General features: G+C 32.2%; 4 protein-coding genes across 4 annotated transcripts in view; 2 read left to right on the top strand and 2 right to left on the bottom strand.

Moving 5' to 3' along the window:
- LOC134726622 (heterogeneous nuclear ribonucleoprotein D-like) overlaps nucleotides 1–3263 on the bottom strand; it is a 39262-nt gene extending 35999 nt beyond the window's left edge. The window contains exons 1-4 of the mRNA XM_063591034.1: nucleotides 3003–3263; nucleotides 1962–2002; nucleotides 848–975; nucleotides 300–455 (exon numbers count right to left, since the gene is read on the bottom strand). Of these exons, the coding sequence (XP_063447104.1) occupies nucleotides 300–455; nucleotides 848–975; nucleotides 1962–2002; nucleotides 3003–3151 (474 nt within the window). The 5' untranslated portion in view covers nucleotides 3152–3263. The remainder of the gene's footprint in view (nucleotides 1–299; nucleotides 456–847; nucleotides 976–1961; nucleotides 2003–3002) is intronic.
- Nucleotides 3264–7487: 4224 nt separating this feature from the next.
- Nucleotides 7488–19919, top strand: LOC134725669 (uncharacterized). Its single transcript, XM_063589683.1, has 16 exons — nucleotides 7488–7610; nucleotides 8485–8615; nucleotides 8954–9155; nucleotides 9682–9847; nucleotides 10266–10469; nucleotides 11123–11390; nucleotides 12148–12221; nucleotides 12641–12760; nucleotides 13422–13587; nucleotides 14773–14927; nucleotides 15657–15867; nucleotides 16814–17018; nucleotides 17438–17720; nucleotides 17950–18098; nucleotides 18426–18630; nucleotides 19142–19919. Exons 2-16 carry the CDS (start codon nucleotides 8492–8494, stop codon nucleotides 19391–19393), a joined length of 2784 nt encoding a protein of 927 aa, XP_063445753.1. The 5' UTR covers nucleotides 7488–7610; nucleotides 8485–8491; the 3' UTR covers nucleotides 19394–19919.
- A 16842-nt stretch (nucleotides 19920–36761) lies between these two features.
- On the bottom strand, nucleotides 36762–47874 carry LOC134726621 (putative uncharacterized protein DDB_G0282133). The gene is made up of 5 exons (XM_063591033.1): nucleotides 47730–47874; nucleotides 44648–44826; nucleotides 43718–43939; nucleotides 43015–43158; nucleotides 36762–42528 (listed from the first exon to the last, which is right to left on the bottom strand). Exons 1-5 carry the CDS (start codon nucleotides 47872–47874, stop codon nucleotides 36763–36765), a joined length of 6456 nt encoding a protein of 2151 aa, XP_063447103.1. The 3' UTR covers nucleotide 36762.
- A 10295-nt stretch (nucleotides 47875–58169) lies between these two features.
- Nucleotides 58170–71032, top strand: LOC134725668 (uncharacterized). The gene is made up of 2 exons (XM_063589682.1): nucleotides 58170–58305; nucleotides 68004–71032. Exon 2 carries the CDS (start codon nucleotides 68018–68020, stop codon nucleotides 71012–71014), a length of 2997 nt encoding a protein of 998 aa, XP_063445752.1. The 5' UTR covers nucleotides 58170–58305; nucleotides 68004–68017; the 3' UTR covers nucleotides 71015–71032.
- The last annotated feature ends 1057 nt before the right edge of the window (nucleotides 71033–72089 follow it).

The following is a 72089-nucleotide window of genomic DNA, read 5'->3' as shown; positions in this document are numbered from 1 at the left end:
CAAGCTTAAACTGCTACTGCTTTGGGTCTATTTTTCAGACATGAGCACACCACTAGTATTTATTGTGAGAACATCTGGTCTTTTAACAAGAATGACAAGTTGAACATTCGATCAATGTGCTTTTTATTTCTAGAATATAAATTAACACTTTTTTCTTAAAAACCAACTTCTTGTGCACTTCCAAATGTTAAGAGCATGGACAGTTGTTTTTATACTTCACTACAATAGAATTTATTTTCTGCATGTAAATGAAAATCTTTTGAAAAGATCAATATATTTCACCTAGTCTAAAAGCTTACCTTTCCAAATTTGGAGAAATATTCTTTAATTTCACTTTCTTCTGTGCTTGGATCACATTTTCCAACAAATATTTTCTTTACCACTTCTCTTCTTGGATTTGCTTTTTTGGGGTCTATTGTTCTTCCATTTAATTTGTGTTCTTTCTCTTCTAAAACCTGAACAAATAAATGCAATTATATAGCTAAGCAAGTACAATTCTTTCATTTTAAATACACAGTATGTTATAACCATATAATAATAATCTCAAGATGAACAAGGAACAGCAAGCAACAGCACTTATTAATTTTGGTTAATTCAAGTAAAAAAAAATTCTTCAGCATACACTTACAAATATATAATAAAGCTTCATATTTCTTTTTAGAAAAATGGTATTCACTTATTTTTTTCTGGTTTAAATACAGATCAAATACTCTTTGGAAATATTCTTATTTTAAACAAGTTTTTTACATTAATTTGCTTCATAATGGAATTATACCATTTGTTACAGAATGTTCAAATAAATCACTTTCAAATATTCATGTTCAAAAATACTATTATACACACTTACCTTGTCCACTACAGATGCTAATTTAAATACAACAAAACCAAATCCTCTTGATCTTTTTGTTTCAATTTCGGTCTTTAATGTGCAGTTTTCTACTTCTCCATATTTACAAAAATAGTCTTTCAGATCCTCTGAAAAAAAAGAAAGAACAATGACATTATGACGAGAAACATTGGTGAAAACTGCACGATAGTTGTGCAGAAAATAATATTCAAAATAGTGAAGACTACAAGTTTAGCTATTTTATGCAAGATTAATCAGTCAATTATTTTTTATTTTTTTCTCGCTACCAAAAAACATGCAAGACTACAGGCAATATAATTGCCACTCTTTTCTTCACATCAATATTAACAAGATAGACAACAATTATAAAATAACTATTAGACCAATAAAGGGCAATACACTTGCATGCCATTACAAGTACAACAGTACAAGTCTAAAAGATGATTTTTTTTTAAAAATAAGTTATAAAACAATTAGAGGCGGCCTTAAGGTTCATGTAGACCCTATGGCTAAAATAGCCGTATTTTAACCTCAAAATTTACTCTGAATACAGACGAAGTTGCGCATTTGTAAAAAAAATCAGGCATAGCATGCAATAAATGAATTTTAAGTATGTTTTATAAAAATAAAAACTTACCAGGATTTTGCAGTGCACTTTTTTTTCATTCCTCCAGAAGGTGCAAAAATAAACCAAGTTGGGAAACAGGTTTGAGAACTTCCCCACAGGTAAAAATTTAAGTGAGCATTTTTAATTGACATGGACATTAGATAGACAATAGATACATGACAATAATTGGTTATTTAAACTGTGTACCTGAGTGGACTATATCAAGGTAAACTCCACTGTTTGTTGATTTTATCATCTTCTGCAGCAGAGACGAAAAAAAGTGTACGGGAAAATCCAGTTAAGTTATGATTTTCGTAATCATACAATGCATTTGAATTCTATTTATCTAGGGCATGCTATGCCTTAAAACTTTTCAAGATGCACAGGTTTGCCTGTACTCAGAGAAAATTTTGAGGTGAAAATATGGCCATTTTAGCCATAGGGTCCACATGAACCTTAATAGAATGATTTACATTTTAGCTTCTTTTTAAACATGATTGTACTTACTTTGTGTAGTTTCCCAGCTCAGATTACCAACAAACAGTTTTCTGAAAGAGATGAAATAAGATACAACTTAGTTCCAATGTCCACAATTAAGATATATAAAATAAGTGGCAAAAATTGAAAATGCAATGGCACTTACAAATTTTCATAAAAAATTATTTCCTTGGGGAACTCTTTTAAAGATCGATTGGCACAGATTTTTGAAATCAACCAATAATATATGTTTCATAAAAACGAGTCAAATAGTGGCCTCAGCATAGTGATGTCTCGGGAAGTAGTCCAGACATAAGTTTAAAATAGCCCTCAAAGACATCATAATTATTTGGACTTACCAAATATATACAGATGAAACAGAATATTGATTATTGAAACATTGATAATGATAAAAATACACCTCATCTATTCACGGCTGACCTGGCCCCGCTAGAACTGTCAACACCTTCAAAAATCACTTTTCCATTGTGGCGTCTGATATTTTGTTTTATGACGTCAATTTTATGGGAACCTGTGTGATATCCAGTAATGGCAGAGCGATAAGGTGCATTTTAAACATTCTTTACTGCTGTTTCAGAATTAAAATTTTCAATGCGATTTTATTGAAAAATCTCTGATTTTTTTAAAGATATATATAAATTCAAACAATACAAAATCTATTTATAGTATAGAAATTATCTAAAAATTGGTTTTGCGGCTCTATAATTTAGGATTATATAATAACCGACCAATAAAGGGACTTGTTTCACCTTTAGAATGACAAAGAAACCGGCGTATAAAAGAATCCTCATGCAATTGATACGTATCAATATAAATCTGTATTATGTATTCGGTATGGCAAATGTATGGATCTGTATGACGTCACATGTGTAAACTTGCGGCGAATTTTTCACCGAAGTATTTGAATAAAATTTCGACATAAGGGCTCGTCTTTTGATTGAATGAAACAATAATTTTGAAAGAATATCGATGGACAGTGGCAGATTCAAGATGTGAACCTAGTTTATTTCATATAAAATGTTCAAAGAACAAGCGGCGGTTTTTTTTTACCTGTCGTCTTCATCTTCAGGATTTCCTCCTTCGGCCTGATCTCCACCTCCAGATTCGTCTCCTTCCATTGGTTCTACTGCGTTTTCAGTGAACTCCTCACCATTTTGTTGTTCAATCTGCTCAGTTATAGGTGTTTCTTCTTCTGCCATTTTTAAAATTGTTCTTTCTTTACACAGGACGACTTCTTCGCACAAAGGACTCCAACAAAATGGCTGCACCAAAGCGTGGTCGGCTGAAATATCGACTTCTGATTGGTCATTAGAAAATTGTACTAATGCACATATTTATTATATTTCTATTTTTTTATTCCTTCTAAAAAAAATACTAGTATTCTATAAGAAAATTATAGTTTCGATTTATCTATTATTATTCTTCTATTGTAATATTTTTTTAAAATGTTGATCTCCGTTGATTTCCGGAAAAAACGAGCTATTCTATTTTCGCCCTACATCTTATCGTCCCTACGAAATCACAAACAGACTATGATCTTGGGTCTTATAAGATCTGTTATATGTTTCAAAGCCTTGACTCCATAGACATTAGCATTTTGACACTATGTCATTTTGGCACCCAGGTCTGAATTCAAAAGGATAATTAGACACTTCGGCACTAAGACAAATCGGCATAGAGACAATTCGGCACAGAGGTAATTCGGCACAAAGACAATTCGACAAGGAGTCATTTGACACAAAGACAATTCGGACAAAGACTAATACGAAACAAAATCGACACTGTCTAGCCCATTTAGTGACCAAGACAATTCGACACCTAATTAACAAGAATTTTTATAGAAATATAATTTTAAAACTCTAAAATAAAATATGAAATACTAAATTTGATAGTTTCAACTTTAATTAAATATCATTTGATTAAATCACAATTGATTGTAAAATGTTATGGTCTGGAAGGCTGATAAATGAAATAAACACAAGATTGGTGTTATCTTCATGAGATGCCGATTTTTCTTAATGCCGAATCCTGTTAACTACTTATTTGGGCTCTTCATTCGAAAAAAAAAATCAGTTTCGATTCGGCATAGCAGAAAACATACTAACATGAGCGCCAGTGAGCTTTTTACCGAATATAAAACCGTATACATAATAATGTATTGTAAAACTGGCTCAACAGAACAACTAGTTAGCAAAATTTAAGTTGCATTTCATAGCTCACTTAAAACGGAATAAGTTGCATTATTATGCAAATTTAGCCTATTCATAGTACCTTCAAGAGAGGGAAGAATACCCTTAATCATGTGGGTACTTTAAAAATATCAATTTCAGATTAATGTATAACAATAAATTAGAACTTATTCCGTTATTTTACTTTGCATCAATTCTCCAAATGGAACTTTGTGACTGGTTGATAAGTTCCGTTGTAACTCTTGGGCTATTTGTTAGTTCTGGTTTTGACTAATTTGCCAAAGAGGAACTTTCACGGTGACTAGTTAATAAGTTCCTTTTGACTTTTTTAATTAGTATCTTGGCACTGTTCAAATATAAGATGTTGCGCTTTTACTTTGCATCAATTCTCTTAATGGAACTTTGTGACTGGTTGATAAGTTCCGTTGGAACTTTTGGGCTATAGTTTGTAACGTTAGTTCCGGTTTTGACTAATTTGGCAAAATGGAATTTTCTAACTAGTTGATATGTTCCGTTGGAACTTTTTAGCTAGTCTCTTTGTTCCAGTGGAACTTTTAGACCAGAGGAAGAACAAAGTAACTAGTTAATAAGTTCTTCCGGAACTTATCGGCTAGCTAGTTCTTTCTTCCTGGAACTTTCCAACGTCGGAAGTTGAACAAAAGAGCATTTTACAAAGACACATGATCATTAACGTTAAATTGAATTTACTGCAGGTTGATACTGGTTACTTTGGAGAAGAAAAACCAACATCCTCTTTTCAACAAGAAAAGAAAGCATCTAAATTATATAGTTAAACTAAGAAAATTCAAGTCGTCACAAGTGTCACCCATGCTGTTTATGTACGGCTCCTTCAATAAAAAAAAATACTAATTTTGATAGTTCATCATAAAAAAGAAGATTTACAATGAGACAATACAGAATTGAACTCTTCGCAAGAGACCAAAATGACACAGCAACTAACGTACATAGTTGTGTTTGCGACAATTGAGACCTTTCTGTTAATTCAATAAAACCCGGCATACAATTTTAGTTGATGAATGATCGCTTCAAAAAAATCGGGGAGGGTTCAAAAATCCCATTCCTGCATGCTGTTAAATCGTAAGGTAATTTGGTTGTTATGTCACAGAATCGAAGTTCCTTCATAATAAAAGTCCCAAAAGGAAAAAATATTCTGGAGTATTATTTCCACAGGAATAAATATTACAGAATATGTTCCTATCGGAATAAATGGTATAGAATATTTGTTCCAACAGGAATAGGTATTATGACATTGTTCATAACAAAGTTTCCAGTGGAACCTCTGTTAGGTGGAACAAATATACGTTCACACTTAATTGACACTTGCCATAATTGCATTGAGCGGTGTGTTCAAAGAATCTAATTACGGTAATGCCATTCACTTATTATTTTGTTATGAGTTGTTTTTACAGTATTAAATAAAATCTATTTTGATTAGACATTTTGAAACACATCGATTGTAAAACAAAATGAAAAAAATACATTTTTTCAAATATGTTTTAAGAAAACATTCAAATCATCTTGAAATACACATGATAATAAGATATTTGATGTATTTAGAAAATACAATTTTTTTCAAATCTTTATCAGATCAAATAAATCTTCGAATGTGCTGTGTGATGATGGGACTGTATGTCAGGAACACCATTAGACAATCACAAATATTCTGTATGTGCATGTCCCAATTCAAGATCCTGTAGTCCAGTGGTTGTCGTTGGTTCATATCTGTCATATTTATTTTCGTAAATTGTTTTGTTATAGATTAGACCGTTAGTTTTCTCAATTGAAATGTTTCTTAATTTTCAGGGCCTTTTGAAGCCGACTATACGGTATGTTTAACTTTTCTCCACGCTATATGGTTGCCTGTAATTGCTTACATCCACTTCACTTAAACTTTCGTTCATGGATAGTTGTCGCATTGGCAATCATACCGCATCACCTTATATTTATATAAACAATTTGAATGAATATTGTTATATATAGAAAATGACAGTTAATGTCGGTCGAGCTAGTATATTGGTTTATTTGAAGCCCCAGCTCAAACGATAATGATATAACAAAGTGAAAACAGTCTTAGTTCATACCTCGCCGCATGTGTACAGCATCACTATCTTCTTAAAAGCAGAAATATATTGTATCATATGTCCATGTTGAAAGCTATGGAAATCTTTTTAATATACTGTGCTTATTTAGTAGGCTTTGGCCATTTACATCAGAAATTATTCAAATAGTTTACCAAACTGCAGTTTAGATCCCCCACACACTGATCAACTGGTTAAATGTCTTAACAAATTGCGTCAGTTAAAGCAGGGTGTTTATACTGAGTATCGGAGTGATTTCATTGAAATAAGAAATAATGCTTACCACCCAACCTCAGTAAGTTATTGTCTATGTCTAACCAGCTTATCAATTTGTTGGAGAAGAATTAAAACTCAGTGCAATTGGGTAAATAATTTGGGCAATTGCTAAAGAGAAATACCAAAACCTCCAGGATAAGCATAGTAATAGTTAAGTATTTGATGCTATCATCTGCAAACTCTTTTTTACATAAATAAGGCCGTTGGTGGCTCGTTTGCATTGTTTTACATTGTCTTATAATATTGGGGCCTTTTATAGCTGACTATGCGACATGGGCTTTGCTCATTGTTGAAGGCCGTACGGTGACCTACAGTTGTTAATGTCTGGGCCATTTTGGTCTTTTGTGGATAGTTGTCTCATTGGCAATTATACCATATCTTCTTTTTTATATAGTAGGTCATGTATGTAGACCAAAACTTGAAATGAACTTACAAGAACCAGAAATTTCCGCTGTGGACACCAGAAGTAACCAAATCAAAATATGATTACTCAGTAAATAAAGCAGATATCAAGTTCAATGTTTCATTTGTATTCCTAGCATAACAAATAACTTGTATGAGGGTCTTTATTGTGATGCTTAATTTGTCCATATCTACATATCTAATAAAACCAATGGCAAAGATTTCAAGTTAATGAAAATCTAGGACTATATATGATTGTATCATAAGCTAGTCCCAAATGAATAGATAAAAACATAAATGATTGAAATCTTTTTCATCAATAGCAGGCAGGGACTTTCTATATAACGTTAAGTAGGTATAGAAATTATATAAGTCCCTGCATGATCAATTAGCATGAAACAGACCCGCTGTCAAAAACACTGTAAACATTTCTTTTAATCAATCAAGAATTTATAACTTTTAACATAACTATGCCATAATGGACTTGTCTTCTGCTTATATAAATACGTTCTTGATTCAATATTAACTCGAGGAGTACCTACGATGGAAAGTCAAACACACCTCATTGACGGTTCCAACCGGAAATCAACGTGCGCATGTTTACTGTATCCAAGCAACATTGGAACTGTTTCCTCTCATGCAATACAGCTAGTTCTCGCTGTATTTGGAAAGCAAGTTTATAAAAATACATGGTAATTTTAATGTATGGCACTGTGTTTTGTTAAGATAATCATCTATACTAGTCTATAGACGAAACAAATGGGGAGATGATTGAAAGCTCTTGACTGCTTAAGTTCTGTCCAGTCAGGGGCGTCTTCACTTTCGTTCCCATGTTGAGCTTTTAGTTGAAATAAATAATGCTACATGTATATTGTTCTAAAATTGAAGAAGATTGTTAAAATTATTCGTCAAATTATATTCTTATAATTGATAATCAACACTTCTGTCATAAGGGAATATTAATACACCTTATCGCTATTTGTTAGCCATTGCTGGATATCACACAGGTTCCCGTAAAATGTTGACGTCATAAAACAAAATAGCTGACGCCACAATGGAAAAGTGATTGTTGTTGACGTCAAAAGTTCATGCGACCGGGTCAGCCAGGATTAGGGATAAAGTGTATACACTTATTGCTATTTGTCTGCCATTGCTGGATATCACACAGGTTCCCCTAAAATGTTGACGTCATAAAACAAAATATCTGATGCCACAATGGAAAAAGTGATTGTTGTTGACGTCAAAAGTTTAAGCGGCCGGGTCAGCCGGGATTAGCGATCAGGTGTATAAGTAGCCACAGAAAAAACATTATTTCTACGTTCATTCTTCAAAGATGCTTGATGTAATACATTCCTAAGAAACAATTTAACATTGTCAATTTGGTCCAATAAATGCCAAACCTCAATTTCTATGACTGTGAACTCCAATTTTATAAAACGTATTTATTTTTTGGGGGGCATATTAAGCATGCATGATGGTTTGTGTTTAAATATCTTTTAGGTTTTAATCCACATATTTTTAATCCTTGAAAAAATTATTTTGATATTTTTCATATTATATTTGTAGATTCAAGATGTCTGCTGCTGTGGCATCAAACCATTTAGAACATGACATCAGAACTCTTGCACAAACAAAGAGGATTAGAGTTACAGAATTCTTTCAAGATTTTGACAAACTCAGATCAGGATTCATAACAGGTTAATTTATTTATCATTTATCAACTTACATTTCGTTAATCTCACATGAGGCAGTATCTAGGAAAGATAATCAAGATCTCTTTTTGTTATTTGGTTAGTAACATTGTTTAACAGTAAACTAACATTTGTTAATCTGCAAGAAGATATCGTGAAATTGAAGAGAAACATTTGAAAAGATATTGAGATTAAGAAAATGGATGATATTAGTTGATTAGAATATTTTAATATAGATTCCCTCTTTATTTGTTTTCATAAGTAAGTAATAATTACATTGATTTTTAAAATAACTACAGTGATGTTAAATTTGATTGCTATACTAAACAGACTTTCTTTTTCAGATCAGCAATTTTTTCGATGTTTGTGGCAAACATTAGGCTTGAAGTTAGATACAGAACAGGAAGCTGTCTTAAGACAAAAATATGACTTTTTGAGAAATGGCAGATTTAATTATAAGGCATTCTGTGAAGAAATAGATAGAAACTTTAATCCACATGATTTAACCAAAGATCCTGCCAGACAGAGAGTGGAAGCTCCTGAATTGTAAGCTCCTTAAATTAGACCTAGTAGCCCAAACTATTATTAATTAATTATTAATATTTTCATGTAAATGTATTTTATACATATAGCTATGCACTTCTATTTTACAGATACTCAATTTGCTATATCTCAGAAAGTATAAACGTTACATTTATCATTATTTTCAATGTTTATGCGCAGACAGCTGTTCCGTATGCTCTAATTACATGGACTCTGTAATATTGTCCATTTAATTTAACCTGTTAACTTGAACTTAGCTTATTTATCAATTAAATTTACAGCATGGTAAAATTTCCTCTATGAGGTACCGATTTAAATGGACTGTGCACATACTCTTTATTGATTTGCAATTGTCAAGTAGAATGTCTGAAACTGTGAATTTGAAAATCTACAAGTCCATCAATTCGTGTTACTATAAATAGTTAAAAATGACCAGAGATTTTTTTGTTGGCAAAAATGAAAATTTAAAGTCATGAACCCTCTCAGTTTAAGATAATTAAGATTTCTGTAATTGCTTTTTCAATTGTAGTCTTGGAACCATAAGAACAGTTCGTCCATTGACTCCCACACAAGAAGATGTTATTTTGGGGGTTTTAAGTCGTATGCAACAGTTTTATCAATACCATGGAATCAACCTGAGAACCTGTTACGAGGACTTTGATCGTCATCATATGGGTGTTGTTACAGAAAGCCAGGTACCTAGTTTAATGAATTTCATCTCTTGAAGACTTTTGCACTAAAGATATTTTTAAAAGCAACAAACCTTTGCAGAACATCAGAATTTTGTCTGCATTACTAGTACATGTACTCATAACCATAAAAGAGTTTAAAGAAATGTTAAAGAAATGAGGCTCAGAAACGAATTTCAAACTATTGCCAACATTGGTATTTATGAATCAGGCCAAGAACTGACTTCTTGCTTAAGTGGTTTGTCATAGATAGAAAAGTAAAAACTTCAAAGAAAATTGAAGAGAGATCTTCATGATTTTGATAAATTGAAATATATTGGAGAAATTAAGTTCATTTAAATGTTATTTATACTTCAAATTTATCTATTTTTATCTAATTTTCTGTGTATGAATTTAAAAATGATACCTTTTTTTTCATTGTCAGTTTTACCGAAGTTTTCCTGGTCCCCCAGATGTGAGTGAGAGTGAAATCACATTGTTAGTAAACAAATACAGAGATCCTGGCAAACCTGGACTTCTTAATTACTTAAACCTTCATCATGATATTGTGGCCATCACTGGACAAATAGTCAAACAGAAACAACTTACACCAACATTTGAAAGATCTGTGGACTATGTCCCATTGCAGGTATAATAATTAAGAAAAAGCATTCAGAAAACATGTCTTCCATTTAAATTCACACATTTAATGTGTACCTGTAAACTGTTATGTTACAATACATTTTGAATACTATAACTAATCATTGTAATACTAAGTAGAAATTAAAGTCAAGCTTTCACTCTAATATTTGTAGATGGTATCAAAAGGTTAAAATTAATGGGTGATTGGTCTTTTTAAACATCCGTCCTTAGATTGTTTTTTTAAATGCTTTTCTACCCTGTGTTTGTATGCAGTCCTTTATTGAAGCAAGACAAAAGTTATTTAGAATTCTATACATTGTCGAAAAAACAAAAAGTGGGACATAATCAAGGGGGTCTCATTGGGGGGTTCCGACCCCAGATCCCGCTTACTGTTTTGTCAGATTCCCGTATCCCGCTGACACTTTATACTAAGCAATTCTCATTTTTTTGTCATTTCCCCGGTCCCACAAGACCTCATTTCCCATTTTCACGACACAATAATTTGACTTTCACATGTAACGCTTACAAAAAAATCAGCAATCCTGCTTCACGCTTAGACCCCAATGAGACCCACAATCAATACAATTTTCTAAAATAGTCCTATGTTGTATGAACATCATTATACGTGTATGTAATTTATGATGTTATTGTCATTTGTAGCCAACTTCAGATCCAACATTGAACCAGATCTTTGATAAAATCAGAGTTGCTGTTTTCAAAAATGGGATCCGTACAAAAGAATTCTTCAAAGACCATGATAAATTAAGGAGTGGTATTATAACAGAGAACCAGTTTATATGTGGACTGGCCCTTGCTGTTGGAAAGGAAGCTCAGTTATCGAGACCAGAGATACAGAAAGTTGTTGAGTATTACAGAAGACAGGATGGGCGTGTACAATATAAAGAATTTTGTGATATGATGGAAAATGGTAATTAAAAGATCAAACACAAACATTTAATTATTTGTTATATACTTTTTCATTCATAGTCTTTCTGAATTGTAAGTCATCTTTTTTAGTAAGCAACGATAATAGACAACTTTCGAGTTTGATGCATTTCCGTCAAAAACTCTGGTTTTAGTGAATGTCATATGTGCGTTTAGGGGCGTCGTCACTTCCGTTCCAATGTTGAGCGAGTGGTTGGAAACTATAATTCTATATTGTATGAATTATTCGGCAAATTAAATTCTCAAAATTGACAATCAGTACTGCTGTCATTAGGGAATTGTCATTAAGTACCTACAGAACAACAATTATTTATAGTTTATCCTGCACAATGACGATCACTAAGATGCTTGATGAACGTTAATAGTGTAGGGATACAGGCGACCCCCTCTATCTGGTAAATGACGTCATAAAGGCGTGTATAATTGACGAGTTTTTTCCGGTGATGGATGAACTAGAAAGTGGTCTATTGCCTTTTTATTGCTTTAATTGATATATCACTTTTTACCTTCAAATGTCATTACTAATTAATATTAGACACATTTATTTGAAAATCATGTTCTTTAAAAATAGTTTTATAATGTATTTAAATACAGTCCTATTTTGTTGTTTAGTTAGGTCTTGAGTTATGTAGCTGTTTCATTAATGTATTCCTTATCTCCTTATTTCACGTTTAAAAATTGAGGTTTGTTAAACTTTGAAAGGTTAATTTATACTAATTTTCTCTTTTGATATTTTTCAGCATTTAACATACCAAACCTTGACAAGAAACCATTACAGGAAGTAGTCAGACCATCAAGAGGAGCACTGGCGAGGGTAACTTTCTTTATAAACAGGTTTTAATTCAGAATGTATAGAGATTTAGATGTTATCAGATGCAACAAGATTGTCTCAAAATAGTAGTTCATTTTTAGTTTATGATTGATCTCTAGTTTTATAAAAACATATATTTTGGTGACTTCTATGTCTTGAAATATCCAAGGTTTAAAATTTGTACAGAATGTTTGAACTTCTGGAATATTAAAGAGGGAATTCACTGTAATTTGAATATGGTATTTAAAAAAAGGTTATATCAGCATCATAGTATAAACCAGTTGGATTTTTATTTTCATTCGAAAATACTATTCTGTGTTCATTTATATGTTGTTATTACATTGTTATACTTTTCACCACTATTTTAGCCATACTCCATTCTTATTTACTTAATGTTAAATGTGTGTACCATTGTTTTACAGACTTTGAAACCACTGACAGATGCTGAGGAGGCCAGAATGAATGTGGTTTTGTCAGAAATGGCAGAACAGGTTAGACGCAGGAGACTGATGATGTACACATACTTTAAGGATTATGACAGGGTAATTAGTATACATGTTTAAATAAAAATAGTCACATCAAGCTAAACAAAACTCATTTTTAAACATATTCAATTGAGAAAAAAAAGAAGTTAAGAATACCATACAGACAAATAACACCAGTGGTAAAGATATGTAATGCAAAGAAGTAGACAGTATCGTAATGAAAATGAAATGTTGTTTTCTCAAAAATAGATTAAGAAAACTTACCCAGGAATAAAAATACAAAATTGAGCAACCTTAAAGAGCGAGAAACAAGAAATGAAAAAAAAACCAACTAAATAAAACAAGTTTAAATATTATTCCACAATGTAAGATGGAAAACATGAAAATACTCTTACACGGTCTTGCTATAAAACATGAAAAACTACTATTTAGATAGAAAACAACTAAGTAAAACAGAAACTAAACATATCTATACAAGATATGCAAGAACTAAGTAAATTTTGACACACAATTAGCAGATTATTGAAATTTAATGTAAAACATGTAAAACTACTATCCAAACAATTAATCAGTCAAACCACAGAGCAGATCAAATAAAATGTTTTCAGCTGTTTGTAGGAATATATTATAGTTATGGAGTAATACACATGAATGTTTTACTTGACAAGGATTTTGATTAATATGCCTTTATGAGATAATTTTGAATGTTTTTTTACAGGGTAAGGCATATACCAGAGTTGTCACACCATTACAGTTTGGAAGAATTTTACATTTCTTAAGTTTAAATGTAACTGCAGAGGACATGAAGTTATTATGTAAAAAGTTTGAAGACCCTGCTAGTGGGGATGTTAATTATCCAGCTTTTGTACAATGTGTAGATAAAGGTTTGTATAAAGAGATCTTCTTTTATTACTAACCCTTTCAACGCTACACAAAAAAAAACAGTTAAATGTTCAGTGCCTTGCACAACACTTTCTATACAATATACATTGTACCAAAAGTGTTATGAACCGCTCTAACCATTTTAATATCAAATAAACATGATATTTATTAAAAAATTTAAGCACAAGAAATTATGCAAATTCCATAATTTGAAATAATTCCAAGTTCAATTATTAAATAGCCTGTACAATGATCTTTCACTTATGATTAAAGGAATAGGTGGATATTGCTCTCGTGTTTTCACAATGTAGCATGTTGAATGTTTTTTTAAACTCATCAATTTAAGATATAATTACGTTTTGTTGTTTAGTGAATATTAAGCTTCTCAATGATCAAATTTTTTTTAAGTCAAACTGCTATATAACCAGTGTAATTTTTATGATAAAACGGTTGGTTCAAGTTTTTTTTAGATTTTTATATTTTTGTCAAAGAGTCAAAGTAAATACTATGTCAAAATTTTATGAAAATTGAACGAGCCAAATTAATTTTAGTTAAGGTGTTGGGTACCTGTACCAGTATTAAAATTAGCTGAACTAAGTAATAATTTTATTTTTTTATATTTTCTTTAGAGAAAACTTCCAACATTGTAAATAACTATGCTAAAATATACCTGCTTTTAATGAATAAAAACCAAAAAGCGTACTAAATTCAATATGAATGAAGTATTGAAAAAAACCTTGAACATATTATAAGTGATTGATGGAATGCCAAGTCATTCTAATTCATGTTCAGAGTAAAAATTTCAAGATTTTTTTTCAATAATTTTGATCCTCAGTAAGAGATTCCATCTAGATAATAACTGTCAACTCTTAATTTGGAAATAATGTTTTAAATGCTGTTTTTAGGTAAAATTCAAAATTTCCACTATGCAAATGTTGAGCAACATATTTGTGTTTAACTCACTATTTTTTTTTTTTAATTTTAAAGCATGTAACTGACAGTAATTGAAAAGTTTTGCAATCGATTACTTACAAAAATCTGAGTAATCGATTATTAATCGATTGCACAAAACACCTTCATGTAATCGATTATTAATCAATTACATTTGTCAGTAATTGTGCCCATCCCTGGGTACCACCTTAAGAAAGTAAATGATAAATAATGTAAACTTATTATGAATTTTTCAGAATTTGTTGGTCACACTTTGGAAGATGCTGATATATCAGAAAAGGGACGTACTAATATAAATGCACCAGAGAAGACTCTACAGAGCATCAGCAATGTCTCTTTTGAGGATTTGATGTCAAGAATAAGACATATAGTGCTAACAAGTAGACTCAGGGTGGGTATTTTTGAAGAAGAAAAAAAATTGATATAAATGACAGTTTATAAATAAAAAAAAATTGTAAAAAAGATATAATCACCAGTCATAGAGAGAAAATCATGTTAGTAAGTTCTAAAAAAAATAGAACGACTAATCAATGGAAAGGAATAAATTTCAAAAAGGTTCATATCTGAATTGTTCATTCCAGCTTTTTTGAAATATTCTTTTTTATAAGGAAATTCAATTTTAGGTGATATACAAAGATGTGTTTCAGCATTTTTTATATTATATTGCATGTACATATTTTGGTACTAAATTACTTTTTGAGTGAGATGTCTTTTTTGATAATGCAAATTGTTTCTACCCAAATAGTTGATAGAATGCAGGTACCCCCGTAAATAGAATATAAATCAAATTCAGACTACTTCAATACAGCATGATTATCTCCCTTGTGAAAGTATGCCATTGTGAAATAAATAAATTGTTAAATCTAATAACCTTGTATGACATTAGAGTTACTAATAAGTCAGGTACAGTCTATAGAATCTTATGGTTTTATAGGTTTACCAATAACTTGACCTCATTTTTATGGGTCATGGTTAGAAGTTCAGTTTTAATGTAACCATGAAGAAAGATTTTGTCATTAACAACTTTTTAACTTGTTAGCAGTATATATTGTTATTACACGTTCTTTTACTATTATTTACTGGCTTCTGATTTTGAAAACTATTTTTCTTTCTTTTAAAGGTGAATGAATTTTTCCAAGATTATGATCCATTAAGAAGTGGCTCTATCAGTAAGACACAGTTCAGACGTGGTCTGGGATTACTTGGACTCAGTAAATTGGGAACCCATGATTTAACAGATGGTCATTATAATGTCTTAATTGATGCCTACCAAAGTCCTGACAAAGAAGACCAAGTGTTGTGGACAAGGTTTTTACATGATGTTGAAACAGGTTAGTGTTTAACATTATACTGAAAGTGATATAAAAAAGAAGATGTGGTATGATTGCCAATGAGACAACTATCCACAAAAGACCAAAATGACACAGACTTTAACAACTTTAGGTCACCTTACGGCCTTCAACAATGAGCAAAGCACATACCGCATAGTCAGCTATAAAAGGCCCTGACAAGACAATGTAAAACAATTCAAACGAGAAAACAAACGGCCTCATTTATGTAAAAAAATGAACGAAAAACAAATATGTTACACAAAAACAAACGACAACCACTGAATTGCAGGCTCCTGACTTGGGACATGCACACACATAAATAATGACAACTTTCAAGTGTTTTCAACAAGAATTTAATCATAGCTTTGAAACAGATAATAGAAATCAAGTTTTGTGAACAAGATTTTCACAGTTATAGCATTATAATACTGTGAATTCTTTACTAATTGTTGGGTACTGAATTTTGTTGATTTCATTGACACTAATGATCCCTGAATGTTTAAGACATCATAGATATTTAACAGAATAGTGACAGTGGATTTTTTTTTAAACCTTGAAACCAAGTTTCTGCAAAGTTATACTCTTACCAACACAAAATATAAGATTCCAAAGTAGATAATTTCAAAAGGTGCTTGACACAAAAATCATCGAACCATATAGGTTATTTTTTTGTTAAAATTCAAGTTTTTGTTGTACCTGTCAACAGCATTTTATAGGCCTTCTTTTCTGTAATTGAATTCACAAATTTCACCAACTTAATTAACCAAATGAATAAGATTAACATGGTTTTAGTGAAAAAAATGTGTAAAATGTTTTAAAGGGAGATAATTCATGGTTTATAATCCTTGATATTTTTTTTGTAAGTACAGAATGTTGTGAACAATTAGTTAGGCTACAATTTACCTATTAAAGCCACGAAAACATAATTTGTTTTCCTTCTTTTCAGTATTTACACAGCCATGTTTGGAAAAAGATCCAAATTTCCAAGTACCTCCACAGGAAATATTCCGTGTCCCAAAACCTGGTACTGTAGACTGGGAACAGAGCACTGAAGACCATCAAAGTATTTTTGAAGCCACCATGGATAGATTACGACAAAGAACAAATCAAAGAAGAGTACTGACAAAACCAGTTTTTCAGGACTTTGACCTGTAAATATTGATTTATACTTCATTGATCTTTGATAGGGAATGGGAGTTGAATTTTTACTTTCTTTACAGAAGAAGGAAAAAACTGATAATACCATAGTGAAAAAATGTTGTTTTGAATTTCATTCTATCCACCTTAATTTTCATCATAATGACATGTTTTGCATAAAAAAGCAATTCTTAGATGCTAATAGTTCTTCTTTACATTTACATGTTACAATGTCCCTTTATTCAAAAACAGTTCTGCTGATTATATAAGAAGGTGTAAAACACAATAAGAAGAATAGGGCAAACTTTGTAATCAGTTTTTACCTGAAATTTCCCATGCATTAATTTTAACTTGATTACAAATGTTTTTTAGATTAATACAAATGTAATTGTGATTTTACACTATATATAGTCATATGTTCCTGTTATTTTAGACATAATAATGGTCATGTGACCCGGGTGCAGTTCCGACAGTGTTTAACAATCCTAGAACTTCATGCCACAGAGCCTGAGATGGCATCACTGGAGGCCAAGTTCTGTAACGATGTTGGCTTTAACTACTTACAATTCCTGCAAGAGCTGGAACCAAGAGAACAACAACAGTTTATGTATGAGAAGAGATTAGAAGAACTCAGACTTACAAATGCATCAAAGAAATTACCTGAATTAAATATTGCTGAAGATTTAGAAGGTGTTATGATGAAAGTTAAAACTAAGGTATATTTTTGGAATTTAAATTTCAATGACATATTTGTAATGTCCAAAAAATCATTTTGGCATTTTAGGTCAGTCAATTTAGATTATTTGCTTCTTCAACTATGAGATTTTGTCTTGATTAAAATGCTTCACACATTTTAAAGATCTTTAATAGTATTCTCATTGAAAAAAATCCAAAAAAATCAACTGAAACAGGTCACTTAAATATGATATTTTTCATTTTCTACAGGTCAGTAAAGAAAGAATTCGTGTTCTGGAGTACATGAGAGACTATGACAAACTCAGGTCTGGAAGAGTACAGAAGATATCATTCCGTCGTGCTCTTGATTTATGTAGATTTGAGTTAAAGGAATCAGAAGTCTGTATCCTGGAAGACAAGTATGTATATATATGATCATATAATTTAAAATCTTCAGACATTTTTAAAAAATGTGACATAACCTTCCACATAGTTGATTTTTTGCCCCATCTAGAGGCATTATGTTTTTTGGTATGTGCATCTCTTCAATCATCTGTCCAATTGTCTGTATCACTTCAGGTTAAAGTTTTTGGAAAGGGGTTTTTGATCAAGGTAGCTTGAAAATTAGTTTACAATGTGTGAGCAAAAAGAACGGTCATCCCAGGAACTTGGCATTGTAGAAAAACCTCACATCCATATTGTTTTAAAGTCACACATTATATTATTTTCTCCTGTGTATATTACAGATACCAATCACAGGGTTACCCAGATTTTGTAGACTATGTAAAGTTCTGTGATGATGTGGAGAGTATATTTACTTTCAAAGAACTAGAAAAGGCTCCATTACAGGAAGTTGTACAGTTCAAACCTCCAGAAGAATGGGAACTTAATAAACTAGAACCAGAAGCTGAATCAATGTTCTCGATGTGTGTGGATAGAATTTCTGAAAAGGTTAGGAGGCTATTTTTTTTACAACAGAAGAGCTCCTTGTTCTGATTAATGATGGACCTTTTAAATTTTCAAATGTATAGAGGAATAATATTCAGTGCAAAGTAAAAAAAAAGTTTATGTAACATGGTGTTTACCCGAGGTACAATGATGGACAGCTTAGTCACAAATCTTAAGCTACCTGATAGTTAAACAACTAGCAGGACACTGAATAAGTAGAAAACCCAATTCAATTCTAAGGTTATTTTCAACAAGGATGAACTTTCAACAGAAAATAATAACTACTTAGATCTTGCAAAATAAAATCTTAATAGCTGTCAATTACATGTTGTAATAGTCTTATAACTATGGATTCGAAAGTAGCAATGAAAGCATGATGGTTTTTTTATTAAAAATTGAGTGTGTTGAAAAATCATATCTCATCTTTTATTCAGAAATTTGAGTGTTGAAGAATTTCAGACTCTTTTTTTATTGTTACATTCAGGTGTACTAATTATATGTTATTACCTTACAGGTGAGAAAACACCGAATGCAGTTATATCCTTTGTTTGAAGATTATGACAGGGTCCACAATGGCACAGTATCAAGATCACAATTCAGACGTGTTCTCAGTGAACTTGAGTTAGCCAGTCTGGTAAATGAACAAGAATTTAAACTTCTCTGGCACAAGTTTGATGTGAAGATCGGAGGAAAAGATGATGTTAATTACATTGCATTTTGTGAAATGATTTATGCTTTAGCTAAGTTTGAATGGAGGAAACCATAGAAATGTTAACATAGAAAACTAACAAGCATTAAACTGTGATAAATAATAAAAATTCCTAATGAGAAAACAAAAGATAGTGAAGAAACGATTATTTTGAACTGAGATTGCTTAAAGTTGAAACAGTTTTATGAATATGCAGATTATGTTTTAAGTATCAGTATATTATGGATGTTGCAAATTACTGTTAGTTCATTTCTTTTGCTTATAAATAAGTTATGTCATGTTTATTTCTTTGCTTGATGTTTCTCAACTTTTCCAGAAAAATAAATTGTTCTTTTTAAACTATTAGATTTAAAAGACATTGTTTATGGAAATGCTGCCAAACGTTTTCTTCATTTTGTCAAAACAAGGTTGTATTATTGTTGTATAAAATTTGCTTAAACAATTAATTACCTTGCAGTATAAAGAGCATTGTCAATACAAAAACAAACATATTAGAAGCAATCTATTTTACATCAATTTTATTTTTACACTATTATATTTAAAATTTGTTTTATATCTAATAAAAGATGTATGTCCTTTGTAATATTACTGTTTTATTGTGCCACAAGGAAATTAAGGGGACTTAAGAACCCCAGAATCTTATGTCCATATATGCATCCACAATATATTTCTCAGAAAGGTGTATAGTTCAACTGGTTGTGGATTGATTACATTGATTTTGACAGTTTTGTTAGACTCCCCTTATTTAGCTCACTTGTCTCAAAGGACCAAGTGAACTTTTCTCATCACTTGGCGTCAGGTATCGTTATCTTTTACAAAAATCTTCTCCTCTGAAACTACTGGGCCAAATTTGACCAAACCAAGAAGGCTGCCATGGCTAAAAATAGAATAAAGGGGTAAAATGTAGATTTTAGCTTAAAACTCTAAAACAAAAGCATTTAGAGCAAATCTGACATGGATAAAATTGTTTATCAAGTAAAGATCTATTTGCTCTGAAATTTTTAGATGAATCGGACGACAGGTTGTTGGGTTGCTGCCCCTGAATTGGTTATTTTAAGAAATTTTGTCCTTTCTGGTTATTATCTTGAATACTATTATAGATAGTGATAATCTGTATTCAGCAAAAATGTTCAGCAAAGTAAGATCTTCAAATAAGTCAACATGACCAAATGGTCAGTTGACCTCTTAAAGAGTTATTGCCCTTTATAGTCATTTTTTTACCAATTTTTCCTACTTTTTTACCAATTTTTCCTACTTTTTAGCTCACCTGGCCCGAAGGGCCAAGTGAGCTTTTCCCATCACTTTGCGTCCGTCGTCCGGCGTCCGTCGTCGTTGTTAACTTTTACAAAAATCTTCTCCTCTGAAACTACTGGGCCAAATTGAACCAAACTTGGCCACAATCATCATTGGGGTATCTAGTTTAAAAAATGTGTGGCGTGACCCGGTCAACCAACCAAGATGGCCGCCACGGCTAAAAATAGAACATAGGGGTAAAATGCAGTTTTTGGCTTATAACTCAAAAACCAAAGCATTTAGAGGAAATCTGACATGGGGGTAAAAATATTTATCAGGTCAAGATCTATCTGCCCTGAAATTTTCAGATGAATCTGTCAACCCGTTGTTGGGTTGCTGCCCCTGAATTGGTAATTTTGTGGAAATTTTGCAGTTTTTGGTTATTATCTTGAATATTATTATAGATAGAGATAAACTGTGAACAGCAATAATGTTTAGTAAAGTAGAATTTACAAATAAGTCAACATGACCGAAATGGTCAGTTGACCCGTTTAGGAGTTATTGCCCTTTATAGTCAATTTTTAACCATTTTTCGTAAATCTTAGTTATCTTTTACAAAAATCTTCTCCTCTGAAACTGCTGGGCCAAATTGAACCAAACTTGGCCACAATCATCATTGGGGTATCTAGTTTAAAAAATGTGTGGCGTGACCCGGTCAACCAACCAAGATGGCCGCCACGGCTAAAAATAGAACATAGGGGTAAACTGCAGTTTTTGGCTTATAACTCAAAAACCAAAGCATTATGAGGAAATCTGACATGGGGTAAAAATATTTATCAGGTCAAGATCTATCTGCCCTGAAATTTTCAGATGAATCGGTCAACCCGTTGTTGGGTTGCTGCCCCTGAATTGGTAATTTTGTGGAAATTTTGCAGTTTTTGGTTATTATCTTGAATATTATTATAGATAGAGATAAACTGTAAACAGCAATAATGTTTAGTAAAGTAGGATTTACAAATAAGTCAACATGACCGAAATGGTCAGTTGACCCGTTTAGGAGTTATTGCCCTTTATAGTCAATTTTTAACCATTTTTCGTAAATCTTAGTTATCTTTTACAAAAATCTTCTCCTCTGAAACTACTGGGCCAAATTGAACCAAACTTGGCCACAATCATCATTTGGGTATCTAGTTTAAAAAATGTGTGGCGTGACCCTGTCATCCAACCAAGATGGCCGCCACGGCAAAAAATAGAACATTGGGGTAAAATGCAGTTTTTGGCTTATAACTCAAAAACCAAAGCATTTAGAGCAAATCCAACACGGGGTAAACTTATTAATCAGATCAAGATCTATCTGCCCTATAATTTTCAGATGAATCTGACAACCCATTGTTGGGTTGCTGCCCCTGAATCGGTAATTTTAAGGAAATTTTGCTGTTTTTGGTTATTATCTTAAATTTTATTATAGATAGAGATAAACAGCAATTATGTTCAGCAAAGTAAGATTTACAAATTAGTCAACATGACCGAAATTGTCAATTGACCCCCTAAAGGAGTTATTGTCCTTTATAGTCAATTTTTAACAATTTTCATAAAATTTGTAAATTTTTATTAACATTTTCCACTGAAACTACTGGGCCAAGTTCATTATAGATAGAGATAAATGTAAGCAGCAAGACTAGTAAAGTAAGATTTACAAACACATCACCATCACCAAAACACAATTTTGTCATGAATCCATCTGCTTCCTTTGTTTAATATTCACATAGACCAAGGTGAGCGACACAGGCTCTTTGGAGCCTCTAGTTTTTTTTTTATCTTTTACAAAAATCTTCTGTAAAATACACGGAAAAATTTTACCAAACTTGGCCACAATCATAATTGGGGTATCTAGTTTAAAAAATGTGTTCGATTAATCCGCCCGTGAACCAAAATGACTTTAATCATAATGATTTTTGTACCATATTATAAGCCTGATTGGCATATTAAACTATAATCCTGGTACCTTTGATAACTTTTTACACCACTGGGTCGATACCACTGCTGGTGGACGTTTCGTCCCCGAGGTTATCACCAGCCCAGTAGTCAGCACTTCGTTGTTGTCATGAATATCAATTATGTGGTCATTTTTGTCGAGCCTTCGACTTTAGTCGAAAAAGCGAGACTAAGCGATCCTACATTCCGTCGTCGTCGGCGGCAGCGTCCACAAATATTCACCCTGTGGTTAAAGTTTTTGAAATTTTAATAACTTTCTCAAACTATACTGGATTTCTACCAAACTTGGACAGAAGCTTGTTTATGATCATTAGATAGTATCCAGAAGTTAATTTTGTAAAAATAAAATTTCACTTTTTCCGTATTTTACTTATAAATGGACTTAGTTTTTTTCTGCGGGGAAACATAACATTCACTCTGTGGTTAAAGTTTTTAGAATTTTAATAACTTTCTTAAACTATCCTGGGTTTGTACCAAACTTGGACAGAAGCTTGTTTATAATTATAAGATAGTATCCAGAAGTAAATTTTGTAAAATTGAAGTTCCATTTTTTCCGTATTTTACTTTTAAATGGACTTAGTTTTTCTGCGGGGAAACATAACATTCACTCTGTGGTTAAAGTTTTTAGAATTTTAATAACTTTCTTAAACTATCCTGGGTTTGTACCAAGCTTGGAAAAAAGCTTGTTTATGATCATAAGATAGTATCCAGAAGTAAATTTTGTAAAAAAATAAATCCATTTTTTCCGTATTTTACTTTTAAATGGACTTAGTTTTTCTGCGGGGAAACATTACATTCACTCTGTGGTTAAAGTTTTTAAAATTTTAACATCTTTCTTAAACTTTCCTGGGTTTGTACCAAAATTGGACAGAAGCTTATTTATGATCATAAGATAGTATCCTGAAGTAAATTTTGTAAAAAGATAACTCCATTTTTCTGTATTTTACTTTTAAATGGACTTAGATTTTCTTCCAGTTTACATTACATACAGTCTGCAGTTAAAGTTTTCAAAACATTTATTAGATTCATTTAATATCCTAGATTTTTACCAAACTTGGACAGAAGCTTCTTACAATCATAAGATAGTATCAAGAGGAATATTTTTATTGATTTTTTTCCTCACTTTTGTTGATCCTGCGATTTACAGCAAAAGTAGGCGAGACACTGGGTTCCGCGGAACCCTTACAAATTTTTATTAATTTCCTGTTACAAAACTTTGAATTTTTTGAAAAACTAAGGATTTTCTTATCCCAGGAATAGATTACCTTAGCCGTATTTGGCACAACTTTTGGGAATTTCGGTTCCTCAATGCTCTTCAACTTTGTACTTGTTTGGCTTTACAACTGTTTTGATCTGAGCGTCACTAATGAGTCTCATGTAGACGAAACGCCCGATTGGCGTATTAAATTATAACCCTGGTACATTTGATAATTATTTAAACATTGGATCGATGCCACTGCTGGTGGACGTTTCGCCCCCGAGGATATTACCAGCTTAGTAGTCAGCACTTCATTGTTGACATGAATATCAATTATGTGGTTATTTTTATAAATTTCTTGTCACAAAACTTTGATTTTTTTTTAAAAACTAAGGATTTTCTCATCCCATAAATAGATTACCCTAGCTGTATTTGGCACAACTTTTGGGAATTTTGTGTCCCCAATGCTCTTTAACTTTGTACTTGTTTGGCTTTACAACTATTTTGATCTGAGCTTCACTGATGAGTCTTATGTAGAGGAAATGCGCGTCTGGCATATTAAATAAAATCCTGGTAGCTTTGATAACTAATTATAAAGTAACAACTACTTAAAGTAATAAGTTAAATTTGTAATGAACTATAAATGTTTATTTTTTTCTGAAATCTTTATACCGTCGAGTCTCCTTTAATTGCTGATATATTTGTTTTGATTATTTGACAGAACCAACAATATAACTTTATTTGTTAGGTCATTTTCAAATGTTATTTGGGTAGTCAGTTAAGTATGGCGACGGAATATCTCACTCTTCATATTTGGTAATAATTCTACAGAAACATATACAAAAGCAGTAGTATAACAAAAAAAAATTGTAAGGGTTCCGCGGAACCCAGTGTCTCGCCTACTTTTGCTGTAAATCGCAGGCTCATCAAAAATGAAGAAAAAATCAATAAAAATATTCTTCTTGATACTATCTTATGATTGTAAGAAGCTTCTGTCCACGTTTGGTAAAAATCTATGATAGTTTAATGAATATAATAAATGTTTTAAAAACTTTAACTGCAGACTGTATGTAATGTTAACTGGAAGAAAATAGAAGTCCATTTAAAAGTAAAATACAGAAAAAAATGGAGTTGTGTTTTTACAAAATTTACTTCTGGATACTATCTAATGATCATAAACAAGCTTCTGTCAAAGATTGGTACAAACCAAGGATAGTTTAAGAAAGTTATTAAAATTTTAAAAACTTTAACCACAGAGTGAATGTAATGTTACCCTGCAGAAAAACTAAGTCCATTTAAAAGTAAAATACGGAAAAAATGAATTTATTTTTTTACAAAATTTACCTCTGGATACTATTTTAAGATCATAACCAAGCTTCTGTCCAAGTTTGGTACAAACCAAGCATAGTTTTAGAAAGTTATTAAAATTCTAAAAACTTTAACCACAGAGTGAATGTTATGTTTCCCCGCAGAAAAAAACTAAGTCCATTTATAAGTCTAATACGGAAAAAATGGAATTTTATTTTTACAAAATTTACTTCTGGATACTATCTTATGATCATAAACAAGCTTCTGTCCAAGTTTGGTAGAAATACAGTACAGTTTTAGAAAGTTATTAAAATTTCAAAAACTTTAACCACAGAGTGAATATTTGTGGATGCCGCCGACGACGACGCCGACGCCGACGGAATGTAGGATCGCTTAGGCTCGCTTTTTCGACTAAAGTCGAAGGCTCGACAACAATGAACCCAAATTCAAAACGGAGAAATCCAGAAAAAGTGACAAAGTCAAACGATATCAATCAACGGAACAAGTGTCACAAGCAAAGTTTTAACAATCATCATTTCCCCGTCCATCTTTTCGAGTACCAACCGGTCTGATGAGCAATATTCGAAATGATTTGTGTAAGTATATATTTATATCTGAATAGATCTGAAGGGTTTATTGAGCGTAATGTGTACAACAAATTGAGCTTCGAAAGGAATTTATGATGTATTTTGTAAGGATGCAAGACGAAACAAACTCCTTCTGAACAAAATATAGAACGTTCCTTTTAGAGACATGACGAAAAGATGAAGAGAAAGATGCTTATAATAACGATGGTTAAATAAGGTTATAACCCGCTAAGACACAGTTGATCTTTGATGGATGAATGTGTTCTCTTTTAGTGTTTATATGCTCTATAAAATTTAGATTTTAAAAAATGTACCATATACAAAAAAAACACCAGGTAGATAGCAATACCCTTAAGCACGAATAAATCACTATCATGATATTTATTTCTGTGGGCACTGTACGTTTTTAGACGGGACGTATTATGGAATACCGTTGTCCGTCCGTCCGCTTTCACCAATGTCCATGAAACTTTGATGAATTGTTTATATCTATTGATGTAAGCTCCCTTTCAATTTTTATAAATTTCAGATTTAACATTTCCGTGTTATTAATTTCTATGCTTAAAAAAGGGGGGATTATCCAATTTTGGGACAAGTTAAAAGAGCAACGGGCGTATCATTCGCAAAAGGGCAGCCCTTTATTTTCTTATGAATACATCTTGACTTAAACGTAAAAAAAGACAAAAATACAAGATGTTTGACAGGATAAACACTAATTTATCTTAACTGAAAAGCCGTTTTTGGATGACTGTATCACTAAAACATGCTTGTAACGAACCAACAGTTAAGTGGTTTCCTCGTGGATAGAAAATCAAAGTCTCGGTACCATTAAAGAAATAAATGATAAAATATGGTTGCATAAAGCAACCAGAACTGTAACAACGAATCGTTTTTCCTAGCGTATTAAATTATAAGCCTGGTACCTTTGATAACTATTCGAAACTGAGAATCACTGAAGAGACATTAATTGTCGAACTACACAACTGGTTCTTTAACATTGGTGCCAGTTATGATATTTCTATTACTGGGTCGATTGATTTGTTGATAGACTATTAGTCCCCGAGGGTTTCCGATGATTAGCTAGTACTTTGGCATGAAAAATTAAGGCGACAGCAGTAAACAGATGTTCAAAATTTATAAATCGATAAAAATGAGACAATCAAGATAAGAAAATAAATCTGTGTCATTTCATACACTCTAACTGAGACTACTATAACACATAGTTATAGTAGTCTCAGACTCTAAATAGAGCAAAACCGGTTGCGTCCACAGGGCCGCGTTGAAGAGTTTCTCGCTACCAGACTTGGCGTAATTGTAATTGAATCGTTAATCAGCTGTAACTGATTACAACTATTCAAATGTTTATGGTCAATAAATGAACCTTTTTGTTATTCTTATTTATTAGATATTTAATAAGTTAAGATAGTTTGGTTAATTTATCAAGCATGTTAATTGATATGTATACTTCAGTAAAAAATAAACTGTTACAATATTTAAAAGTCGCCATTAGCCTATGAAGGCCTTAGTAAAAGATATTGTACATATATTCACAATTTACAGACGTATATATATTTGATAAAAACTGTTATATTTAAGCAATATTATATTTTTCTTAAACCCTGAATTATAATCTTTTGTTAATATTGTGATTTTTATAAACTTTGAATTGACAGGTAGGTAACCAATTAAGGTTTGTTTTTATTGCAATTTCTAATTACGTATAGTTGTAGGGTGTCTTCCTCGAATGCCAACATTTTATATGGTATCTATTTCTTGAATGCCAACAAAAATATTTCAATAGATGTTTATATAATAACAATAGGTGTTTTTATAAGTATTTAACTGTTAAAAATAATTAATGAACTTTATAGAAATACAACATTTTTTCACTTTCTCATGAGGAAAAATAGAAGATTTTAGGGTTAAAATTATTATGAATTTTAAAGAAATAAAGAAAATTAAAACGTTTTATTACTTTTTATCAAAAAAATATGTTTGGAATGAATATATGTTAATAACATAAAAAATATTAAAAAAATTAATGACATTTTAGTTTAATACAATTATTTCAAACTAAATAAAGGATATAAGAGATTTGTTTAGTTCCATATCAATTTAAATATTTTATAAGTTAATATAAACTATATGAAGAATTCAGATGTACAATTAATGAAATAAAAAAAAAAAACAGTTAATTTGATAACTTTTAAGCGGGAAACTCTACAAATATTTCACAAATTTCATGAAATATGGTAAAAAGAATTCAGATGAGTTGGGAACATGACAAACATCTAAACAATGTATTTTTTAGGAATCACTTACAATGAAAAAAAGGTGTATAACCAAGAAAAATATCCTGAACAAACTGAAAAAAAAAAAAAAATAGTAATCTAACACATACACAAAGTTTCAAGAAATTTAAACAGTTATAGAAAGGACCGAAATACCGTCCTCCATCTACAATAGATTGGAAACAGTGTCGTCAGGTCATTAAAGACGCTCTGTCTGCCTATTGTAAAAATTGGTGCAAACGTGAAAAATCCGATAAAAAATCTTTAGACAGTTATTTGAATAAAATTATGAATACTGTTGATATTCGAATATCTCATTTAGAAAACAATTCTGAAATTAATAATAGGAACCATGATATACCCATTTCTAGAATAAAAAACAAACTCAAGGTACTCGCAGAGCGGTTTGTGTTCGTACCGGCAGACAAGGCAGCAAATAATGTAGTGGTGGTGTGACGCATATACTACACGAAAGTTCTTCAAAACGAAATTATCAATTCCTCTACATTCAGGTCAGTGCGCACCACAGAGAGTCAAATCGTTAACAAGCATACCACTGCCACTGCCCAGCTTAAAGCATCTTCCGAAAATTTGAAAGTCTGGTTACCGAAATTACACAAAAAAGATTTAAATTCCGTTTCATCTCCGCTTCGAGTAAGTGTTCTACTACTAATCTATCAGTGCTTCTAACCAACTCCCTTACTACTATCAAAGAACTGGTTATTAACTTTTGTAATAAAGCTTATAAAAATAATGGTATTAATTATTTTTGGAGTGTTAAAAATTCTTTAGAGGTTTTAGATAAAATACATGCTTTCAATGGTCCTTACAATTCTGTTGACAGTTATGATTTTTCTACTCTGTACACTACACTTCCACACAATCTTATAAAGAAAAAGTTTTCGTATTTGATAAAATGGTCTTTCGAAAAATCTCATTGTAATTTTATTTGCTGTAACTCGTTTAAGGCCTTTTTCTGTAACGAAAAAGGAAAGTATGCTAGATACACTTACTGGAAATGTGAGGATATGATTGAAGCTTTAAACTTTCTGCTTGATAACATTTATGTACGTTTCGGCGATAAAGTGTATCGTCAGGTAGTAGGTATTCCTATGGGCACCAACTGTGCCCCTTTAATAGCAGATTTATTTCTATATTGCTATGAATCTCAGTTTATGACCAAACTCAGTAAAGACCCATCATTGTTACATTTGGTTGATACATTCAAAAATACCTACCGTTATCTGGATGATATTTTTTCGTTGAATAATCCAGAGTTCTCTAAATATACTTCAGAAATTTACCCAAACGAACTTACTTTAACTAAATCTAACATAAACAGCAGCAGTTGTCCTTTTCTAGATTTAGACATTTCAATTTCAAACGGGAAACTTCACACTAAAATTTACGACAAAAGAGACGATTTTTCATTTCCTATTGTTAATTTTCCTTTTTTAGACGGCGATGTGCCGTTGGCTCCATCATACGGTGTTTATATATCGCAACTCGTTCGGTTTGCCCGTGTGTGTTCTGATGTCATAGATTTTAACGAACGCAATCAATGCATCACTGGTAAATTGTTGTGTCAGGGATTTCGATACCATAAATTACTTAAAACTTTTAGTAAATTTGGCTATACCTGTAGAAAGCTTATTAAAAATGGTATTTCACATCATAAATTTTATGATAATATTGTACTTAAAGCGAGGAAATCACTATGTGATCCTTGTAAACTCATCGAACCTTTAAACAAACTTATAAGTAAGGTTTATCGTACCAATATTGTAATTAGATCTCTGAATATAGTTCACATTGGCACTAATATTGATTTTGTCATTAGCAAATTAAAACATAACTAAATTTCATTATCTTTTGAGGCGAGATGTATAGAGAAACAGACACGTTAACTTTTATTTCTATAGAAGTCGCTCTTCACTATACTACTACCTGTCGATACATTTATTTTTGGCATTGCACAAGTCATGTCTTCTTTGACTATTAATGACGTTAAAATACTAAATCCCTGTGATGTGTTTTAGTCGATTTTAGTCTCTGATGCATGTTTTTTTACTATTAATTGGTTTTGGCTTTTAACTAGCTGTCAGTAACTGCGAGTACTCTCAAATCGTATTTTCTTGTTAATTCGACCTGTTGATACTGTTTATAATGCTTTTTTGTTATTTTTTTTAAGTTATATGGATCTTGTCTGTACACCAGCTTTGATTATTTGTAATATCTTCAATTTTTCACTTATTCTTACAACATTTGTATAAACTTCAAGATTATAAAAAAAAACGGGTTTTTTTCTAAAGTGAACATTGATTGATTAAATATTTCTCAGTGTGTTTGAATTTGTTTGTTAGCTTTTTGGTCATGAATGTTTGTCTCTAATATTTAATTTACTGTGCATTTGTATTCAGATATCGCAGATCAAATTTATTCGTTCATTGTGTAATCATACGTTTTTTGATTGAGTTAAGTCTGCCAATTGATATTTTATTGTATGTTTTTCTATGTTGTGATGTTATACTATTGTTTCAGAAAAAGGGAGAAGGTTTGGATCCATTAAAACGTTTAATCCCGCTGCAAATGTTCACACCTGTCAAGTTAGTAGTTGTCGTTTGTTTATGTAATATATACGTGTTTCTCGTTTTTTCGTTTTGTTTATATAGATTAGACCGTTGGTTTCCGTTTGAATGGTTTTACACTAGTAATTTTGGGGCCCTTTATCGCTTGTTGTCCGGTGTGAGCCAAGGCTCCGTGTTGAAGGCCGTACTTTAACCAATAATGGTTTACTTTTTAAATTGTTATTTGGATGGAGAGTTGTCTCATTGGCACTCACACCACATCTTCCTATATCTATATATGGTAGGATATTACAGCACACACAACTATAGAAATATTGAAAAAAAAAACCACTTCAAAGTCCAAAGAGTCTATTGTAGAATTTGTGCAAACTGGAATCCTTACAGTCCCTACTTTGTAATGCAACACTTTTGAAAGATTAATTTTAAGAGAATCCATCTTTGTTCAAGCAGGAGCAGCAAAATATGATTTTTAACAACTTAACAAAAATGAACTAGATTTAGCTACCTGTATTTACCTATTTGTTTATTTAGTATGATTGTTTTGATAAGCATGCACTTTTGTTGTGATAACTACTTGCACCTATTCATTGAATGCCAACATAATTCTACAGGTAAATTGTCGGTAGAACAAAGGATGTTGGCATTCAAGGAACAAACCAGCTGTAGGACGATATATATGATAAAAGATTAATCAGACATGTGCAAGTTTATCTAATTAGCACAAGCTAAATTAAAAGTTGAACAAATGTCTTGCTTAAAATAAATGAATTTTTGTATGTACTTGAATTAGACATGTAAAATGCATTGACTTATAGTACTTGTATTTTGTTTACAATTTGTTTAATCAATTATATTTTTACATAATTTTTATCAGGTAACTTTATATCATCCATATTTTAACTTCCAAAAACTGCACCTTGAAATACATATAAAGTCTGGAAGATGTCAGAAGACAAACAGGTAACTCTTTATGAAGCCATATTCAATTGAAGTCAAAATAATTTAAAGATCAATGATGATAAAGTGTTATCGGTGACACAAAGTTCATGTATGTCTATAGTGAACTTTTGTGGTTTATTAAAAAGATGAAGTTTGAAGTTATCATTTTAAAATATATCAAACAAAATCCTTTCTAAAAAGAGCTATAGTTTTATTAAACGTTAGTTCATTCACATCATTCAAAATGTGTTTGTTTTTTTAATTCATTGTCATCAGATGTAATCAAGATAACTTTGCCAATGTAATCATTAATTTAATTTAATCGTACAAATGACAAAGAAATTGTAATTCAATCAATTACATTGAAAGTAATCGGATCCATCTCTGCTCGCTATGCATGCTTCATCCGTCATACGAATTAGCACAAAGTCAAATTTTACAGATAGGAAAAGGACAACATCGGTTAAGTTACAGATCAGACCACACTACTGGTTTATATGATCTAAGACCGCGAAACATGTCGCTGTGAGTGGATACTTGGCCACGTCAAATCGATCACTCAGCTAGTGCACGTGATGATTACCATAAACGTATGTAATGTCTATATAGTCGTTCTTCCTCATAACTTTGTTGGGATAGTTTTTGCGTGAGGATCAAACCCTTGTTAAAGAAGTCTGTCTAGAGCGAACAATGTCAACTGAGATGTGTTAATGCCATACAGTATAGCAGATGATGTTTTGCTGCTGAGAAATGGGAAATTGATAATTGGACAATTGAAATATCACGCTCTTCATAGATTCTAGTGGGAAGTCGTCCAACTGTGTGTACAAAAAGATCAAGATATGAATCAGATCTACTTTCGGGAGTGTCCTTAATCTTAAGTTCACTGAGATTGATGAGAAGTAATCATTCATTGTAATGTTGTTAATTGAGTGACATCATCGATTTAAGTGAAATTAAAGAATTTTGAAAGATGTTGGGGTTTTTTTTATTCGAGAAGATTACGATGAATGCTGCTTTATATGAGTTACACACAATTTTGGCAATTGCCAGTAGTGGTGGAAAATCGACACTTTGTGAATACTGACTGTCTGTTGAAATATATGCTTTGATGTGTTTTGTCATTTGGTTTTTCCATTTGATTAGGGACTTTTCGATTGAATTTTCCTCGGAGTTCAGTAATTTTGTTATGTTACTTTTTATCCAGACAACAAACGTGTTGTCCATCAAAAAGTCCAGTATTTTGATGATACTATTTTCGAATTTGTTGTAATCAGTATGGTTCTTCACAAAGTAAGATTTTTCGTTACCTTAAGCAAGGAACTGGTATATGTGTTTCCTTTTTGAGGAGAAAAAAACTCTGTTCAATGAGACGATGTAGTCGATTTTTCAATTTAGCATGTGGAACAGTAGATTGATACTATAATATAGTTCTGCAATATTGTAAAGCTATTGGAATAGATCATAATGATTATACTTTTTTAGAACCCTTTTTTGATTGAAACCGTCGGTTAAATATACATCTCATAACAATATTTCTAAATTACAGATATATATTGTAATTTTTAAAGTTGCTGTCATCAAATTTCGAAATCATTTAAATAATGGAATGAAGCTCCCTCATACATATCTCTGTTTCTTTATCCCTTTATGCTGTACTTTTGGTTTTATCAGCTCTTTAATTGTGGAAATGCTCAGCTTGTGCAGTATATGTTATTAAAGTTATATTTACTTTTGATACATTTTATTCTTTTGAATTTTTGAAATACTAAGGCATTTCTACCTCAGGAATAGATTACCTTAGCTGTTTTTGTCAAATTTTTTAGGAATTTTGGTCCGCAATGCTGTTTAACATCGTGAATAAGTTGGACTTTTTAACTTTTTAGGATTCGAGCCTCACTGATGGGTCTTTTGTAGACGAAACGTGCGTATGGCGAAAATACAAAATTTAATCCTGGTTTCTATGATGAGTTTATTTTCAACCACTGGGTCGATGCTACTTCTGGTGCATTTTAAATTCCCCCAGAGTATCACAAGCCTAGTATTCAGCACTTCTGTGCTGAAATGAGTTATCATTGGTATGGTCATATTTATAAATCAAATGTTTACAAAACTTTGGAATTTTTGAAATACTAAGGCTTTTTCTACCTCCGGAATAGTTACCCTTAGCTTTACTTTGGAAAACTTTTAGGAATTGTTGATCGTCAATGCTCTTCATCTTCGTACTTTATTTGGCATTTTTAACTTTGTTGGATTCGAGCGTCACTGATGATGTAGACGAAACGCGCGTTTGGCGTAAATACAAAATTTAATCCTGGTATCTATGATGAGTTTATTTACACATTTATAGTTTAACTTTTGATATAAGTTATCAATAGAAAACCGTGAAACTACAGAGATATGAATAAATATTGTCAGTACATGAATATTTTATGAACCTGCCTTTTTTTATTAGTTCAAAGCTTTTTTTTCCATGAATTTCTGAAAAGTAAATGACATGCTATAAGCAAACCTAAGTGCCCATGTCAAATACTGATTACGACCAAGTGGATACATGTATTCAAATTTAGCAATTCATTTTGGTCATGCAATTTATTATATCATGAGTCGTCGGATATTTAAACATGTCCCTACATATGAAATTAACAGGTTATTTTTATCCAGTAAAATATATCAAGTATAAAATTAATTTCTTAAGGAAAAAGTTTGAAAGTTAAAAAAAAATGCGTTATTCACTGTTGATTTAAGTTAATTATAATCGCGTATCTGGTTTAGTCACTGTTTCGCTTTGAGAAGGGGATAAACGGAAATTATCAACACTGCAGTTATTACACACGGAAGTTAAAAAAAAATTCAGATATTTAATATTCTACTGTAGAAGGGAAATAACCTAAAATTTCCAACCTATTATTAAGCGAGACTGTTCGACCATGAATTATTTAAAAGACCTATGAAACTGATAAGGGTATAATAATAAACTATTATTACGATTTACTAAAGGTTCCTTATCTGGGTATTTTTCAATATCATTCAACAATAGTTGACAAATAAGTTGATGATTGAAGTTTTTTTCTTTAGCATGTCTAGTATGCATTACTAAACGTGCAATTCGGAACACTCAATATTATTTAGAAACCAATTTAGTTTCAGTTCATTTTATTCGAAATAAGACTTTAATAAGGAGGCTCGAGGGAATAAATATTCAGAAAATTTTAAACCTTTTTTTCATTACACATTTTTATTTATTACTTTATTAGTTGTTATCATATGGTACAAAAATCATTAAAAACTAACCGATTCGTTTTTGGCCTAGATGACTTTTAAAATTTATATATCATTGAAAAAGCTCCAAATTATCTCTCTTTTGATATGTACAAATCAACCTCCGAGGGTTTATCATACACTTATCTTTAATTTAAAAGTTATTATCAATTACCTAGGCTATTATCTATGTTTTATTTTTATACTTATTTTTATCATATACATCCTTCTGCTGCGCAGGCTGAATTATATGATATATCGTAGCTTTCAAATTTGTACTTTAGTTTCTTCCCATTGTATATTTGGAAATTAGTGCAATCACCAAATAATCGACTAACGTTCCAGTCCTACCAGTAAACAACACTAACAAACATAATTTATAAAAATAAAAAGAGTCTATACCATACTAATATCAAGCCCGGAATCGTCATTACAGAAAATCGTGAAAAAACAACTGACTTGAACTGAAAGACAAACTTTAAAAATCTTTATTTGCTAAATGTTTACAATCATATTTCAGGCAATTGTACTTACATGCAGACATAGTTTTAGTCGTAATTCTATGTAGTCATTGAATACACTGAACGTGCAGATAACCATGATGTTGGGAATCGTCAAACATAAAAGTGTACTAGTCCATATAAAATGAGTAACAGAACCACAAGAATTGAAACAACAGAAAAACTGAAGATCCCCATTTTTCATTGAATAAATAGATAGATTTAGAAATGATGTTTTCTGAAAAAATTTCCATTTACCAAACTTGTTTTTTTTATACTTTTTTATTTCTTTCGCTGTATTTCCCCACTGAACATACACTTTTTATTGGTTTATATTGAACACAGGTGAAGTACACCGTTAGTCTACAGAATTCAAATGTTTTATTAATATATTTCTCCAACAAAAATGAAATATTTTGGGACGGTTGTCATTCTTTATTGATTCAACAATCATTCATTATACTATAAAAAGCTGAATATCAAATATATCATCCAAAGGAACCGTAGTACCACATTTATGATAACATGAAGTAAATTTTTGATTGCATTCTTGTCTTTAATCATTTTAGTTGTACAACTATACCTTTGAATCAAAACTGAAAGTTTTAAACGTGTTTATAGAGGCAATCGAGAAATGTATATCAAATAGTAAGGAGTTTATCGAACAGCCTCATCAGAGAAAGGAAAATCAGCAATAAGAAATAAAGCTGATATACTCTTATTACGCCTAAATGCGTAAAAATCGAGAAAATGAGATAGATTGAATTCTGAATTGACATTATGTATCAACAAATAGCAAAAAATATATTTTATGAACAAATGCATAAAGAATCTAGTTTAAAGAAGAAGAAAAAACACGTTATACCTGTCATTTTTATTTCTTTGGATGATTATAAGACATGTCAAAAAGATACTCAACAATATCCCCATGTCGAGTAGAAAACAATATTAGCTACAAATAGATTAAAACAGGAAAATGATAAAATCAATTTAAACTCTATTATATTAAGTAAAATCATAAGTAACAAAACAATACCACACTTAAAATTTCAATGTACATAATAAGTATTAACTGAGAAATAAATAATTACACAAAATTATGTTACATCAACAATATGATTTTCTTTCTGCATCAACCTTTAAATTTTTTGGTAAAAAAACTATGTGATCGAAGGAAAGAAAACAACAATTAACTTGTGCTGTAGCTTTCAAAATGTCAATTAGTTAATGATATTATTGATTTGCATTTTCTTGTTTTCAGAAATGATTCCAGTCACAATTCCAACACAATAACACCATCTGCTTTGCATATTTTTGTAAATCATTAATTCTTTGGTTTCAATACATTATAATATCACCAATCCACATTTACACCTGATATCAGTATATCAATACATTTTAATCTAAGGATGAATGAAACAATCTGTATTTACATTTTGTTGACAAGACCAGACATCTGGTTTTGAACCAACATCCACTACAAAGTCAATTGTAATGAGATCAGACATCAACATTGTCACGTGTATCTACTTTGAAGTCGATCGACTGTCTCTAGAATGGAAGTCTTTCCTATTTCTAGAACGATCAGTCTTGACGTCTCTAGAAAGATTATCCTTTCGGTCTTTAGACCTACTTTCCTTTTCTGTAAATTTTGAACTACCCCGCGATGACACATTTTGGTAGGTACCCCGATGTATAGGCCTATTAAATCCTCTGCCTCTAAAATTTGACCTTGAATCAAAAGGTCTGCTATTAAAATTTGATGTTGTATTTGACCAAGGCCTTGAAGAAGAAATGAATCCTCTTTTACTAGAGAAACCACGTGATCTCATGCTTGGATTATATCTTGTTTTATACTGATTGTTGTATGTTGAACTGTAAGTTGATCGGTTGTAATTGTTGTAGGCAGGTTTGTTTACCATACTGTATGTCGGTCTGTTTACCGACGAAAATCTTGTAGTCTTAGGTCGTTCAAAGGTAGATTCTCCTTGTGTTCTTGTTGAGGTATTTGTATTACTAGAATATGTTCTTTTTGCTTCGTTTACAGATTTATGTGGTTCTTGTAATATTGCCTGTGTGTGATTACCAAGTTTGTCACCAGGATTAATTTTGTCTTCAGTCACTCGCGCTTTTACCATGTCTAGAACCATTTCTGCCATTCTGCCCTCTTTGCTGTTATCATTACTTTTATCATCAAAAATTATCTTCTTCAACAAAGTCGACATTGCCTTTGATAATGTATTATTGATATCTGATTCTTTGGGTTCCTTACTACCTGACGTGCTTGAGGGATATTCACGACAACTAACATCACTGATCAGACCACTTGTGTGACGCTTTGGAGATGTTTGGCGATATGAATCATACCTTGCATTGTTAGCATGTTGATAAGAATTTAAACGGTCTTTTGGGGACAGGGTGGTAAGATACGAATTTGCTCTGTTCTTAGGTGACAAACTACGATTAGAGCTTGTCCTATTCTTTGGTGAGGCACTGCGATAAGAAGTTACCCGATTCTTCGAGGGCAAACTACGATCACTAGAACTACTACTATCTCTGTCGCGTGACCTACTACGAATTCTACTTTTTCTGAAAAATGATTTCCGGTCACGGTCGTCAGTTTTATACTTTTTGTACGTAGATAACAATGTTCTGTCGCGTGAATCACTTCTCTGTCTTTTCCTGTCGTATCTTTTGTCATGATCGGGAGAAACACTTCGGAGTCTTTTATACTCTGATGTTTCACTTCTATCTATTGAATTACTTCTTTCTCGTTTAATAGACACCCTAGGATAAGCATTCAAGTGCTTGCTCCTATCGTTTATCTCATTCTGACTATTACTAAAAGATGAACCATACGATGTCGAGTTGAAATTTGCTGCCTTTACCTGATTATTATGACTGGAAGAATAGAACGTATTTTGATTTTGTATACGTCCACCGATGTAACCTTTTCTTTGATTTTGATTGGTCGAGTTTGGTGTATTGTATGACTGATTTCCTAGACGATACTGTGGTTGGCTATTCCTAGAAGGGTTAATGTTCAACCTAGCGTTGTTGTCATAGCTTTTCCTAGATTGTGAACCAAAGCTATACTGATTGTTGGTAGAGTTGTTTGGCCGTTTACCTTCTGTATTATCCCATTTGCTTTTGACAAACCAGGTTCTGTTATCAATTGACTGAAATTGTTTGGGACTGTTTGCATTATAACGTGAATAATTTGAATAGTTTTTAGAAACTGATGTCCTGAAGTTTCCCACTGGACTGTTAGTGGAAGATGAACAGCTACTTTCAGAGCTTCTAGACTTAGATCTGCGTTCACGTATTTTTGACTTTGATGATCGATCAGTACTGTTCAAATGAAGTGCTTTCTTATTATCTTGGTTATCATTATTTGTCGATGCTGAATAATGAGTTCGTATTGCTTGCAATTGATTTGAGCCCGGGGTTGTGTATTTATTACTAGTATCATTACCTTTCTCACTCCTTGTTGGTGCTCTATGTTTGTGAGTCCGATTTTGATTGTGTACTTTTGATGAATCCCTATAAGGAGATGAATCTGAACTGTATGTCGATTCTGATATTTTTCTTTTAACTTGCTTTTCAGTCACAGTCGACTTAAATTTACCAGTTTTCTTTTTTGTTGGTGCTATGAGATTTTGCGAAGTGATACCATAATATTCATCTTCTGTAACTGGTTCCTTTTTGATCCGTTTGACGACACCTGAGGCTTCAGTCGAAGTAAGTTCATTATACACTGCATTGAGAACACGTGTAGCCCTTGATGTGTCATCAGTTTTGCTGCTTTGCTTTTTTGACAAATGTTTATTTTGTATTTTATCAATATTCTGATTAGTCAATGAAACTGGAGACCTTTGTGAAGATGATTCAGCTGTTTTCGATAAACTGTTTGCAGATTTATTATTTGTAGTTTCCGTCTCAGTCAATGTTATTGAATTTGAAGTTTTGCTATTTGCAGAAGATTTCTTTGGCGGGAAATTTCCAGTTATAACCTCAATAGGCATGTATTCCGCCATAGTTTTGTCACCAGTATTGGCCGTAGCATACGCTTCGGGTAAGTCGGTAGATTTAAGTTCACTCTGTTTACCATTGATGTGGTGGTCTGTACCCTTTTCAAAACTTTCCTTTATACATTCCCCGCTGGTATCATCTGGTGTACTGTCCGAAAGAGTTTTTAACTTTTTCATTTTTAAATCTTTTTCACTAGACTTCACTGCCTTTTCACCAATTTTATCTGATGAAAAATTATCTTTGTCCGCATCTCCTGAGTTGCTTCGTACCCTATTTGAAAATAAACCTATAACTTGTTCCAGGTCTTTAAGTGTTTTATCGATTTCGGTAGTGATTTCCTTTGATTCTACTGTTGTTATTGGCAGATTTTCTGATTGCTTAAAAACATTGGAGTCTGTATTCTGACTTTTTTGTTGATTTTCCTCCGTATTTTTATCATTTTCAGAAAACGATTCTGCAACAGGGCTTAGTGGCTCTTTCTTAATAACTACAATAGATTGAGGCAGATCTACTTCTGTTGTTTTGCTTTTGTCATGCTTTCTTGATTCATCTGATAGTTTATTGGTGTTACAGCTTTCAATTTTTGAAACTGACTTGTGTTCATCTGAACTAAATTCCTGTTTTGGACTAATCGGTTCTTGCTTCACATTCACAGCTAGTCCATTCAGAAACAAGTCTGACTGCATCATACTCTCAGTTACTTGTTTATTCATAAGATCAATAATAGATTCATCTAAATCAGAAGTTGGTGACATTAATTTTTTTATCAAAAGATGATCATCAGGTTTATGACTTCCCTTTGCTTTGTCGGACGATACTTTAGCAACAGACGTTGAAGATAGTGATTTTGATGATAAGACATCAGACACACCTGGCTCTTGCTTAATAACTGTCTTTGCGATTTCTTGTGATGTCTTTTCTTGTGTTTCAACATTTGTGTTTTGTACCTTTGTTGGAGACAATTCATTATGAGCATCCGTTTCCTTATCAAAACTTTTTTCTATTGCATCAGAAGATGCAAACTTTTCGAAAAGATTTTCTCGGCAGGTAAACTTTGGCTCTTGGTTTCCTGAGATCTTATCATGAGTTGATGCGGGTTGGCTATTTGATTCTTTCGGGGATTTTGTGGAAGGTTCATTTTCTTCCTTTGTTTTTGTGTCGTCCTGTTTAATCATTTTGTGATGTTTGGCGGTCTTTACATTTATGTTTTTTGTTTGTAAAGGAGGTTGCTCTGAAGCAGCAAAGGCAGCTGCTACCGAATTAGCTGTTTTGCGTTTAGTAGAAGCTATAACTGGGGATATATTTGAAGACATGAGAGAGGACAATTCTTTTTCTAATCCGCTCAATTTCTTATCATTTTTTCGTTTATTTGTAGCCTGATTTGTTTTGGAATTACTACGACCAGTTTCGAGGCAAACAGTTTCATTTTCAATTGGTTCAATTTTCACCCTTAAAAATGAATTCTCCTTTATGGAGGAAGAAATACCACAAGCTTTCTTTTCATTTTCTTTTACGTGTTGCTTGATGTCATGTGTTTTACTATAATCTATCTTTCTTAAAGAAACAACAGGTTCTCCCTTTAGATTCGGGTTGAATTTTTCTGCGTCGAAGATGTATTCCTGCTCCTGTTTGTTTTCATTCAAGATGTTAATGGCTGATGTTATCGCTTTACTTTTAGTTTTAGTTTTACAATCTACTACTTTAGCCGCTTGCAACTCTGATGCTACTCTTGCTAATATATCAAGATTGTCCAAACCTGCAATGCAAGACTCCTTTGATGCAGAATAACTATGATCTTCTACAGCACTGACAGCACAAGACATGTGTGATTCCTTTGTTTCAGGTGTTTTACTTTCAAAATTTGTATTACAACTGTTATCGTCTGCAGCATTTTCTTTCACATCTACTTTGTTGTCTTGGACATTACATTTAGACTTACATGATAAGTCCAGACCAACAACATCACCACTGTGTTCATTTTCAACTTTATTGTTACTTTCTGTTGTATTTTGTTGTTGTAATCCTTCATCTGAATGTTCTTCTTCACCACCAGCTAATTTTTCTGTTAAGAGTTCGTACAAATCAGAGGGATCCATTTTGTAAATTGCTTCTCTGAATAATGTTTTAATGTCAAAGTTTTTATCAGTTGACGAACCTTCAATTGGTTCTTCACTTCCATGTTTAACACATTCCTCAACGTTATTACTATCATCCTGTTTTGAACTTTCCACTTCATGCTCATCCTTTACGATTGTCTTTTCTGTTTTTAATGTATTATCTGTTTCCTCCCTATTGTGGGTTTTAGATTCATTTTTGCCATCACATTTGTCATTTGTTGCATCAATTGTGGTTTTACAAGTGTCAAAGTTTTCTCTCTGTGTGTTTACATCAGACTCAGCAGTTACAGAACAGGCAATTTGTTTTTGTTGATCTGTATTGTCTGTCATATCTGAATCTTTTCCGATAGCAACATTCCCAGATTGCGTAGCTCCTTGGTCCCCAGGTTCATCTAATGTAGGTGTTGAAGCACCACTACTTAATTCCCTATACCTAATTATGGCAGGATCGATCATGTCAATATTGTCGATGCTAGATGTAGAATAAACACAACTGATTTTGGGTGCAAATTCTACATCACAACCAGTTGATTCTGTCAAGGAAGACGAATAACTATCAGTCGTTGTTAACTCTTCTTTAACAGCATCGTTTTCATTTTTCTCCATGTCATGATTTGATTTGATATGTCGTAACTCTGTCAATTTTGACTGACGTAGTTTTATCTCTTCCTCGATTTTCTGAAGTTTTGTTTTAATACAAGATTTATCGGTTTCAGCATTTGCAGGTTGATCTTTCTCAGAGGAAGATCGTTTCGTTGGTGTTTCTGATCGTTTTCTTACGGGCTTAAGCTTAGGCATTTCATTTCTTCGTGTTCTTCTTTTAGTAGAATTGTCAGTTTCCTGTGAATTATCAGAGTGTTCATTTTTCCTGTTACGTTCATCACTTTTACGACTCCGACTTCTGCTTCTTTTCCTTTCAGTCCCTTTTAAATGACGTCTTTTTATATAAGTTCTATAACTCTTGTAACCATTTGATGTGTCCTTGTGTTTCATCTGCGCAAGAAATCTATCACGGAATGATAGGAATGGACGATTTACTGTTACACGATATGGCTGCCTCAATTGTATAACTGCATACGGTACAGCTTGACGAGGATGCATCAGAGGAAGCTTTGACTTCTCATCCAGTTGGTAAATATAAATCTGAAAGGATTGGAAAAATAAACATTTAAGAGAGATGAAAATATACTGATAATGGACATTCAAAGGCGGAAAATGCCTAGGGTAAAAACATTCGTTACCTTCTACGGTTTCTTTTTTGAGATGTTACTTGCATAAACGAAAAACAGTAAAATACTGTTTATGAAATATATAGTTATCTATTGTGACATGCTTATGTGAAATTTACAGTTGTCTATTATGACAGGCTTATGTGCCACGTCAAATTGAATGTTTCGATTCGATGTTATCATGTAAGTAATTAAGTTACTAGTAATGCAATAATATCGTTGCTTATACGTTTTAGTTTTGTTTTTGTTTTAGCATTAAAGAAACAAGATATAAAACTATAAGATAAAACAATAAAACTACAAATAACCATGATTGGCAATTGTACCACATCTTTTTTCTTATATTGAGATAACAAATCATATATCAAAACCAAGTCTATTATGAAGAGTAGTTACTCACAAAATTATGTGCAAGTCCTTCACATATAGTTATGTTTGGATCAGGTTGTATCATCGATGTGTGTGAATCGTAGTGTTTTGACGGATGCATGAGTGTTCTCCCTTTAAACCTAGGCATAACCTTTTTTACTCTCCCTGGAATCACCTGTGAACAATAGAACATTTTGTTGTTTATAAATAATACATGGACATTGAACTAACGTCAAATTTTGGTTTTAATCAATGTGTGCGTAAAAATAGAAAAGACTTGTACATGCTCAATATTTCAATATTGAATTTCCGTCAATTTCAAAGAAAACTACATATATTAGCTAGTCTAATATTATCTTTAAACAGAAAATATAGTAGCGCAAACCGAAAACAAGTGTGATTATTTATTAGTTTTCAACATTTTATACGAAAAAAATTGCCCATTTTAACATTAAATAGTACAAATGATACCGCAAATGATGCGCATGTTAACAATAAATATATCTTCGTTGTTTTCGATGCTAAAAGAGGGACGAAAGATACCAAAGGGACAGTCAAATATAAAATATATGAAAATCCGAAACCTGATACAAAGTTGAAGAGCACATATATTTTTTTAAGCAATGGTTATCTAATTTACTTAAAAGGTAATAATCATTGTAATGAAACGAATACGTTACACTTCGGTATATATATATTCATATGGTCAACAATTGCATATGTAAACAACTTACCCTCAGTACGACAATGCATCTGGCAGTTATGAAGTTCCTGAAAGTCATAAATCGAAGGAGCATATCGTAGTTTCTGTTCAAGTGAAGACCAGCACGCGTGTCACCCAATATATTTGTCTTTTTCTCTGAGCATCGGACACCATATTTACACATGCTCACAACAGATCTCCATGACTCAGCTAAAAAACCGAACTCCTCTTTCAACTCTTCGTCAGTTCTTCCCTAAAAAAAATTAGAGCAAATAAAGAATATTTGACATTAATGTTTTCTCAATATTACAGGACAATTACAGGCTTATCCAATAGACCACTTTCGAGTTCATCCGTCACCGGCAAAAACTCGTCAATTATGCACGCCTTTATGACGTCATTTACCAGATAGAGGGGCTCGCCTATATCCCTGCACTATTTACGTTCATCAAGCGTCTAAGTGATCGTTTTTGTGCAGGATAAACTAGAAATAATGGTTGCTCTGTAGGTACTTACTGACAATTCCCTAATGACAGCAGTGTTGATTGTCTATTTTCAGAATTCAATTTGCCGAATAATTCGTACAATATAGAATTATAATTTTCCAACCACTCGCTCAACATTGTAAGGAAGTGACGACGCCCCTAAACGCACAGATGACGGTGATAAAGGCGCGTATAATTGACGAGTTTTTTTCCGGTGACGGATGAACTCGAAAGTGGTCTATTTCACTTATCTGTGTTATTAAAACGGCATTAGACTATTTGCATTTTTTCGCTTTTATAACAATTGTAAGTTCTGATTCGTCTAAAACATTTCTATCATATTAGTACTAAAAACATCGTCATACTTGTTCATTCTATACATATCATAAACAAATATTTTCACTATTTCATAATTTTACTACACTCTTTTTAACATAGATGATAATATAATCAAATGATATTAAAGTTCAATTTACCATTTTTCGAAGAGCTGCTTTTCTATCTTCAAATGCTTCTTCAAGATCAGGGTTGTCAACTATATGCATTTTCATGGGAATCCAACCCCTAAGTGGACCCTTTGAAAGACAAGTTTTCTCCACATTCTCCATCAGTTCTCGAGCCCATGTACACGTTAATGGCATAAACGTTAACACGTCTGAAATATGAAGAAAAAAAATGAAGATACATTTATATTAGACAGACTTTATTTAATTAGATAAGAATATAACTTGATTAAAAGGGGAATAAATGCTTCTTGCTAAGTGATGTTTGTACAACGAATAGAGTTAGATTGGGATTGTTTTTGGTATCTTAGATTGCAATTGTCCGCAAATGATGGGTTGATATTTTTACTGGAATTAGCAAATTTCAAGTCAAGAGAATGAATTTTCTGTATGTGATATTTTTTAACAACCGACTTTATTTTGATTCTTATGGACCTTCCCCTTTAAGACCAATAAAAAAATAATGAGTGAAATGTCAGATATTACGTTTTCAATTTGCAAACACCTTTGGTTCATTGAACCTAAACTGAAAATTGATAACATTCTGCATTTCTATATTTCATTTTTGCATAAAGTTAACAGTAATATACCGCTGTTCGAAAGTCATAAATCGACTGAGAGAGAAAAAATCCGGGTTAAAAACTAAAACCAAGAGAAACATGTCAACTATAAGAGGAAAACAATGAACTATAAGATAACATAAGTGCCATTTTCCTGACTTGTTACAGAACATTTTAAGAAAAAAATGGTGGATTGAACCTAGTGTTGTAGCTAGCCAAACATCGCGCTTGTGTGGTAATGTTAAAAAAAAAAACTAAAATGACAAGATTAATTGACAGGACTACAGTACAAATAAATGCAAGAGCATTTAGGATAGAGAATACACATATAAACAATACAATAGTACATTTCGACCTGCTAATAGTTATCAAACGTACCACTCCACGCTTTTAATTTCATAAGCAAGACTCGCGTTTTGTCTACATAAGACTCACTAGTGAGTCGCAGATCAAAATAGTAATAAAGTCAAACAAGTACAAAGTTAAAGAGCATTGATGATCCAAAATTCCAAAAAGTTGTGCCAAACTTGTAAGGTTATAATTGCCTAATTATAAAATCCTTATTTTTTTTAGAATAATTCATATTTTGCAAAACAGGAAATTTATAAAATGACCATATAATTGATATTCGTGTCAACACTGACGTGCTTGCTAACCACAAAATAAAGACGAACACGAAAAACAACGATTTCAAAGTGACTTCGAAATCAGAGTACGTCGTCAAAAATATACTTTTTTAGAAGTTATAACGCAGATCAACTTTAGTACAAATCTGTTGAAAGGAATTGACTCATCAGATCAGCAAGAATGGAGCGTATATTATATGCATGAACAAAAAATAGCAAAGAAGACAAAAGAGACACAAATGTAAGAGTTTAAATTGAAATTTAGATTATTTAACTTTGGAAATCAACAAATAAAATACGTAAATTAAGCGTGACCAACTCTTTTTAGCCATCTGTTAAAAGTTAAACTAACACCAACTGAAAAACTGAGCTTATTTTTGTGATGGATTTGATTATTTCTCATTGTTTAAATAAAATTTTTGATATCGATCAATTTTAAAACTTGTGGGTATATATCAAATGTTATTTGTGAAAAGTTTTGTAGTTTCAAAATCAGCATATTCCCTGATATTATCTGCCAAAAACCAGGAAATAAATCTAAGTATGAAATTTTTACATCATGGTAGTTTAATATACACAACTCATTGAGATAAACTCACACGTTTGTCAGGTCAAGTGTTTGTTGTAGATATGTAATTGAAAATTAATTATCGAACTATTAAGTAAGAAAATCATTATTGCATCGGATGTATTTGAATGTTTTTAACAATTCTTCGCGATATTTCGATTTTATTTCATATCATGTCCGTTTGCCGTGTTTAGTTGTCTTATCTAGACAAATACTGGTTGAACATTGATTTCAAACTAAAAGATAACAGTATGTATATTACCTATTTAATGACCTTCCGTTTGGAGGTCATTTTTTCGTGTAATGTCTCATTAACCTAAGTTTAAAATCATTGCTGCATTATCTTATTTTTAAATTGCAAGTTTTTGCAAGTACTAACTAGTATATAATTCTCTATCCCGATTATAATAAAGACATGCTTTGATCGGTAAGCTAGATAAAGTTACAACTAAAGTTTAAATATTCGTCCTTCTTAAATTGTAAACCATACTTCAGTTTAAACAAATATAAAGAATGTGAATTCAACTAGATCAAACATCACAAAAGAATAGTTAGACCATTTCATTTAAATAAAAAATCCTGTATCAAAATACAACATATAATATAGCATTTAAAAATAATATTCTGATCTTTTCTTGCAATAAAATAAAATACCCAAACTTATTTTTTTTATTTTTGTAAAAAGTAAAAAAAAAGTTAAGTATGTACATTTATTAATCCAAAATGAATTCTATTCACCGAATTGACCTAGTTAACTTCCCATAGAGTGACGAAGAACAAGTTTTAGAACATAAATGAATACCATTTTAGATATTTAAAATGTTTGAGCTTAAAACTGTATCGATGGAATAAAATTTACCTTTTCTTATTTGCGTCATAATTATCCTTTAGTAATGAAACTGCCACGAAATCCTTGTGAACGTATTGTCAAATTGTTATCTGGGTTTACGATCATGTGACTGTCAAGGAAGTTAGCCAGCTCGTTTATGATATATAACACAGTTGTTAAGTAAACAAAGATATTACTGTAGATCTATTTTTAGGTGTGGGAATTTTCATTTGAATGAAAAACTAATATAAAATCAAGTATTGTTACTTGTTTTCAATAAGTTTAACTGAAAAATTTCTTCAGAACAGAAGTATCAATAATTTCATTTAGATAAATAACGTATTTCAATATATATCAAATTAATTTTGATTGAAATCTTTTTCTTTTTGAAAGATCAGAGTTTGATAACCGTATAATCTAAGTGTATAATAGAAGTCGAAATATTGATAGGTAGAAAAATTTGAAAAAATACCTTTTCTATAACTGGATATTGACTGCATGGTGATTATTATATCTTCGTTATTATAACTATTAAATCTGGTGTCTTCCCACTGTTCTCGCCTTTTCAATGTACGTCCTTCTCTTTCGTGGAAGATCAATACCTGGAAACAACACATTGTGTTGCTATTTTTAGTTTAGGGTTTTCTGCAAATTTCATTCATAAAAGAAACTCATCAAAGGCACTTGATTGTGTTAGCCAGACATGCGTTTCATCTACAAAAAACACATCATTGAGGTTCAGATAAAAGTCAAACGCCAAACAAATTTACGTAATTAAAGAGCAAAACACCCCTCATCTTAGATACCAGGATTAAATTTTGTTTCTACGCCAGACGCGCGTCTCGTCTACAAAGGACCCCAAAATTTCCAAAGGTTTTGTCAAATAAAGATATATATACTTCGGCCATTCAAAGTTTAACAAAAAGTAAACTTATAAACATATGGCAATACCAATGATATCTAGTCTCAAAACATGAATGTTTACTACTTGACTTGTGTTACACTTAGTGAGGTAAAAAATTCCAGCAATGGCATCTTAGTGGTTGTCAAACTACTCTCTGAAGACATCAAGTCAATAATTGTGTACGCCAGACGCCTGTTTAACAACAAAAGACCTACAAGTGACGCTAGAACAAAACATACAGTTAAAAGCAATACAATCCGTTCTCATCTAATGGTTCAACAGTGGCGATATTTTCTACTTCAACATGACCGATAAAATATATAAAAGAGAAGCGATATGATAATAGTTATCAAAGGTACCTAGGATTATAATTTAGTACACAAAACGCGCGTTCCGTGAACATAAGAATCATCAGTATAACGCTCATATCAAAATATTTATAAAGCCAAACAAGTACAAAGTTGAAGAGCATTGAAGATCCAAAATTCCAAAAAAAAGTTATGCCAAATACGCCTAAGGTATTGCATAGAATAAGAAATTCCTTAGTTTTTCGAAAAATTCAAATTTTTATAAACAGGAAATTTATAAAAACGACCACATTATTAGTACTGCACGAGGCAACAATCAAACGTAGTCAAAGAAACAAATTAAAAAGGGGGTTCATTTTGTCTTTTTCGGTTCAGTTTTGTTTTTCTTAAATAAGGAAAAAAAAGGAGCTCGGTGCATGAAACTTAAGAGCTATAAGTACCCAACAAAGTTCAAAACACACAATTTTACCTACTTGGACTCATAAATTAAATATTTCATGGAGTGATTGATTTCATAGGTACATGGAGACCGTACACATTTTTCGTACCTCCTCTTTACAAATTCTGTTATATGACTTTTGTTTTTTATTTCATTAATTCTGTTATTTTAATTATTTGAACGTTTTTTCTGTAAAAGCTTAGCAGTAGTTGAAAAAAAACTGTTTAAAATATTGGGTCCACAATTCTGCTCAACTTCGTACTCTTTTTGCCCTAAATATCTTTTTTGGTTCACTCTTAAGTCTTTTTGGCCAAATTTTCAAATTTTAATATGTCTCACATTCATAATTTCACGCTTGCAGTACGTGCATTGTTGAATAACTGAGTTGTTTGGGCATTTGTCATGTTTGGATATATTTTTACAGGATAAATAGTCAATAAAAGCCGTTTTGCAAGTAGTAGAGCCATCAACACAATTGGTGTCACCTTTACAAAACTTTCAATTTTTGATATTCTATTACTTAACATTTTTTTTTATCATAGGATATCAAAGCTGTTAAACTTTTAGAAAATTTTGGTCCTCAATGCACTTAAACTTCGTCCTCTATTTGTCCTTTTGAACTTTTTTGTATTTGACCGTCACATATGAGTCTTTTGTAGACGAAACGCGCGTCTGGGGTAAATACAAAATGTTATCCTGGTATCTATGATGAGTTTATATACGCTTCTTGCCGATCTGATGTGTCAAGTCTTTTTGCAACAAATTATGTATTAAAGTTGATCTGGGTTACAAATTAAAAAAAAAATGTGGTTTGATGACGTTTCTTATTTGGCTTTTTAACTTTTTTATTCGAGCGCAACTGGATATGCGTCATCTATGATAAGTTTATTCATAGATTAACAACAGCAACGAACAAATTTGCAATTAGTAAGGATGTTTTTGGATGCTTCAATCATGACTGCATGACGTCTTTTCTGTATATGAGGAATAAAGGCAACAGAAGTATACCGCTGTTCAAAAATCACAAATCGTTTGAATATTATTGAAATAAATCAGGGTTACAAATTAAAACCGAGAGAAACACATCAAATTTAAGTGGAAAACAAAGAAACAACAGGAACACTGAAATGCAACAAAAAACAAACGCCAAATTACATAGAAACGAACCGTTGATAACAACTGCCATTTTCCTGACTTGGTAAAGGACATTTTAAAGAAAAATGGTGGGTTTAACCTGGTTTTATGGCTTGTCAAACCTCCCGCTGATATAGAAATGTTAACAAAATCATTGCAAAATGACAACATTGCGTGATCGAAATGCAGCACAAACACACGCACGAAGACTAATCACCGAGAAACGCACAAACAAATAATATAATAGTCTACTCAACATACAAGCCGCAGATCAACAACTAACATATTTTATCAACGACAAACACCACAGGACATAATAAACAGTGACGCACTTATAAAACGAATATGTTATCATGAAAGTCATACAATTCTTTTCGCACAGTCCAAACAATTATCATGATAATTGAAAGGCTATTTTATAATTACTTTTCTCATCCCTAAGGAGTAATTGTCCTTTATAGTCAATTTTTAACAATTTTTATAAAATTTGTAAATTTTTACTAACATTTTCCACTGAAACTACTGGGCCAAGGTCATTATAGATAGAGATAATTGTAAATTGCAAGAATGTTCAGTAAAGTAAGATGTACAAACACATCACTATTACCAAAACACAATTTTGTCATGAATCCATCTGCTTCCTTTCTTAAATACTCACATATACTTAGGTGAGCGACACAGGCTCTTTAGAGCCTCTAGTTTGGACTGTAAACAACAAGACAAAACACATATTCCAATCGAAACCACATCAGATACATCATAAATAGATACATGAATGTTGGATGTATACAATACCGAGACACGTTGTATAACAATGCCAATGTACACTCAGTTAAACAATAATATTCGGGAATAGTTCACGTTCTGTATTAGCAGACAGACACTGTAGATGTTGAACCACAATCTAAGACGTGGTAAATGACATTTGTTAGTTAAGACACAGACACATTGTATAGATCAACCCATTAGTGATGGTGTTCATAAAATTTACAAAGTGTCATTTGTAATCTTTACATGCACACTCCTGTACATGAAGTCCGTATAGTGTGAACATGCACGAGCAAAACGTATCAACTGAGATATGTAAACATCATACGACGGAGCAGAGTGTATGTTACTGTTGCGAAATAGGAAATTGATGAAATCGGAAAGTTGAAATCAACCCGATAGATTTTAGTGTTAAGTCATTCATCTGTGTCAATACTTGTGAAAGATCAACGTACAAAGCAGTCCTTCTTGTTTCAGTTGTTGTATATTTAGTCTCAAGTTCACAGGAGTAGTGACTGAAATAAGTGTTATTCAGTGATAGGAAATCATCAATATATCTAAAAGAGGAATTAAATAAAATTGCAATGAATGTATTTTTTTTCTTTTAAAAGGTTTTGAATGAATTCTGCTTCATATGAGTACAAAAACAAGTCGGCCAGAATTGGTGCACAAATAGTACCCATTAGAATACCAACTGTCTGTTGAAATATTATTCCTCTAAATTTGTCGATTTGAAAGTCCAGCATTTTGATGATATCATCTTTAGTATATTTTCTGATAGAATCAGTTTCAGTGGTTCTTCATAAAAAATATATATAAATTAACGATAACCATTTTAGAGAAAAGGTTCTGTTTAATGAAATGGTAAAATCGATCTTCCAATTAAGCATATAGAAAAGTAGTGTTAAGCGTTAAAAAAAGAGGTCTTAATCTATCTGTGGTGTCACTTTTGTGCGTCGATCCAGTCGGGTGACATACAAAATGCGTGGTTCGGCTGGGTTTTTTTAAGTGCTGAACTAGCTTGTTTTACGCATTAGTTTTTATTCAGTGGTTAGTCACCACTTCGGTTGACAATTATATGGTCATTTTTATAGATTTACTGTTTGAAAAAGTATGAATTATTCTAAGAACTAAGGATATTCTTATCCCAGTCTGATAACCTTGGCTGTATTTGGCACAACTTTTAGGAATTTTTGGTCATCAATGCTCTTTTTGTTTGTTTGGCTTTCTTAACTATTTGACATGAGCGTCACTGATGAGTCTTATGTAGAAGAAACACGCGTAGGGCGTATTAAATCATATTTGTGTATTTGTGTATTTCTCTGTCCTGAATGTTCTACCATTCATTTGTTTTGTAGTCATTTTAGTGTTATCTTTAACATTGCCATACAATCAGGAGGTTTTGCTAGCAACAAAACCAGGCTTAACCCACTTTTTTTCTTAAAATGTCCTGTACTAGATCAGGAAAATGACAGTTGTTATCTTATAGTTCGTTTCTGTGTGTGTTGCATTGTTGTTTGGTTGTTTGTTGCACTTAGGTGTTTCTGTTGGTACGTTGTTTTTCTCTTATAATTGATGTGTTCCCTCAGTTTAAGTTTGTAACCCGGATTTGTTTTCTCTCAAACGATGTATTACTTGCGAACAGCAGTGTACTACTGTTGCCTTTATTTAATGTTGCTGCAAAATTGCAGAGATTTTTTTTATCTAAAATTTTCAAAACTTCTTAATATCTACTGCTATTAGCAGTAGACCTTTAGAACTTTTGAGAATCCACATATGATTAACACCTCTGGTTGAATATATCTAAATACAATATTTTACTTCTTTTACTGTAGAAAGAATAGTAATTAACATGTACTAAGAATAGTAGTCAACACTTTAGGAAGATGGTAAGTCGAAGATCTTGACGATCCAGCTATGCACCTTTCTTTATACAGAGCTTTATAAAGTTTTGTATCCAGAAAAATGACGGTAGATTGGCAGAACCATGTAACTATTGCTAACTGTGAAATTTAGCTTATGAAATCATTCAGAGTTGAAGCAATAAGTTATAATGTTGATAAATTAAAGACATCTTATTTTATTCTAACAGCATTTTCCATCAACAACATCCCTATCTGTTCTCTAAATGTATTATAAATGTGTTGCTTTTTGAAGATAGGAAGAAAAGTGAGATTGACTGATAGATTTTAGCAGAGACATATTATATGTCTCTGATTTTAGCAATTCATTATTGATAATTTAACAACAGAATAAACAAAGGAAATGTGCTAGAATCCATGACGTTTTCTATGATTCGTGATGTTTGTTTAAAAATATTTAAAATGAAGGAATTGCTTACCCGTCAAGATATGAGTTTTTTTCACGGCATGTAAGAAAAAGTTCTGCTGCTAGGAAGCTTGTTTTGTCAGAACTACAGCAAAGTTTGTAATAACTATTTTAGTTAACATTATGACTGTTTCGTTATGCAAAACATGCAAATGTCTAATCTTTTTATTGAATGTATTGGATGCTCCTAACAAAAAGCTGTAAAAATTTGATAGATTCAAGTAAATACTTTGAAAGTCATAAACTTAAATTATGACTTCTGAAAAAAAAACCACAAATTTAGAAATTGAAATTATTCACCTAATTTGAAATAATCTTCCGAACTGTCAAATGTTAAATTGAAACATTTATAATATGTGTATTAAACTGGCAAAAGAGACGGTGACAATATGCATCCCCATTTTGCTACAATAAAAATGGTAACAACATGACTGCACTTGGCATTGAAAGTTTCTTGTTTCCATAACAATCAATACTGGATCTTTCGAGAAGAATGTTATTTCTTATGTCGGTGCACCATTACAAACCCCTCTTTTTTAATTTCTTTGATGCTAACATAGAAAGAACCAGGTTTGGCCCACCATATATTTTTGTTCTTAAATTTTCTATACCCAGTTAGGAAAATGGCAGTGGTTATCAAATAGTCTGTTTTTATGTATGTTTGTTGGTGTTTGCTTTTGTTGCATTTCAGTGTTTCTGTTGTTCCAGTGTAATCCTCTCATAGGTGATTCTTCTAAACCTTAAGATGATGTTAGGAAGCAAGAGAATCGCCGATGATTGCAATACACAATGTATTGCTGGTCAACAGCAGTCAAGTTATAAGTCCAGAATTGAAATTTGTATGCAAAGAGAAGACACAAGATTGGAAAAGGTTGTGTCTACAAAGAGTTGTATTGCATACTATTAAATAACAGCCGAAGACTAGTGGTAAAACTGTTTCCGAACTGAAATAACTGCATGACAAAGATTTGATTTGATAATTAAAGAGATTTCCTTACATCATTCTTATTATGAAAACTTGCAAGATAAATTTCAGAATACAACTACCAGATTATTGGAACTCCAGACAAAGTTAATCGTCTGATACCTATTACCTCGATTTAATGAACCACATGTCTGATGCACCCAGAAACTACCTATTTTCACACAATCCGTACATTTAAACAACAATCTTAATTAAAGAATGGGTTTACGATTTCTTTTAATTTGGTTACCAGGCAATGCATATGGTCGACCCAATCACTCGACCCAATATAAGTTATGTCTTATACTTTACGATGTTGTTATAATTAACAACAAAACAGTCACAGAACAAAGAAAAGTTTAGCTACAAGAAGTATAAGACAAAAAGTGTCACTGAAATGAAGTGAAATTAACCAAAAGTACCATTTATTTTTGTAACTGTCTAGATAACAATGGTGGTTACGTGGACACAGATTTAATTGATATTAGATTGGTAGTAAGTGAGGTCAAATGCTCATAGTCAAGAGAGAAATATTGCTGACGGCAGCAGAACCCCAGATAAAACTGAAAAGAACTATTTCACTAAAGATACAGTTTTGTTACCTTTATTATTGAATATGATTTCAAAATTTACGAAGTCTAAACCTTGCTTTGAAAGTGTAGTTTTCAACGAGTGTGTTCTATGCTTGAAAATGAGAGGCGAAAGGTACCAAAGAAATATTCAAACGCATAAGTCGAAATAAACTGACAACGACATGGCGGACAAAGGAAAAAAAAGAAAAACAACAGTTCACAAAACACGACATAAAAACAGTAATACCATCAAAACATGTGGTAGATCTCAGGTGATTCGGAGGAGTTAGCAGAGGCTAGCACTCGTCGTGTTGCTCGCTTTGGTATATGACAAACCCGGGAAATACAATCCCTGGAATATATCGTATCAACTGGAAGATATATTCACCGTATGCGGCTATGTTCACAAGTGGAAAACACAAACATCTCAGAAACAAATAAGGCAATTACATTGTAAAAGAGAGGCGAAAGATACTAAAGGGACATTTAAACTCATACGTCGAAAATAAACCGACAAAGACGTGGCTAAAAAAGAAAATGACCAGCAGAAAATAAGCAGAACACAAAACACAGAACACAGAACAGAAAACTGAGTAAAAAGAACCCCTGTGAACCTGTGATGGTATTCACAGACCAGTTTAGTTGAGACAAAACATTTTTTTCCTTATGATCTTTTGCAGATCAATTGTATAATTATGATTATACAGATACATGCACCTTTCCTGGTTGACTGTTAGTTCTTAACGTTAGCACCATCCATGTGACCAGTACGTACCCCGTCATGTTAAATTTTCACTCAGTCGAGCGTCACAATCGGCTTATACGTTAATGCGATGCATACCTAAAATTAAAAAACCTTAAAGGATCTAATATGTCTTACAACAGTTTTAGACTGATAATCTCTAAAATATCATTATAGATTAAGATAAATAATAGTTTATTAAATTGTCACATATTGGTCTACATTAAAATACATACCAACATCATAAAAAAAGGAGCAATACCCAGCCTATAAAGAATACGAGACACATTATATACAAACGATTAATTAATAGACAACTTTCGAGTTCATCCGTCACCGGAAAAAACTCGTCAATTATACGCGCCTTTATCATCGTCATTTGTGCGTTTAGGGGCGTCGTCACTTCCTTCCAATGTTGAGCGAGTGGTTGGAAAACTATAATTCTATATTGTACGAATTATTCGGCAAATTGAATTCTCAAAATTGACAATCAACACTGCTGTCATTAGGGAAATGTTAGTAAGTACCTACAGAGCAACCATTATTTCTAGTTTATCCTGCACAAAGACGATCACTAAGACGCTTGATGAACGTAAATAGTGCAGGGATACAGGCGAGCCCCTCTATCTGGTAAATGACGTCATAAAGGCGTGTATAATTGACGAGTTTTTGCCGGTGACGGATGAACTCGAAAGTGGTCTATTGACATGGATTATATTTTTAGTTTGGATCGATGCAGGCTCTGCAGACAGCATCACGTAAAAAAAAACCCGAACCCGATCTAAAATCCAGCTTGTACTGAGATTCCTAAAGGAACAGAAAAACCACTTATTTAAAAAAAAATCAGCAATTTGTAGTTACGAACCCTATGATAATATAACTCAATAACCGGGACAGCAGAATTTAATGTTACGTTATACGTGTAGCAGATCTCATTTTTTACAAATAAGATGAAATGCACATGTTTCAGAAAACCAAAGAAGAGGTATGCAACAGTGGCGAATTCAGGAATTTTCATAAGTGGGGGTCCACTGACTGACCTAAGAGGGGGTCCACTCCTGTCATGATTCAGTGATTCCCTATATATAAGCAACCATTTTTTTTCCAAAAAAGGGGGGGGGGCAATTTTGGTATTGTGTGGCTATATGTGGCTAAATATATGTCCTATTTTCGGTGCAAAAGATTGTTAGCATGCATTTTGTGTCCGGTGATACATGGACATGTATGTATAGCTTCATTAAAAGAAAAGTACAAATAAAAACAGCGTTCTCATGATCAATATCTATGTCCGGACACAAAATGCACGCTAATTACATTTTGCACCGGAACCTTGTCACTAATTGAAATTTTGCACCGGAACCTTGCCGCTAATTGTATTTGGCGGTGATGCATTCTTTATGGGAGACGCCTGTCCACGGGGGGGGGGGGGGTAACTTCGATATTTTTTTGGTAGGGGTGTGCCATTTTTGCTTTAAAAAACGTACCCATTTTAATATAACATTCACTGAAATTCAATACCTATAGTTATATAAAAATTTAAGAAAGAATGACCTATACTTATATACAATATTCAAAATATGACCCATGCTTATATAAGCACTAATTACTCATCATCACTCATAATTCATAAATATACCAGCTACCCTTAAGTTTTTATATATGAATTGACATCGGTTGTTGCACATATATTTTATAATGTAGAGTTCTCAATTTACGGCATATTTATATATGATATGAAAATCAATATACAGTTATCAAACGTAAATGCATTTTAATATAGGATGTCATTAAAAAGGAGGGTTATTCTTATATAAAATTTCGCAAAATTATGACCCATATTTTTGGCACATCCCCGTATACCCAATAATAGGAAGCTGACCCCCGTGCGCCTGTCACGGCGACGCACCCAGTCACCTCCTTTTCCTTTTTGCGTTCAGCAGGGGACTCTCTGTCAACGTATATTTATTCCGCCTAACAGAAGTTCCAATGGAAACTTTATTATAAACATTGTCATGATATCTATTCCTGTTGGAACAACTTAATATTCTATACCATTTATTCCGTTAGGAACATATATTATAATATTTATTCCTGTGGAAATAATATTCCAGAATATATTTTCCTTTTGGAACTTATATTATGAAGGAACTTCTATTCCGTGACATCTCAACCAAGTTGTGTTTGTTACAGGTTTGTCTTTTTAATCGATATATAAGACATTAACATCGATGACTACTGTCACGTTAATTTGTATAAATATAAAGATAACTTTATTAGGACTTATTAGCATGTCAAAAGTTAGCATTTTGCGTATTTCGCGTACGCAAAGTTTAAGGTCCGTTCGATTAAGATCACAAAATGAATATTATATCATATGTTAATACAGACCACGAAGTATACAATTTAAAAAGACTACAATAATGTCTTCAGGCTTTATATTTTGATTTCATTTTTTGAATTATCTATAAACTGGGTGGAAATTCCTAATTCAACGGTTTGTCGAGCAGTGGTCGATGTGATTATTAGCAATCATTATGGATGGTATGAGAAATACTGCATGTACAACTACAAGTTTTTAGGATGCACCAGGGACGTATATAAGTCCTTGGATAATAAAATTTGGAACTAAATTCGTAATAAAACTTAAAAAAAAGTGTGTGGTGAGAGTCTTAACACTGTAACCTATTCGTGACTTTACATTCGGGCCGTTCTGGATGATCTTTCTCAGACTTTTCAAATAAATTAGATGTTCCTTTTGCAACCAAGTTTGATTGGATGATGTTAATTTTCCCGCGAAAAAGTCAGACGAACGTTACGTTTTCTGGAGAAAAATAAGTTGTTTACAATCTTAGTGAAGAAGAAATCTGGACTACTAGATCGAAGAATAAAGTATGCATATTTATAGGAAGTACACAGAAAGAAACAGTTCTTACGAATAATTGCATCGTTTTCTCTCTCTCAAGTACTCACACAAATGTGGGGCGAAAATGCCAGCGACAGCGTTGTTTACATACAGAAAATTACTCAACGTGCAGTTTGAAAAGTTTTAAATTCTAGCCTCCTCTAGATATATTACAGTTGGATGTGATTTTGATATCAGAAAGAAGAAATCTTTATGTTCATTTAAAGGAATTGTTAAGGCCGTGTTTACACCACAAAATCTGACCACAAAAATCTGCTCTTGTCTTGATCATGTATTTTATTCTGGGGCTTGGACCCACTATAAAAATTTTGTTTTTCTATATTTACAATTTTCTACAATGTATAGACACATATCAAGTCTCAACAATCGATTACTAGTCGATTAAAATAACTTTATATGACCCACCCATGATATTAAAGGGGCATAATGTTTTCTGGTCTATGCATCTGTTCATCCGGTCGTCCCGTTTCAGGTTAAAGATTTTGGTCGAGGTTGTTCTTGACGAAGTTGAACTTTAAACTTAGTTCTCATGTTCCCAATGATATGATCTCTCTAATTTTAATGACAAATTAAAGTTTTGACCCCAATTTCACGGGGGTACGTCTAAACACCGCTCAGGACCTCCTGAGTGCACTCAGGACATACAAAGTGCACTCAGGACCCTTTATAGTCATCGCATTTGCACACAGGATGTATGTATATATTCGTTACATGCTGCTTATATAAGAATTAAATTTTGGTAGAATTTAAAATTGAACTTACATAGATCTGTTAATTTTTGTAAAATAATGAGGGCACGTGTCACTGATTACACAACTACTGAGCCGTGAATTATCCAATCAACAACATTAATTGGATTATCTTTATCGATGTTTATGAATTGTGTTGTTTGTACAATGTTGCGTTTAAAATAGTTGAGATTGATTAATGTAGTTAAATTTAAATTATGCGCTGTGAATATATTGAAGGTCATTGAATTGTATGTTTATGGAAAAAAATAAGATAACCCATTCGATGTTCTTTTTCAGTTTATTTTTCATTTTGTCGGCTAAATTTATATTTTGTATTCTGCAGTTTATGAATAAAGAAAATAAAAAAGTCTGTAACAAGTTCTATTTTTCTTTTTCTCGCTCTACATATCAACTTAATAAACAAAAACAATGTTTACTTAATATCAAATTTTATTCTCAATAAACAATACACATAGTTAAAGAGAAAACAATTACATGTATGTACAATATTTACAATGACAATATTTACAATTTTAAAATAAGTCTAATAGCTTAGCTGTGTGCGTGCTGTCCTTTGTCTTTTCCTTTGGTTAGGCTTACGAGCAAGCTTCTGGGGTTTTGGCACTTCAAAATCTGAGCACGAAGACTTAGTCGTGGTTTGGATGGATTTTGTGTCGATCAACAGTCTCCGAAATAGTCTTTCTCGCTGTTCTTGTGTTTTCGAAACCCAACATTGGTACGATACGACATGTCTTCTGTACGGACCGAAAAGTTCATAATTTCCCATTCCATACAGGGAACGCTTCAAATCGATTAGTTGTACACGTACAATGTCCATCAGATTGGTTGCAAGGTCTGGAATTGGTTGTGGTTTCCACTCAACGGCTTTCTTAAATACATGATTCATGGACTCGCAATTGTTGTTTGTCCATAAACGGTCATGTTTAAGCTGCACTTTCGGCTGACGGACATAATCTTCTAGACGGTCTCGGAGATTAGAGTTGAAGTAGTTGGCAAAGGAAGAATATTTCGAGCTCAAATTATCTGCTAATAATTGTAGTCAGAAATCTATTGTAGTATATCTAGAGATATGAAAATACGAAAGAATTATTTGAACTATTAATGAATAAAACTAAAACTTTTCCGTATAATGAAAGAAATGTGATAAAAAAAATGAAAAAACGCCACTTTTTGTGATTAAATGTAATCTTAAAAGTAAATAATATATTCTTTTTTTTTCACTATGGAACAATACCATTAAAAAGTCTATTGTAATATATCTAGAGATATGAAAATACGAAAGAATTACTCATCTTGAATTTTGAATTAAGGATTTAACTAACACTTTTCAGTATAGATTTTTTTTTAAATAAAATTCGAAAATCTTTTCAAAGAAAATGTTTACGATATTTTTATCTATTAAGTTAATAAACCTTGCTCAATCTCTGGAAACACTCCTCGTAGTTGAAACGGGGTTTTGATCCCCAAGGACGCCACATTTTGCAATAAATTTTATCTATATTTTTGAACGTTTTCAAATGAGATGATTTGAATGAAAATTTCCCAACTTTATGTAGATTTCTCATATTTCTCAACTGACTCCAATTATTACAAACAAAACTAAAAGTTTATTTAACATTTTTTTCCAAAACAATATATCTTCTTTGTTCTATATTTTTCAAAAGACATCTTGGTTTTGTTTGTTTGCCAAGCTTACATGTATGAGGTTAGATCCATCACTAATCACTTCTAATTATTAAAGATCAAACGACCTAATCAACATGATAATTGGTATTCAATATAATCATCGGTCATGCCTGACATATTTCATAAAAACGGCGCGTGCCGATGAAAACTCAAATGACTTCTTAAATATAAAATGGATTTTATCGAAACCAAAACTATAAAATGAAGAATTAAATTATCTATCGAATGCATACCTTCACCACCCACTTAAACATAGATTTCATGTCCTGAGTGCACTTTGTATGTCCTGAGTGCACTCAGGAGGTCCTGAGCGGTGTTTAGACGTACCGATTTCACGGTCCACTGAACATAGGAAATGATAGTGTTAAGTTCAGGTTAAAATGTTTGGTCAACATCAAGGGTCCGGAAACGGTCATATTTGCCAGTCATGTCCTAAACTGAAACTATGATGTCCTAAACTTTTAATTTGGATTTAGGTCAAATTTTATTTTTCAACCGAAATAATTTCGGTCATTTCGTTGAGATCTACTTTCAAAATCGCCATTTTGAACATATTTTTGTTTTGTTATCTATTTCCTGTAATTAAACTGCCACTTCAATAAAGTGTTATAAACCTGAGGGCCCTCCTAATACATGTAACTATATTAATGCCTCAGGGAGCTATTGGCTAATGATTGCTAATCTCTTTACCTGTGTTTTTAATTCACACCTGGCAATTAATCACAAGCTCCAAACTATTATTATAAAGAAATAAAAAGTCCATACCAACTGGCTTCATTATTTAATTATTCAACAGGTCAGACAATTGTCAATTATGATTTAAAATTAAATTAAAACTTGGAAAAAATATTTTTTTACTTCTAACACACGTGCTTTGTTTACTATGTAATACGCATGCATGAAATTCTCTTCCACAGATTTAGACAATTAATTGTAAATTAAAAAAAAATTCATCCTAAATAAAGCTAGTACAACCATTTTAATTAATATTCTTACACTATTAAAGGTAAAATATTAAAAAGCCGATGATTTCCTGTGATTTGGATAAACAAAACTTATCCCCGAAATGAGTCCGGAATTGTTCGTTTTACTATTGTCGCAGTACATCCGGGTTTGAATTTTGACTTCAGAATCAAAGGAAACATGAGCGATAACTGAGAATATTATCGTTTTGAGTCATTAAAATCATTTTATTTTTAAATTGTTGCCTTACCTTGATTGCTCTTAAATGATTTTTGGAACATGGTAGGACAAATCATGAAGTAAATGCGATGCAACAGTGAAACAAGTTGTTGATGCTACGAACATGACGATCGAGTATGAGCATACTCATAATGAGTCTCATGCAGTAATGTGATTTTGACAATCATTTTTTGAAAAGGGGCATCAACTTTTAAGTTGTATGAAAATGACCGAAATTAGGTGAAAAAATTTCCGGATCCTTGGTCAACATATATAGTTTTTGATGAAGTTGAAAGTCCTGTCAACTTGAAATTTAGTACAGGTTTTCTCTATGATATGATATTTCTAGTTTAAATTCCAGATTAAAGTTTTGACCCCAATTTCACTGTCCACTGAACATAGAAAGTGATAGTGCGCGTGGGGCATCTGTGAACTATGGACACAATCTTGTTTTACTATCCATACAAGTCCCAATTGAAAAAAGACGTGCATCATATGATAAATAAAGGCAGCAGTGGTAGCTGCGAAAACGTAGCTCTATTGTCCTTTGATTTTTTTTGCCATGGTTAGCACATACCTGTCAACCTGTGACGATGAAAATGCAGGTCATGACCTGCATTGAAGAATCAAATCTCAGGTCATAACGCGTACGAACTTTTTCGAGCTGAATTTCAGTATTAATGGTACATTTTCTTATTATGTATATGGAAAATACCAAAACATCAATGCATGTTCACTTGGTTAAGTCATTTTATTCTAATTAATTATTATTTCATTGCACTTTTAAAGATTTTAATAAATTTGTGTAATAGTTTTATGTTCTTTACTTTTTGTAATTATCAGATGCTAGAATTTTTTTTCAATTGTAATTTAAAATGTTTGAGACTTTTGGCTCACACAGCAACTCTGAACAAAGTAGGAAATTAGACTAAGATAAAATATAGTAATACAGTTAAAGGCAGTATAAATGTAAAAAATAATTTTCAACTTTTTTTTTTAAATTGTATAAAAGTATTAAAATAATGAAAAGTTATTTTTCAAAATGTATTTGAATTCTAAATTTTTTATCATTTTATCTTTTTCACCCATAAAACGTAAATATAAGGAATAATTTTGAATGGTGACAAATTAGGGGAAGTAACTCTAACTCTATTTTGTAAATAAATGTAGAGCAGTTTATTTACGACCTAAAGCTAAGGTAATTGGTGTTAATTAACAGTGTGTTTGACACCAAAGCTGTCAAGTAAAGCCATGCACTTAATGGGTCACTTAAATTGACAGTTTACATAGCTAGATGAACTTCCTGTTCATGGAAGAATTACGAATTTGCCGGTATTTCAAAAGAATATTACTTATGAAATGAATCGCAAGGCTAAGAAATACGGGTGAAATCGGGTCATTTTCGGAATTCCCGGGTGATTTCAATGACCCGGCGGGTGTCCCGGGTGATCCCTCAGAATTGTGAAAATCTCGGGTCACATCCGCAGAAAACGGGTCAGTTGACTGGTATGTTAGCAAATAAAAAAAATCATCAAAAGGACCTTAAGAGCTACGTTTTCGCAGCTATAGTATACTGCTGTTCGAAATTCATAAACCGAATGAGAAAAAAACAAATCTGGGTAACACACTAAAACTGAGGGAAACACATCAAATATAAGAGAGAACTACGACACAACACAAACTTGTAAAAGCAGGATAAAGCAAATTAACAACATCAAAATAAATTTGAAGGCTCCTTTAAAGGTATTGTAGCAAGGCTTCCAAAACGGTCGTATATTCCGGTCATTTGTATAATGTCCGGTAAAAGACCGGCTGGGAAAAGCATGAAACGGTCATATTTTTTTTAGTTTTCCAGGCTTTTTCTGTCATTTTAATATAATTCACGATCTTTTTGACCAAACATTTTGCCTTGAACAGCCATACATTTCCGGTCATAAAAGTGACATGTTGATTAATTACTATCAAAACAACCCTTACTTCAATACTTTCTAATTTTAATCAATGCTAATTAGTTGTTGGACAGCTGAAAACTATACCTGTTCAGGTGACAGGTAAACTAATTTCAGTACCGGACATCGTATAAATTTAATTGTTCCATTCACAATTACTTTCGTACATTTCAGCGGTTTGTATCTAATTGATTTAGTCCAAAAGATCAAATTTATAATAAATTCATTTATAAACTTGATTTGATGAAACATTTACAAAGGTTTTACATGAAAAAATCGTCAGAACTACGTTGTATGAAGAAGAACACGTGTGCGCATGTGCACAGGTGGGAAATTCAATTATGCATCCTACATTTCTTCAAAATTCTAAAACTATCATTGATACCTGTACCTAACGTTCATTTCAAGTATTTTGTTGAAGAAATAACGTGGAAAGAGCTTCTTCGCTCAGTCGTGCTATGTAAACGTACACGGATTTTACGTATCCGTTTATGGTCCATGTTTTACCGTTGTCAAGTCAACATCTGGTTTTGAAAAATGTGACTTTAAAAAGGAAAATAAAGTTCTAGACAACGTCAATTTGCACAAATAAAAAGTCTTATGCAGATATGACCACGCTGATGTGCACACTTTGAATGATGCAATGCCAATTTTAACAGTTTATGACAGAACATCAAATTTTTATCAAAGTAAAGTTTAATATCGTTTTTAATCTAATGTCAATCATTGGGATGGCCATCTGATTACCATAATTGCCTTTTCAGGCTTTTGTGACTTAGTCTTGGGGATTAAAATTCGGATCAGATATAAAATGTCCGGCTGGCTCAGAAAAATTTTGGAAGCCCTGTATTGTAGGACTATGAAAGCCATGTGGCATGTAAAACCCCCCAGTGGCAGGTATGCAGATACAGGTTGATAATCAGGAATTTGAGAGTCACCAAGTTTATAAAATACTGTTAGTCAAATGGCACTGCACAAACAATGAAGCAAGATTGCCCAGGCAATTGTTTTTGCATGAATAGCTTAATTTGTTGGCTGTCCCGTTTTAATATCTGTTCTTAAAAAATAAATTGCTGTGTCAATATGTCCAATTTTGAAAGGTAATCAATGAGAAATTCACTGGGCACAACAGAACTTATCAGAAAACTTTTTACATAGGAATAAAACAAAACAATGAAAATATGAAATCTAAAAAAAAAGAGAACAATACACCTAATCGCTATTTATTCCATTCCAGATAAGTTCTAAAATTTAATTACACAACTTTTTCATCAGTTGAAGCTATCTAGGACCCTGTTTGAACAATTCATCATGCATGATCATACTTAATAATTATACCCTTTTGGACTAGTGAAATACTTCAAACAATTTTTATTTTACTTTTTTGTCGAGCCTTCGACTTTAGTCGAAAAAGCGAGACTAAGTGATCCTACTTTCCGTCGTCGTCGGCGGCGGCGGCGTCCACATATATTCACTCTGTGGTTAAAAGTTTTTGAAATTTTGATAACTTTCTTAAACTATACTGGATTTCTACCAAACTTGGACAGAAGCTTGTTTATGATCATAAGATAGTATCCAGAAGTAAATTTTGTAATAATAAAATTCCATTTTTTCTGTATTTTACTAATAAATGGACTTAGTTTTTCTGCGTGGAAACATTACATTCACTCTGTGGTTAAAGTTTTTAGAATTTTAATAACTTTCTTAAACTATCCTTGGTTTGAACCAAATTTTGACAGAAGCTTGTTTATGATTATAAGATGGTATCCAGAAGTAAATTTAAAAAAAAAAAAAATCCATTTTTTCCGTATTTTACTTTTAAATGGACTTAGTTTTTCTGAGTGGAAACATTACATTCACTCTGTGGTTAAAGTTTTTAAAATTTTAATAACTTTCTTAAACTATCCTGGGTTTGTACCAGACTTGGACAGAAGCTTATTTATGATCATAAGATAGTATCCAGAAGTAAATTTTGTAAAAAGATAACTCCATTTTTTCTGTATTTTACTTTTAAATGGACTTAGATTTTCTTCCAGAAGCTTCTTACAATCAAAAGATAGTATCAAGAGGAATGTTTTTATTGATTTTTTTCCTCATTTTTTGTTGAGCCTGCGATTTACAGCAAAAGTAGGCGAGACACTGGGTTCCGCGGAACCCTTACAAATTTTCTAAAAAAGTGGATCATAATCTATCAAAGTTTACTAATGATTGCTTTCTAAAGTTTTTCTTCTCTTAGACAGCTCACTACTGATGACCTCTATTTTTTGGAAGCCTGACCCGAACAGGAAGTTGTATAAATAAGTGTTTTCCCAGATTGGACTTAATAGCTATAAGGTGTATAGAACTCTGAAATCTAACAGTGACATGGAATGCTCTAGTCTCAAAAAAATATTTTCACATACTTAAATCTATGTGTCCTCCAACAAATTCTTATTTTATTACAAGGAATGTTTACATTTAAAGCTGTTGCACATGTTGCAATATAGGAACATTTTTGGTAGCCATATTATTATTGCTGGATGACCTTTAAAAATCATTGGTGAAAATATACATTGTATTCTTCCCCTTTCGAACACTACCATAGTTATTAAAAAAATCAGTTAAAGTTTTAGTGCTGGTCGAAGTCCAATAAATAATATTTAGAATTGAGAGAGAAATGATATGACATTTTGAAGTTTTGATTTGAGCTACATTTTGTATATAGACCAATCACGTTTCATATGTCCCATTCACATATTTTGAATTAAAGAGTAGAGATATGCATTAGCATGAGCCAAATTGAGTGAATCTTAATTTTACCATGAGATGGTAAATGCCAATAAATAGATTTCAATAATTAGAAGTGGTCTATGTGTTGCAGTGACTGTATAGTCCTATTTTTGTTGCAGAAAGTAATCTGGCTGTGGTGGCGTTAACTAACTACTTAAAAACTGGATGCTTCATACATTGTATATAGATGCCCTATGTTTAATATGAAGTTTCCATCTTCCATATGTCCATTGTCCTTGACATCATTTTCATCATGTTCATGGTTTATTGACTACTTGAAAAAAAGTTTTTCTCAAGGTATTGATCAAGTAATAAAATAACTATATTTAGTATGTGCAAGGTCCTCATGCCTGTCAGACAGTTTTCATCTGACCTTTACCTCATTTCAGGGATCAGTGAACAATTTAAACTTTTCGTGGTCAAGTCCATATCTGAGATACTATAAGCAATAGGTCTACTATACTTGGTGTATGGAATGATTGTAAAGTGTACATGTCCAACTGGTAGGTGTCATTTGACCTTGACCTTGTTTTCATTGTTCAGTGGTTAAAGTTAAGTTTTTTTTTGTTTTCAACTCTTTATTTAATACTATGTGTAATGTGTCAACTACAGTGATTTCATTAGTATTCGTTGGATACTAATTTTAGTGGGTACAGGTGAACGACAAATTAAGATGTTCAACGAATTTCAAATTTATAATAGGCTTTGTTTTCAGAAGTTGGCAAACCACGAAATCAAATATCCACGAAAATGCAAGTTTTCACAATCCACGAAAATTGATACCCACAAAAATAAATGAATCCACAGTATATATTGACACAAATTTGTGTATGACAGTATGAAAATATTTATGATTTTAATGTCAGTTTTGCATGTTTCATTTGACCATGACCTCATTTTCATGGGTCATTACTCAGTGTTAAGTTTTTATGTTGTGGATTGTTTTTCCAGTAAGAATCACATGCCCTTGACATCATTTGTCAATGTAAAAGTTTTCATGGTCAAGTTTTTTTCTTGGATTATACAAGCAATAGGTTAATTATATTTGTCTTATAGAATGATTGTAAGGTGTTAATATATTTCCAGTTAGATTTATCTTACCTTTACCTCATTTCCTATAACTTACAAGACACTTGCAGAAAAACTGTATACCTATGTACATGTATGACTAGCCACCAAAAGTCAATGGTCAGTAAAGCAGGCAAGACATTTCAGTATTTGCACATCTTGTGATATATTTCATTAATATGCTGCAATTGAATTTGTACTTTTTAACTGGTATTAAAAAGTGATGTATGTATTTCAACATTATCTTTTTTTTTGTAGGACATTGGCACAAGATGTCTTTCCAACCTGAAAAGAGAAAATCCTTATCAGATAGGTTTGGTTGTATACCATCAGTAGGTCATGGCCAGCAGAATGACAGTCAGAATTTTTCTAAAAGTTGGAAAGGCTCAGGACAAAAAAATAGTTCCTTTACAAGCAGTTATTCTAGAAATGAAAAGAAAGATCCTAAAAATACTCTTACAGTTTGTTTGAAAGTTAATCGTCAGAATAAAGATAACAGTTATGTGAATCGTCCATGTCAACCTCTACGTATGGAATGTCGTGACAAACCATCGGAAATAGCGAAACAGTTTTCAAGAAATGGATCTCAGGACAGTAAAGAAAACAGTGTCAACTTCAACCACGGTTATGGACGTCAAGTTGCTGTCAAAGACACTTGTGTCAACGGAGAGTTGAGAAACAGTCATGACCAGTCTCTAAGGCATGAAATTGGAATAACAAGTCAAACCTTACCGCTAAATCGGATAGACTATAATCATTCTTCGAGGGAAGCTTCTGCCTTGTTAAAAACTCCTCCCAAATTTGATGGAAATAACTCAATATTCACGACAAGAACTTCACCTCAATTTGTTGGTAATTATTCAAAAGGTTCTGCTTTCCAAAATGAAAGATATAATCCGTTAGAGCAAAGAGGTATTACAAACATTGATAGAAATGCTCCAGTAATAAATTCTTATAGACAAGGTGGATATTGTAATCAGTTTCCAGGGCAGGTAGCAACTGTACCACCTTCAAGTATGAATAGAAAGTCTCCCTACTTAGAAAGATCTAACAACATGAACAATACTGTTAATAACATTGACACAAATAGAGCAATGTTTAACACTAGTCCACAATTTTCTGGCAATTTCAATAGTACAAGACAAACGGCACCTAATGAGACACAGTTACAAAATAGCCATGCTGGTTCACAATTCAACAGCAGTCCTCGATTCATCCAAACTACACCATCTCAAGTGAGCAATCAAGGGTTCGCATTGCAACAACCACCACATATAACATCTCAAATGTGCACTAAAGGATATGCACAACATACACAGCCTCCAACGAGCATTCAAGGGAATGCTCAGCAACCAGCGCAACATACACAGCCTCAAACAGGCAATCAGAGGAATGGTCAGCAACAACCACAACATACACAGCCTCAAACAGGCAATCAGAGCTTTGCTCCACACCAACCCCAACCTTTCATCAACAGCAACATAAGAGATCCAAGGAGTCCAGGATTTTTACAAAATGATCTTTGTAATGCCAGATCTTTTCAGTATGCTCCTGAAAATCATGGGTTTTATGGAAATGAGTTGACACCAAACTATTCAGGTCAAAATAAAAGTCCAGTGGACAGGAATAAGAATTTTATAAATAATGGCAACTTTAACCAGCATAATGAAAAGGCAGTGCCATATGAACCATTTGGATTGATCAACATTGTAACACCCGAGAAAACACCTTTTCAGGTCAACAAAGTCCCTATTGGCTCTAAACAACATACATTTATTCCTCCAGGGCAACAGCAAATGATACCTGCAGTTTGTGTAAATAGGTCATGTAATAGTCCCAACAGTCCTACGTTTAGTTCAGACAGTGAAATGTCTCTTGATTCTAATGTTGTAAGTGAATCGTCAAGCCAAGGTTTAAAAGAGAAAATCAAGCCAACCGGGTTTTATAATGATGTAGAAGAGTTGACAAAAAAGTTTTTTGGAAAATGTGAAAAATTAACAAAAACCTCGGAAGATAAGAAAACATTGGAGAAGATTAATACTCAACTCCATACAGAAATTATAACTGCTTTAAATAGTTGTAACCAAAATACCATATCTCCAGATGCTTCACAGATTGCAGAAGAAATAGACCAGACTAAAAATAAAACATGCCAACAAGATGGGATGTCTCCAAAATTGGTCATTGATGAAAGTAAAAAAGAAGGGGAAGATAGTGAACAGGAGAGGTTTGAAGGGAGGACACTGCTAAAAGGTGGTGTGAAACCCAGACACGTTCCAAAAATGTTGATTGACAAGCCAGGTCAGGGTCCACCAAATGACAGAAGAACAGTTTATATGACTTGTAGAAATTTATTGGAATTGCCATTGCCAAAGTGGGCGGCTGAAGCTCTTGGAAAAAATGTTTTGGAACATGATATAACAAATGGACATAATAAAGAAAGTAAACCCTCCAAGACTAAAAATGAGAAAACAAAAAAAGAACTAGTAGTAACAAATAAACTTGAGAAAAGGTTAACAGAAATATTTAATGTTAAAGATGGGGACAAAAAAGGTATTGAAACAAAGGTGAATCAGAAATCTGAGAATTTGAAGGATCAGAAAAAATTGCCCAACACAAGAAAAATAACAGATTCAAAAGATGTGAAAAAATCTTCAGACCAAACAAAGAAAATTCAGCCATCTAAAGATTCAAAGAGGTCTGTATCAAATGGAAATTATAAATCCAATAAGAAAGTAAAAACAAGTGATAAAGTGGATTTAACCCTAGGGGGAACTCTACTTGCTAAACAGATGGAAAGCAATACAGTTAAGCAAAAACCAGTACAAAAAGAAACAGTTAATATTTCCACTTCATCCAGTTATGCCAGTAAGAATGGTTCTAGAGATAACTCAAGATCAAGAGATAATTCAAGGTCAAGAGATAATTCAAAGTCTAGGATTTCAAGGTCGAGAGAAAGTTCAAGGTCCCGTAATAGGTCAAGATCAAGAGACAGACATTCATGGAAAACAAACAAATATTCAGATTCACAATACAAACGTACAGAACAAAACAGTTACAGATCAAGGTCACGTGATGTTCGTAATCGTTCACCTTTAATCAGTGGAAAAAAATCTAATGCCAAGCATGGACTTGACAGAGCAGTTGAAAATGTAACGGCAACTATTAAAAGTATTATTGGCAAAGACTTAAACTGGCCTTATAATGAAAGTGACAATAAAAGTTTTGATATGTATGATTTCAGGGGACGTGATGATATTGGTAGCTAGAATGATAAACAAACTACTCATCAACTGTAAGCAGCATACAGTAAACAAGTGTGATATATAGTTATAAATAGTATAATTAAACTGCATTTCCAGAAAAGGACAAAAGTTATAATTTTAAAGGATGGATGAGGGGATTGCAAAAAGAAGTCTTGAGGACATATACTATTAGTTTGCATTCATTTTCTGTAGCCCATTTATCATTGTTAAAAAAATGTTTCACTTGTTTGTCATTCTCATTGAAATGCATATAATGGTTTATATTTTTTCATAAGATATTAGGATAATAATCTAAAGTATGGCCCTTTAACTCAATGGTCAATAATTGTGTTAAAAGAAAATATTTTTATGTGCCTAGATAGTAATTATAAAAGGGGTGTTATGCTTACCAGTCTGTCCCTCAGTTAGTCCGTCCATCCTGTATTTGAGGAAAAGGTATGAACCCCATCCAAAATACAGAAGTATAAGTGTTTAATCTTAAGGAATTTTTCACCTTTATTTTAACAAAAAATCCACAAAAGGGCTTACATCTTGTATCTGTAAAGGATCTCCAAATGTCTGCATTTTATTGAATTTTTCGTTCATGATATCAGTTCTTTATATTAAGTTTTTCATTTAGAAGAATTTGGGGTTTCCCATAGCATCAGCTTTGCATTATTGATATATTCAAATGGGAGGGAGGAAGAGAGGTAATAACTGTTAATTCTGCTTTCAGTCGTTTTTGTTTTAATTGAGTAGTTTTTAATTATAATTTTTATTTGCAAAGTATAACAGATTTGGAAGAAAAATAGCAATTCAGCAAGTTTAATGAAGGTACCTGTATTTAAACAGCAGTCTTTGACAAATCTTTTGCATCTGCTAGTCCTTTTATGACTAAAATTTTTAAATGTTCACTAGACCGAAACAAAATTTACTAGTTATTGGCATTTGACTAGTGGCTATATATAGCTAACTTTGCAGACTGTTGTACATTTAACCTTTTGATAGCTGTACTGAGTACACATTTGTAATGGATTATTTTATGCTCAAATTTATGCTCAAAGTTCATAATTAATAATATTGAAATTAGTATACAACA

This window comes from Mytilus trossulus, chromosome 7 (genome assembly GCF_036588685.1).
Source record: "Mytilus trossulus isolate FHL-02 chromosome 7, PNRI_Mtr1.1.1.hap1, whole genome shotgun sequence".
NCBI classification, from domain to species: domain Eukaryota; kingdom Metazoa; phylum Mollusca; class Bivalvia; order Mytilida; family Mytilidae; genus Mytilus; species Mytilus trossulus.
The sequence above is the reverse complement of the archived record's forward strand: the minus strand, read 5'-3'. Positions and strand labels throughout refer to the sequence as shown.

Coding starts and splice junctions, on each gene's coding strand:
- LOC134725669 (XM_063589683.1), top strand. CDS start 8,492: ATGTCTGCTGCTGTGGCATCAAACCATTTAGAACATGACATCAGAACT. Junction 9,156..9,681: donor AGAGTGGAAGCTCCTGAATT/GTAAGCTCCTTA, acceptor TTTCAATTGTAG/TCTTGGAACCATAAGAACAG. Junction 15,868..16,813: donor TTTACATGATGTTGAAACAG/GTTAGTGTTTAA, acceptor CCTTCTTTTCAG/TATTTACACAGCCATGTTTG.
- LOC134726621 (XM_063591033.1), bottom strand. CDS start 47,874: ATGTGTTGTTTCCAGGTATTGATCTTCCACGAAAGAGAAGGACGTACA. Junction 44,827..47,729: donor AATATCCAGTTATAGAAAAG/GTATTTTTTCAA, acceptor TTCATATTTCAG/ACGTGTTAACGTTTATGCCA. Junction 42,529..43,014: donor AAGGACTTGCACATAATTTT/GTGAGTAACTAC, acceptor CAATCCTTTCAG/ATTTATATTTACCAACTGGA.
- LOC134725668 (XM_063589682.1), top strand. CDS start 68,018: ATGTCTTTCCAACCTGAAAAGAGAAAATCCTTATCAGATAGGTTTGGT.